Source organism: Anopheles nili, chromosome 2 (assembly GCF_943737925.1).
Source record: "Anopheles nili chromosome 2, idAnoNiliSN_F5_01, whole genome shotgun sequence".
Classification (NCBI taxonomy): Eukaryota; Metazoa; Arthropoda; class Insecta; order Diptera; family Culicidae; genus Anopheles; species Anopheles nili.
The window spans coordinates 1,460,690-1,532,543 of record NC_071291.1 but is presented as its reverse complement, the minus strand read 5'-3'; the positions used below and the strand labels follow the sequence as shown (position 1 = coordinate 1,532,543).

Below are 71,854 nucleotides of genomic sequence, written 5' to 3'. Positions count from 1 at the left end.
CACTTCCCATAGCTGGTTCTGTGTGCGCTGGGTTGTGTGAAAAAGGGGCCCCGTTTGGTGAAAAGGAGACCCCTAATTGGACGCTAAACTTCATCAACAATGCAGGCAACACAGGGCAGCTCCTTACACGTGTAATTGTAATAACGATAGCATGATGCATGCATTAGGTACACCGTGTTCTCGACAGAGTGCTGCAGTTTAAGTGCTGCTTATCACCCGAAGCCGGGCCATGCATTGTTAAACGGACTATCGTGAGCCGCGCACGCACTCTTCACCAGTCGCAAGTCCTTTCGAACGGCACTTCCGTCGGTCAGTTTTCCGCCAGACGAACTGAGGAGGGAAAAAGGAACACTGTGATCTCTAAGTTTTGCGGCAGGAAAACACCAACTCACCCGGTGGTGAGAAAGCTGGGCAAAGTTTTTCGTTTGCATGCGCCCGAAAGGATTCGCCCCACACCGTGAGGAGCAAAATGAAAATGAGCGCCACGCGACAACAACAACAGCATCAGCAACAGCAGCAGCAGCAGCGAGAGCAAAAACGCGCAGCAAGAGAAAAGCATTAGTCCCCGGGCAGTGGTTTTAAATTAACTTTTCCACCAAGTACGTGTCGGAGAAGAAGTGTCGCATGGCCAGCGGGCTGACGAGCTTCGGCGGCGAAGATCCTGCCATCCATCCGGTTGGCCCTTTTATTACTACCCAGCAGGGCAGCCTCAAAAAGTCCTTTTGGCCATCGACTTTGGTCTTTGGCGAAAAACGCCCGTCACGAAGCGAAGCAAACCGCCAGAGTGACCCGGGAAAGTAGCCAAAGAGGTAGCGGACATAAGCGCAAAAGCACTTTACGCAGCGTGGAAACTCTTCGTACCGAAACTCTTCGTACGGGTGATGAGTCGTCCTGTTTGTTCTTCCAAGAAAGAGGGTTTCCTCGGGCACTTCCGTCGGGAGGACACTAGTGAGATGTGATGTACTGACGACAGCGAAACATCCCCTAACTGCGTCTAACGAGCAAACGCGCTGGATGGTGGAGCGCGGAAAATAAACATCCCACCACGCCCAGGAAGGGATTGAGCTGGAGCATCCTATTTATCAGCAGCAATTGCCGGTTCCGATGGATCCGGGAAGAGGATTTGCTCGGGAAGCAAGCAAACTAGCTGGTTGGCGTCCTTTTCTCACGCTCCGGGCGCAATCGGGACGAGGCTCGGCCACAAGATTGAGGATGAATTATTAACCCCAAGGAATCGGGTCGGCCAAGGGCAATAGTAAACGACGCTTTCCCTGCCGCCGCAGACTTTGGGCGTGGGAGCGAACGACAGCAAGCACACAAAAACTGACCAATAAATTTCGCCCACGAGCAAGCAAGGGGCCCATTCACACGCCCTTAATGAGCAAATTGGCCAAGGTTAGGGTCGGGTGGGATATTAATCCAACCCCGAGTGGCCCGATGCGTCGGTAAATGCGTGTTTGTTGCGGTTAGGATGGGAAAATCGATATTTCATCCGGCTTAACGCCACGTCATCCGTTCCCGAATCGTTCCCAGCTGGGTGACATTAGCATAATTAGCTTGATTGAAATATTGCAGCTGTAAGTAAGCGCCGTTCGGGAGGGCCACTCGAAGGACGAAAGCTCGCTCGTGGGTGAAAAGATGGTGCAAAAACAGGACGCGCACATTTCCCATAAATAAAACGAGCGAACGCGATGCAGTCGGACGGTGCATTTGCACGTACGCCAGGATGCAGTTGTCAGCAGATGCTACTCGATGGTGCACCATGACACCGACGACGATCGCTAATGAAAATTGTTTCCATCGAACGCACGCAGCCAAGGGACGGCCCATCGGACAAGGGCACCGCGTAATTGTCGCGAAATTGAGGCACCCTCGTTGCTTGCAAGCTTGCCCTGGCGTCACAAAGGCCCATCGGAGCTCCCATCGGTCAAAGTATGCGAAAGTTTAATTGAATTAAATTGATTTAAAATTAAACATAAATTTGTCCTCCACATGCACCGAGACTAGCATGTGTGGAAAATGGGTCTGGCCGTGCATGCACCATTGGTCGGTCGGTTGCTAGGTCTCGGGTCGTCCGTCTGGAGCGGATGGTGATGTCCAGACGTATTACCGGCCACCCGAATGGACTCGTCCGACCAATCTGGATGCCATTTTGCCCGGCTCAAACGTCCGTGGAAATGACAGTTTCGGGTACAGTATCCGAAATTTCACATCCAGATCACTCCGGGCTGGCTGGATGAGGCCGGAACGGGGCTTTTGGGTCTTACGGGATCCTCATCAGCGGCGAATGGCAGCTGGCGAACGACGATGACACAACGCCACCCGAACGGCATGCCATAACTCTCGAGCTCGGACCGAGAGAATGGGTCGGTGTAGGACACCGAAGCAGGGTCGCATTCTGTCGCTGGCACTCGTTGTTCCCTCGTAGCCACCCACCAGCCAAAAAGGGCTCGATCTGGAGGCCTATACGTCATCGGAGCAAATCATCAGTCACGGGGATGGATGGAGAGTGGGCTGGAAAAACCGGGCCACACTTGCTGGATCGCATACGAACGAGCTGCCTGCGACATGGTGATGAATTCTCTTTAATGCCATCCGCAAACACAAGCCGCCTCATTTTCCCCGGGTGGAAGGTGTGTTGGTGTATGTGTCGAACGCGCGCGGAACGGAAAGCGAATGCGTGATGTGAAACATCGCTCCCTGTTCCGTCTGTGTGTTTGAGTTTGTGTGGCTTGCGTCGGTGATAAATATTGAGCTTTTTGGGGAGACATTTTCCGAAAAATTAGACACAGCGTGGTAAAAATAGAAACACCCACACAGCATAAGTCATCGCGACGCATGGCCCAGGTGCCCACCAGCCTGCGTGCTGAGTTTGGCACGTGACAGGACGCCGCTAATGGCGCGCAGGATTCAAATCACGCCAACAGTCGAACGCCGGATTTCCACCGCCCTTCGAGGTTGACAAATGAATGCAGCAATGAGCAAAGGTGATCCCGCCAGCTCTCTGAAGCCCCGCTAATTGCGCACGTTCTTGTGGTTTGTTGAATGAATTCACTTTGCAAAAAAAAAAACAAACCCAAAATGTATCCTAATATCACGCTTTTTGATCTAAACATTCTCACGCGCCTGTACAATTGATCAGTTGCACTCGGAAAATCAGTTGCGAGTTGTTTTTGTTGCTTTATGAGGGATAACCGATTCAACTGATTGCATCCATTTCGCCACCGCAATGCATGAACGAACAAAACCTAGTTCCAGTTTACGTAGTGCCCATAACGGGAAAAACCAGGGCCCATAAACGGAATTCCACGCAGGTGAAAAAGCCACTTCAAAGCATGCTGCGATGATGTAACCGGTCAACTCAATTGGCTGTGAGAAAGGCCGTTGCCCACAGGCGTGTACATAGCACACACAACACAACAACAAAAAATGCTCAAACACACTCCCGGTGTGGTAGTGGTGAAAATTTAATTGGAACACATAGATCATGGCGACGGTGCGCACAATTTCGCTGCTCATCGGGCGTGCAATGTTTCGTCAGCTCGAAAACATTTCCAACACTCGTGCGCCTTCACCCGCAGCGGCGCGTTTATGCCTTTGATCTAAAACTTTGTTTCTCGTTCCCGCTTGGCGCGCGCGCGCCAGCGGCCACCAACGAGGGTTCCAGCGTGTGGAAGAATTCAATTTCTATCCAAACAACACGATGGCGCTGAGACGCGCAGGGACGAGGACCATAGTCATGGCGTAGTGCACGTGTACGTGAGCATTGAACCGTGGCACTAAATTAGTGCATACTCCCGGTACGTGTCCGTCGTGTTTCGTCGCTGGGCAGTCGCGTGGGATCGCAAGGACGAAAGGACCGAAACTAGCGCGACAGCCGCTGCATTATTCGCCCGGTTCGCGTTCGCGTTCGCGTTTCGTGCGCTTTCATGTGGTCTGCTAACAATACGCCAAACATTCCGCAGGTACCATCCCGATTCACAGGACCTCCACCATTCGTCCAAAATGGGCCACGTCCGCCATCTTTCCAGCGCGAGCTGCTAGTTTCGCCAGCTTAATAGCAGTGATTTTCTGGTCACACAACCGTAAGGAATTCCAACCTTTTTTCAGCATTTTTTCGACGAGACCGAAGGGCTGCCTCAGGAACACTTACACAAACATGAACGAAACGGTGTCTCCTCGATGCAGCTGCAAGTTTGATTATTTTTAATGCATTAGCTAGTCCTCCCGGCACCGGTGGTAAGCCGTATATTAACGGAGACTTTTCTCGGAATCCTTCATACCTGCGAAGTGCAACGGTGCAGCCTTCAGGGGCAGCAGATGTCCCTGTAAACTGGCCCAACACAAACCACACGCCACTGGCCGGAGGCTTTGGGACACTTTTTCGGGCAAGCTTTTGACGCCACACCGAGCGCGTACCGAGCGGTGAGCGGTAGATGGCGCAGTATCAAATTGATAATCATGATAAATGGGGATTAGGCTCGGCTCTGCAGTAGCCATTTAACCGTTCGCTCTTTTGTTTCTTTGCTGCTTCGTTCGAGGCGTCCCCGAGCCCACGCGCTCAGCAGTAAATAAAATAGCAAATCCGGCTTCATGTACTGCCGCTACATGTGTCCATGCAGGCCGAGCTCACCAGCGGCTCATCCGGTGCAGCGTGCAAGGAACCGAGCCTTGCATCTTAAGTTGTCCACTTACGAGCGGCGTGTACTAATGCGACAAAGGACACGTGCACACGTGGAAACCATCTAATCGGTAGTAATCAGTTAAGTGCTGTGGATTTATGAACCCCTTTCTCGGCAGGGTCCTGAATTGGAGCGTGCCAGTGGGGATCCGAGGATCGATCAAAAAAGCGGCGTTCAATAAATTGCTAGATTAAGGCTCGTGCCTTGCTCGGCGTGGAGTGAGTTTTGTTCCGCATTTTGCAACCAATCGCCAACGCTGAGTGCCTTCTTCCGGTTGGGGTGGGTGGGTGTCGATTGTTCGATAAATTTCGACCCTCTCTTCACTCGGTACGGGACTTTAGCAAAAAAAAAGCGCAAACTACCTCAGCTAACCCCAGCATCGGGTGGCCGAAAATCGCCGGAGCAGGTGTCGAGCGGAGAAAGCGGACCTTTTGATAAGAGAGGCCAATATTCCATTCCAATGCAATCACCGATGGCCACCGAATACCAAATGAGCCGTGGTGCAATATATTCGCATTTCACCAGCCATTAAAAACTTTGCTCGAGAAACCCCCGACTCGGTCGGGTTCGGTGGTTGGTCTGGGGTTGGTTTAGGGGAAAAAAAAGCATAGAGCCACGACGAAAATGGAACTCTTTTTCTCCGCGCGAATATTGTTCTTGTCCAAGATGGCGCTCGGTCTCGAGGACCGTGCAAAGAAGGTCCTCAAACGGGCGGGTAAGGGCTGACGGCAAAGCAAAACTTTAAGCAGCCCCGAAGCCCGATGTGGCCTGCCTGTGGGGTGGAAACATAAAAAAAAGGGGTTGAAATTGAATATCTCGCTTCGCCGACGCCGGTGTTACAGGGGTGTGTCCACGAGAGCACGGGACGGGAAATGAAAAGCAATGTTCGTATCACCTGATCGCCCATTTCCCCTTTCAACAGCCTCACGGTGCCACGAACACGTGGTTCGCTTTTATTCCGACTCGGTTCGGAGGGAAGAAATCGCTTCCCGAGAAAAACTGTTTCGTCCCAATCTTCTAGTGCCGATGGTTTTTTTTTTCTCTGGCTTCCTCCCGAAGTACCGCTGCTACGATATGCCGAATGAACCTGGCCCAGGCAAAAGAACGCCCGGAGGTGGCGGCCAAAGGCAAGAGAAAAAATCAAAAGATGGGGGAAAATATTCCGGAAGTTCGAGTAAATATATGACCATTCTGGCACGTCGTCCTCGTCGTCCTTGTGGAGAGGGGGTTTTTTTTTCGCTCCTTCCACAACCTCTTGTGTTGCCGAAAGAAAAGTGTACGCTTGGCGGGAAAAATCTAGATGAATGCTCACCATTTTCTTCCCCAGAAGTACGTTTCCCCGCCGAACTCACCACCAACGCGCCAGTCGCCCTGTTCGCCCTGTCACTCGCATGCATCAAAGAAAATCCTTCCTATTTATTATGTCAACTTGTACAGTGAATACGAAATTAGTTCTCGCTTCGGGTTCCGCATGGGAGGGGGGGCTGACGGGGGGGCACTCGGGGAAAAACAGATCGAAAAGGTAGAAATAACATTCGCTGTGCGAGTTTCCCATAAGCCCCGTTCGATCTCGGTCACGCATATCGATTGCGACGTCCCCCGGTGCCGACGTGCGGATCCGGCTGACCACGTGCTCGGGTATAATACGAGAATGATTGGGAGAGCGTATCATTTATCCTTTAATTGACCTGTGGCATCCGGTTCCAGTGGTCTCGGGGACTCGGTCGAATCTTAACCGGAATTATGTACCGGATTAAGCGGCATCGAGCTACACGCAGCAGCGGGCGAAATAAGGCACATATTTTCGGCTTAACAAAGGGCCCCGACCCGGGTCAAATTGATTTTCCAATTTCTTTCGAAGCAAAAATTAATGCAAATACATTTTGGCCCGGACGGGTGGGAAATCCGGCCCGTTCCGTTAGTGCCGGGCTATAACGATGTACGGTGTATTGAAATTCCCTCGCATATGTGTCGGAGCGAGGCCGGAATGTGGAATTCCCACGGATCATCGTTTAACAGCGCTCATCCCGACGCAGCGCTCATCCGATGGTATGCGCCTGGCTGGGGGTTTCACACGAATAACATTGTTATTTACATTCACGGCTTTATTGCAGCGTGGAGAAATCGTGGCCAAACTGGCGCACGAACGACGCAAATGGCGCATCCCGAGACGCGCACTGTTTCGCGCGGAATGGGGCGAAATTAATTAAAAATGAAACACAAAATGCAAATTACCAGTAACGCTTGACGCAGGATGCTTGCGAAGAAGCGCGATCGTTAGTGAAATATTTCATCGTGAAAATTTCTTCCCACAAGAACCGGTAACGTTCAAATGAGCTCGTGCAAAAAGATCTTTGTCGCGTGGTGTGAAATCGCAATCACAGACTGAGCCGTTCAAACAGCCGATTTTAAATTTATTTCCAAATTCAATTTAATCAGCAACAAATAACGTGAGTCCGATGAAATCCGCGTCCCACTGATGGAACAGAGAAAAATAGCCTACCCAACACTAACGCTACTTACTGTCTGTGCTGTAGTCAGCGCGCATATTGCTGTGCACAATAAAGAGAAATTCATTAAAGTGCCGTTGTAACACCGTACATGAAAAGGCCCTTTACACGGTCCAATCCCGCGAACCAACTCGACCCGGGTGACACCTGCGTGTCAGCTTTTGTTTGCGATACAATTTGCAGCTCTCACCATCCCACCATCGGAGGGCTGTTGTTGTTCACTCGTTCGAATAGCTCGTCAAAACAGCGGTGTGAGAATCACACGACATAAATGTCCACCCCACACTCGGTCGCCGTGCACAATCGAGTGCATTATCCTTGCCCTTTGGTGCGAGCAACATTGTGCGCCATACGCCCGTGCACTTTTCGCGACCCATCAAATCAACGATAATTGAAATTGGGTTCGGTGTAGCAAACGCGCTCAAAATTGAACGCCAGCTAAAAAAGCATCTCATAGCATCATCTCGTTTGACGTCGATTGATTCGCTTTGCCAATCCAGCGTGATTGTGCGGCTCAGAAAAAGGAAATCAAAGGACGCATCGGAACGGATCGTTTGCCTTTACACGGGCGCCTCGGAACGACGCTACGCCGGTGTCATTATCGGGGTATTAATTTTCCGACAAACGCTACCGGCTGGCAGCTGCAGAGACGATAAATTTTCCGACCATTCGTCCTTCCCGCGGGCTTCCGTTCGTTTCCTAATCGTTCATAACAGGTGCTCCCGGGGAAATGGAACTGTCCTCAAAAGCGAAACGCCACCGGAACCGGCAATGGAAGGTGTCGTTATTAATACTTAAACTTTGTGCAGATCGACATATTTGACCGCACGGGCACTGACTCCCTGTGAGCTTCCCTTGGCTATCTTTCTCCGCATTTGTTCTTTCTTTTTCCTTCCATCGACACATCGAAAAGAGCGACAAGAAGCGCATGACTGGGCGCCTCCATCGGGACAAAAAAAAGCCCCGGAAGGTTTCACACCATTAAAAGCACTTAGTCAAAATCAATTGAGCAGTGTTCTTCCCACCGAAGTGGCTCTTTATCATTTTGTCGGAAAATTAATTGAAACTATAGATCACTACACAGCCGGGCCACACCCACCCACTAACCGGAGGCCGCAACCGCACTCGGTTACGGTCTCCCTCGGCGATCCCTTGTGGGCTAAGCGCAAGGCTCTAGGCTTAACCCTTCCGGTGGGTGGCGCTCCGGGTGCATCACCTCCCACTCGATTCGCTACGAGCCTCGTTTCGCCTTTGATCGATCGTCGAACTCTTGTGGGTGGGAGTTTGGAGCGTCATTTCCCATCTGCAGACACCACTTAATCTCCTCCCGTGCTGGTCGCTGAAAAGGGACGACGGTGAAAATTGGATCCTCGTGAGCTGCCGGAGCTAGAGGTGCATTTTTCGAAGGCGAAATTTATGAGCACCTCGCGTGAAACTCATAATCGATTCTCCTTACCTTCGTCCGGAAGGGCGCTTCTTGCCATATCTCCCTGTCTGCTTCCGGGCCTTGTTTCTTTCGACGAAAGGATGTTCGTTTCATTCGGGATCATACTCGTTCATGTCGGGCAGCCGCGCGATTTTTCTTCCACCTGCTCGAACGCCTCAGAAGGATGTGTGTGATGAAATTCTGCAAAAAGGACACCCTCCGTCCCGCACAAGAAGTCAAATCGTCCAGCTGCTGCGGACTTCTGGGCTGCCAACCCTTCTCGATGCAATCCGATAGTGACGTGTTGCGGTTGAGGTCCGGTTGCTTCTTATCGAGCAGACAAAATAAGGACTGGACCAAACAAGAGCAGGATAGACAAAAAAAAACGGCGCAGGCCGACGAAACGACGAGTAGAAATTTGGCAGATGAGTTCGGAGAACCGGCTAAAGGATGGAGGAAATAATTAAAAATTTATGGCACCGCAAACTTTGTTCGACTAAGTCGGAAAAGTGTTTGAAATTCCACGCTTCTGGGTAATGCAAGGAATGTTCCGCTTCTGACGGAGCTGGAGGAGTCGAATTTTTCCCGAAGATGGACCTCATCGGGGCTCGCTCACGGAGTCATCATTATTTTTCCAGGTTTTCAAGGTACGCTTCAGATTGCGAGTTGGCCTGACGATCAGGACGGCTTTTCCGGGTGTGTAACGAAGCAACCGCGCGGCTATTCGTTGAAAGGCGAACAAAAGTCTTGGGTCAAAGTTTTGGGCTTTTGTGTTTAATTTTTTTTTTGGTTTTGAGCGCTGCAACCTCAATGCAACGACCGAATTTCGGCAACCGCAAATTCGGGTGGAAATAATAGAACGCAGCGAGCACGAATGGAAGCGAGAAAAGAACTTCTGACATAGTGCTGTTGAGCAGGTTGCTGCCGGGCAAAACAAAATGACAGTGCAAGCATTTCCCGGAAGCCAAGCTTAAATGGCGATTTTGCTCTCGAAACAAGCAAATTAAGCCCTCCAGTCTGGAGGAGCGAGTGTGTCCAGTTCGAGCAGAACTTTGCCGAAACAGCGAAACGCCGTCGAGTTGCATCGAGGAATACGACCAGGAACGATTTGCCAGCCGGACGCTAACCGCACAATGCTGGCCGTGGAAAACAACTTTCGAAATGTCACCCCTCGGCCAGAGCGCACTTTTGTCTGGGGGAAATAATTAATGCAAGTCTCACCGAAGTCCTTTATCGATAGCTTGCAAGCGACATCATCCCGCACGGCGGATAGAGCGCTGCTCGAAACTTTCATCCACCACAGCGCTTTGGGAAACCTCAATCTTTTCGCCGCCCACGGGAAACTCCTTCGCCGGAAGGAAACGCCCACCCGGTCCCGAAGGAATGCGGCTCAGCCTTCGCCAAAGCGAGCAAAGGATAAACAAACCCATTACCATAATCATAATAGAATGTCAAACAGCACAAAAGTGCGCATAAAATGCTCGCGAGCGAGTTCTCGAGCACGGAGCCACGTCAGTGGCAGAAAGCCCGGCGGCTAGAAGGATTTGGGAAGCCTTTCGTAGCACCGGAAGCGCCCCTGCAATTGCAGTAATTTGAAATTTTAATTTATTTCTTAATTAGCGGCCACTTCTAAATCCGACAACGTATTTGACGGTGCCCCAAAATCGTATGAATGAATTTGTCCGGCATTGAGGGCAAAGTTTTCATTAGGTTTTTCAATTACCCGTGTTTTACCGCCTTTTTTTGGCGAGCTAATGTAGCGGCTTCGAGTGGGAAATTCCGTCACAAACCGCATTACACGAGTTGGAAGTACGGTTCGAGGGCCGGATTGTTCCACCGGTTCCGAACACAAACAACATTTGGCTGCTCGTGATGAACTTTCCACCGAAAGCCTGCCTGCCACTCTCGAGTGCAGCTGGATTTCGAAACTAATTGCAAAGTTTTAATTACAAGCACATTTATGAAACCAATCCACCACACGGTTCCCGATGGCCGTTATCCGTTCGAATGGTGCGTTTTCCTTGCGAATCCTGCCAGAAATCGCATCACAAGCCCCATTCCATTGCTGAAGGCTCGTGAATGCGTCTGATTGTAATAGAAAATATATTATCTCCGTCCGTCCGGGCTCACGTTCGAGGACAAAAAACCACACTCCCTCTGCGGATGTTTCACTTGAACCTCTGCGAAAGCGTGAAAACGAATTAAAATGAAATAGAAAACTTTATCTCCCCAACCCAGCGGCCCAACGGCCGGCGAGCGCGTCTTGATCAAATTTCAAAGATAGCACAAAAAATGGCGCCGAACGAGTCGCAGCAGGCGAATGATATCTTCTTTTAAGAGCATTTGAATGTAACCAGTGAGTAGTTGGTGCAGTGTCCGTCCCATCCTGCCTGCCAGAGAACTCGCACTCCTCCAGCCACGGAGCAGCGCGTTGGGAAAGCATTTATTCCCCCAGAATGCCCAATTTTCCTCTGGTCTCAATCCGATCACGGAAAAATGATGCCCCCGGTAGAATTTCATCTTTTTGCTTTGCTCGCGATGGTGGGGTTTTATTTTTTTGTGGTTGTCATTTTGTGCTGTTTTTCCTCGCCTCCGTTTTCGCAACCCTCCCCGAGCTCCCCGAGGCTTTCTTTCCGCGCAACCCTCGGTGCAACCGGGGAGCAAACTTTTCGAGCCAGAACGACGGGCCCGGGAAAAGATGAAACATTCCTGACTGTTTCCTTGCGCTCTAGTCAAGCTGATAAGCGGCAAGCGACCCTTAAGGGATGCTCATTACTGTGCCAGGGAAAGTATTTTCGACACGATTCTTTCCCGTGACCCACAGACCAATCGGTTGTGCTTTCGGATCCGAGCCATCGGAAGATTAAAGTAGGCCATGGAGGGCAAAAAATCACTTCCCGTTCGAAAACGGGTGGAGCAAAAGAGATGCTGCAAACAAGCAAGAAAACAAATTTGACATGCTTTGGAGCCAGATCCCGGCCAAACCACGCACCAAAGTTGCGATAATTTGGTCGATAAGACATTTTTCGCCTTTTACGTTTTTTTAGATGTTTCGGAGCTAGCAGCAAAGGCTTACCAAAAGATTTTTGCTTATCTATTATGATGTGGTTTTGGGTAGAAAATTAATAAATAACTGCGCAGACAAACACGATGATCTCTGCCTGGTCATCGCCGTTCACTAAAGTGATGAAAATCAATTGAGCGCTACCCGATGCCGTGAAACAGATGATTTTTTACATCTTTGTTGCCTTGAAACAGTCAGTTCCGAGTGGTGTTTTCCGCATTTTTAATTAGCGCTTTTGTACGGCTTCAAATCCTAGGTAGCTTAATTTGCATACATAGCAACCATTATTACTGCTAAGATTTGGCTTACTGGATTCAAGTAGAGTTCAAAATCCCGTGATCTCTGAAAGCTCCTGATTTCTTCGTCTTCTTCGCGTTTGATGGCCTGCAATAAAAATTCCTAGCCAGTGTGGAACATCGCGTACCGGCGTAACGGACTACTTACCGGAGAGCTTATCATTAATCTATGTTCAGCCTACCGAGAAGCACCATTAACTGAGCACTCTTCACATTTTGTTGCACAACACACCGTCATCAGTGTTCGCAGCGACACTCGAGCACGAATTCGACATCACGCTCAATTGCTCCCCAAAAAGGCTCCCCTCCAAAGTCAATAAGGTACACCGGAATGGTGGCTCGTGTGTTCTGCTTTGTTTTTCACATCCGCTTCAACTCGTCCGGCGTGGGGAGCGCAATTTGAACTCATTGCCCCGTTCGCCTGAAGGCAGCAAGGACACGCTCGCCCTTGAACGTCAGCTTGACAGCTGACCGTTCGTCCATCATCAGTGGCCATGTTTGCTGCGAGCTTCCGCCATCGCCATAGACGACGGAATGGCAATCAAAGTAAATCTCTTCGAGTGGCCGCTGCCGGCCAATTCTCTCCATTCGTCCCCATGTTCTTTGTTTGAGTGTGTTTTTTAGGCTATTTGCCCTGTCACAGGCTCTCCGACGTTCACTACTCGAGTGGCAAAGCAAAAGCTTACCGTTGGCCTCTCAGTTTCTGTCTCGCTCCACAGTAGCGTTATCCTTTTGAGCGTACCGATTAAGGATAAATAAAATCAACAAATAAATTTCTCCACCACGAGCCCCAATGGTTTGCCGGAAGTGGCCAAAAGTCGAAAACCACCCACCGGCATCGGCAAACGGTCCGGGAGTAAAATACTTCCACCCCCCGGAAAACGACTACCTGTTAAGCATTAAATTATAACACAACATTCAAAAATTAATGAACCGCACGTTTATTTTATTTCTCCGCTAATTTCCATGCGGCCCCAGTGCAACCACCGGACGCCGTGGAAAGGGCCCAGGTGGCGAGTGTCCCTTCCGAGCTGTGGTGGTATTGGTGCAACAGCTAACCGTGCTCCATCAGCTGGTCCTAGCGAGTCCTAGCGGCCGGTGAGTGTCGTTGTAGCGAGCGAGCCACAAACACAAACACACACACATCCCAGCACGAGAGCACGAAAAACGCTATCGTCTTCTAAGGCCTACTTTTGAACCGGTTCTGGAAGCGGTTTTGGAACCGATTCACGTATTCGGTCCGCAAAACGAAACGCCTGGAAGTGCGCGCTGGGGAAATTCGTCGCTGTTGAGGTCAACGCAAATGCGCATGTCCTTTCCGGCACACTGGGACCGACACTCACGCCGCACCAATGCCGAACAAATGGCCGGAAGGCGCGCGTTTGCCAACGGCGAAGACCGTCCAGAAATGTCAGTTTGATGGAGATTCTCACGCGAGTCGAACCATCATCCGAAGCACGGTACCCATCGACCGAACGTGTCCAAATACCGTCGCGGCTTGTGCCCAGTTGAATCGCCCCGACGCATCGACTAAAGTGAACGCATCGGAAGGATTAAAGTGGTGACCCATGCGTGTGTAATGACGCCGATTTTCCACCGAAACGTTCTGTGGTTTGGGGTTTCGAAGAAATGATCTCGCGGAAACAAGTGCATCGGAATGTGTAGGTGGCTGATTCTCGTGTGAATTCCTCCGCCGCCTGGAGCACAATTTTCCCGTGAAAGAACCTCCGAATGGGTGTAATTAAGTTGAATAATTCGTTCCAACAACCGTGCGCGACACCCACCGGAGCTGGGGTGTAGCTTTCACCTGCCACCGAAAGGACATAATTTCCCGCGGAAGGTGAAAAGGGTGCGACAAGTCTGACAATTTGACACGCGTTTGTTGTCTCTTCACGCGAAAATCGTACCCCGCGAGCGCTCAGCAGGCGACGCCACACGCTCTAATGGGGCGGGAATAGCGTTTTTGCCCTGCTTTGCTGAGGTTGCTTTGATTTCCCAATCCAGCCGCCCTGACAGTTTGACACGGAACCGGTGTCGACGGGGACGATTAAATTAATTTTTAAACCTAGTTCATATCCGCTGACGAGGGCTGGAAGCTCACCGTTGGCAGTTATTTAGTGAGGTGGCGCTCGTGCTTGAAGAAAAAATCGCATCCTTCCTCGAGCAACGGTTGCCCGTCGATGATGAACTTAGTGTGGTACGGTCAGTAAAAACGTGTGCGCTCCAGCGAAGCAACACAGCACAAAGTCCATAACGCGCGCACGGTCGGTCTGAGAAGTGAAAATCGACACTGCAACAAAAAAACGGCAAAAATTAGCATCATCCCGACTGCATCAATCTGCCACGGCGGCATCCGTTGACGCGATACACCCTAATGATTTAATAATGCGGGCGCGTATGCAAATGAAGGCTGCTGACGCTGACGGTTTTTCCTGCACCGGGCGCCTTTCCGCCGTCGGCATTCTGCTGGCGCGACCGATGCTGGTACTCGGCAGAGGCTCGAAAACATAAAACAAATCGTCCGTCGGCATCGGACCAAGCCTGTCCGGGCCAAATCCTGCGGACAACGGTTCGCCAACCAACACGCACCCTCCGAAAGCCAAACATTGCTGAATCATTCAGTCCGCGAGGTTGCGCCTTGCTCGCGATTCGAACGGTGAAAAATCGCTCCCATGCGTGTCCTCAAGGATGCTGACACGGAGAAGTGTGGTGCAGTGCAGTGAAGTGATTGATGAATAATTTAAAATCTGCTAACTGTCGGCAGCGCGAAAGGCAACGGCCATCAAGAGTGCGAGGCGATTTGCAGTGGATCATAAATTAATGTGCCGCTCGTCGGAAGGGCCCGGTCTGTGATGCGTAAATCAAGAAACCCGTGTTTGCAGTCAGTTGTTGCCGCGGTTTGAGTAAGAAAATGTCACGCCTAGATTGCGTCGGCCCATTAGTGAGCTTCGGTGGACCAGTGACGGTGGTCTAACCGAGTAACGGGCGATTATTTGAGCCAGAACCAAACGGCCGAGGACGTGCGTACTTCCGTGTGATACGCCTTCGAGCGACATTATTCCACCGACCGTCGGCTTTGGTGGCTACTTCCTGGCGGCACTCGAGCAGTCCAGTGAAAGAAACGGCCGCCAGAAAAGGCCCCAGGCCAGTCTCACTCCACGACGAGCAACCCGCGGCACTAAAATCAACATGGAAACACGAATAGGATTATTGGGATTATTTTTCTATTACTTCGTCGTGATTTCTACGGGTAAGTGAATACGCCGAAATCCCAATCATCATTCCATTCGGTGGGTTGTTTGGAAACGGGATTTGAATAATTTTGCGAGTATCGATCCCAAACGGTCCCCGAACCTTTCCCGAAAGCGTGGGCCGGCCGATTTGCCTGTTCTAATGAATTGCTACCGGTAGGATCGGGAGTCTCGTAAGCGTTCCCTTCGAGCAATCCACCGCTCGTGGGACTCGGCAATGGGGCACATTGATGTATGCGTCCATAAAACGACCCTTGTGGGAGGCATTTAATTGCACTAGGATTGGCGGTAGCGCGATTGCATCGGAAACCTTAATAGGAGCATGCAGGTGGAAACGTTTCCGGAATCCCGGAAATAATCGTTCTGGACGCGGATTCTGAGTTCTCGGTAATTTCTTATACTACAGAGTAGCACTATGCTTAATTAGTCGCCCAAATGAGCAGTATACCGACCAACGAAAATGTGATATTTGATAGGAACAATGTTGTGAACACGAGTGGGAACATTTCATGGAATGATTTAACAAGCAAAACAATTGTACAACTCATGTCTGGGCGGTGTAGGACGCTTAAGCCAGCCATTTCTTAACAAGCTCCAGGATCTTTCTCTTAGCGGCTTGCATTTCGTCCGAGTCTTGAGCGCTGATGGAGCTCAGATCCGCGCAGTGAGAAGCCCCTGAAGGGAAAGAGTAAAAGAAAGCTCAATTCAAATTTATCTTGAATCGAACGCTTGAGTAGGCTTGAGTCCTACCTGGAATGACGACGGCCGGGGATTGATCGTTCAAGTCCTGCTGAATACCCATCGCGCGCCACGGGTCCAACTGGCCTTGGGTGAAGAAAACGTTCGTCACTTCCGGATTCCAGCCGCCATACTTGACGTTAGTATGGGCCGCATTGTTTTGCATTCGTGTCTCGTCAAAGCTGAAAAGCCGAAACGATTTTTTAGCGGATTTGTGGAAAATTGAATGCCACTGGCAATACTTACAAGCCATCGTACAGATCACCGCACATCTTCACGAACAGCTCCACCGGGAAGCTGGAACCGAAGATCTGTGAGGCCGATCCCGAAATTTGGTACCATCCGTACTCGGCGCAAGTTTGGTACATCCATTGGCGCACTATTTCGAGAGAATGTAGAACAAATTCCGAAACAAATGAAAGGATGCTCTCGAGAGTCGTCTGACGGTCACACTTACTCGCACTTTGAGCCGCACCATGCGTCCAAGCGGTGTTTTTGTAGTAATCAACCATGGGCTTGTAGCCGTAGTTGTTGCAACCGGAAGCTCCCAGAGATTGTGTGGCGTACTTCGCCAAAGCCAGCATATCGTCGGTGATGGATGAGTCCTCGATCGTACGACAGACTCCTTCGATATCTCCGGACGAGTGATACTGCACGACACCTGCGAACTCATCCGACAAGCTGCTGAAGAAGTTCATCCGATCGAGCGACTTCGAGAGGTCCACGTCACTACACAACCGGAACTCCTGGGCCACACGTTCCTGCTGTCCATTATCCAGCAGCTCTTCGACCTGCTTGATGGCACGCTCGATGCGTCCAGCACAGTTACTACCACCCACCAGCTTGATGCTCTCGCTCACAATCTCCTTGTACTCTGTCGAAAGCAACATCAGCAACTTAGCGTTTAGCGTTCACGGATCACTACAGAGTGGCCGGGCTATCTTACCGGTAAACTCGACCTTAGCAAACACTGGTGCACTTGATGCCCAAGCTCCATTAATCAGGTGCGGGTACTTCTGCCGGAACCAAGCCACCATCGTCGCCGAATACGATCCACCCACCATAATGACTCCGGCGTTCTCCGCGCCAGGGATCGTGCGTCGCATTTCTACCACGAAATGCGCCAAATCCGCCAGCGCTTGATCGATGTTCAGGTACTTCAGTTTATCAGTTCGCAAGTCACTGCCAAGTACGTCCAAGAGTACGATCGATAAATGGTGGGGCTGATAAGGAGTCGATTGGGCTCGCTACTTACACAGTAGGGTGGCTTTCGCCGTAGTACCGATGCTCGGTGTAGAACAGGTATCCGTTCAGCTCCTTCGCCATGTCGTACACGTGACCCCGCGAAATGCTTCCCTCGGAAATGGTCCATTCGCCACCGACGTAGATGAAAAGCGGTCCACCAGGCTGATAGTGCTCACCGTTTTCCATGTAACGCTGGAATTAAACGCAACCGCGTGTTGAGTTCTCACTACGTTGAAGCCACTTGCGGTCAATTGTGGCCACTTACCATCGACCAGGTGTTGACGTTTTGTGCGTCGAAGTGGTCCAATCGCTGCATGATGTACTTCGTCGTTACAGTAGCGGCTTTCGTCGAGGCCGATCCGCCACGAATCGGAGGCTCTCGATGCAACCGTTCCCAGGTGGTCCGACCCCTGGAACGCTCGTGGTCTCCCACATTCGGTAGCCCGAGTGCCTGCACCACAAGGGCACCCAAAAGGCCGATCAGGATCGGTGAAGGTTTCATTTTCGCGCTTAACCTCAATTCGACGCACACTCGTCCAGCCCGTTGTCACCTGCGGAGCGCGCTACCAAACCGCGGTATTTATAGGTAGCGTGCTCCAAGCGAACCTAATCTTATCGCGGATTTCACGCCACCCACCGCCGTGATTTAATCCCATCCCATTCTTCGCCTGCTCATCAGCGGACACCGCATTGACCGCATATCGGTGATAATCTACGAATTGGCCGCTCATTCAACGCGAACGAAGGGCGCAACAATGGCACATGAAAGATAGGGAAATCGAGCGTCATAAAACGAGGCACGAGCCATTCCAAGCGTGTGTCCATATGTGTGTATGTGTGGGATGTGGGTGTTTATCTCGATCTGGGATCGATTCTGGAGCAACTGCCAGAGGGTGGCAGAAATGGCACGCTCGCAACAGTTGTTCCGGTTGCGTTGATTCCCATGCTCACCAGGAGCGACCTCCAATTACCAATTAAAATAAAACAACATCGCTCTTAATGAGCTATCTGGTCGTGCGGTGTTTATGGTTGCCGCCAGCGGAGCCAGATGGCGGATTGTGTGGAAAACACTTTGGTAAAACTATTAACGGCCGTTCGGCTTTTGCAGCTCACGTAATTAAATCGTCACTCTCGCCCGCGTGCCTTTTGTAACTCTAACTCCCTCACTCTTTGTCAAGGACGGTTACGAGGCTGGAGTACATTTATGGCCACAGCCTAGACGAGCTTGAAATGCAAATGATACGTCCTCTGGAAGAGGTACACTAAACCCATCTGTGCCCAGGTTTGCAGCTGGTCCACCAGGACGAGTCAAGACATCGGTAAACCACCCCAAAAAGCTTCCCACATCACCATACGCCTATCAACAACTGTCCTAACCACAACGACGGGAGGGAAAATCATTTATGCGTTCACGAACATAATCATAAAGCTTCCCCCTAGGCCCGGCATAGTATGAGATCTTGTTTCCGACAGGGCCACCATGGTTTGCGGTGGGCGTTTGCCAACTAAAGCCAGCTCCTCCGACGGCGTCTAATTACGGAATTAATTCGTTAATTTTCTTATCTCTTTAACGATCCACGAACACGGAAGCGACACGGGCGGGCTGGCACGCCTCGCATAATTTGCGCCCAGCTCCGGCTACCGAATCTGGCAACGTGCGCAAATACGCTTGATTTGCATCAAATGGCTCCCTGGTTTCGCACACGACCGAGGCTGAAGGGACGGCAAAAAAGACAACCGACGTGGGCTGAGGACGCGACACAAAAGAAAACCCCCTATTTGTGAAGCTTCACCGAGCATCTACTCTCGTTTTAGTAATGGGATAAAAATATTTGCAGATGGGCCTCACCGAGCCCATGCCGATTGAAACGTTCCTCGGTGGGTGGGTGGGACAGACGCCCTGTGCGAAGGGCCTTGACTGAGCCGGTCCTGTGGATTGAATTTTTCACGTGAAAACGCACTAGCGGCGTTGCGGCTCGAACGAAACCGAAGACGATGCGTGCAAATGCGCCCATCGTGATCGTCCGCCTTGATGTTGAGTCGCATGGGCGGTCGTCTCGCTTCAGAGACATTCCTGGGCAGAGCTTTCGCGGCAGAGCGGAGTTTCTTGGAGTGGAAAACACAAGAACATCGTTTTCGTTACATAATGCTTTGCATAAAACATAGCGCTAGCAGCCGTGAGCCGGGGACGCGGACGAAGCTTAGCCGAGCGCTCTCTCCAGACCGTTGTGCCGTTTGGGGGGAAACTTTATTTCGGTTTCACTTTTCCGGCTCCTCGCTCGGCTAACAATGACAAAGATTCACCATCGGCATCGATGGCGGAGTGCTGTCGGGCATTAAAAATGTACTATTCTCGGCGAGTGTACGTCACTTTGCTTTCACCGGCGAGAACTCTTCCGCTCGGGCGAGCAGAGTGACAAAAGCGGCAACCGACGATTGACATGTTAGGACGTGCAGGATATGCTTGCTGTGGCTGTGGAAGCGGAAATGCCTCCATTCCGTTCCGTTACATGCACGTGGCATGGTCGTGCCGTTGATATGACGATACACCGTCGACTTGGTGCGTGCGGATTGATTGGGCACGCTGAAAGCTTTCCGGGCGGTTCGATGAGCTTTAAATCGGTCGCACTGAGATGGTTGAGATGGTTGAGATTTTCATGAATAAGGAAAAACCCTGCAAAATGCTTTGGCACTGCAGCAGGACGATCGAGAGAACGGCTCGAGCAAGTGGTCGAGTGGGCCACAAACCAGCGGCACGCTCTCGAGAGCTCGTAATCTCCTATCTCGTATCGGGACAGGCCCTATCGGAAGGGACTCGAGGATAGTCACCTTTTAAAACCGTTGCGTAAATATTGAACGAATTCCTTTGTTACTCTTGGAGGATAATCTCCCCATAATCACTTCCACCCGTGGCAGCCAATCCCTGTGCCGTTCACCGATCGAAACCTGGGCTAAGCAAACCTCTCAACTTCCCGCTCCCAGCTCGTTTGTTGTCAAAAGGATACACGTCCTGGGCTGCAGCTGCTGCCACGTAAGAGGTTTATCGGGGCCGCTTGCCCGCTAAGCACGGACTCTGACCATGATATCCCTCGAGTGCACGTCCAAACACCGCCGGCCGTCCCAGCCCGCTCAATAGAAATCTCAAACAAGTTCATGCTTACAACGGATTACGTGCCATCCGTCTCCAGGGCAAACATCATAAATTGGTCTGTTTGAGATTTGTGTATTTTCAATCGATCCTCCCGAAGCCATCCCAAACCGGGCACATGTCCTCGGTCGGCTGCTCCATAATTCATCCACCCAACCGGGAAGCCCCAGAACCGGGAACCGGGACGGATGGGAACCAGCAACTGGGCGCCTCCATTTGGGGTGTGCTTTGATGAAAATATCGCTCTGATGCGACCGATCAATACGGTGTTAGTTAAACATTCTTGCCAGTGCTATCCTGCCTTACTGGCAGGACTAATCCAAGTACTGGCCCGTCCAGAGTCCTTCCTTCGTCCATGTGGTCCACGAGTCGCCGAAACCACCGTATCGCATGTTGACGAACACTTCAACGTACCCCTTTTTACGACCACCATCACGAGACCGTAATCAGGAATCATGTCAGGTACAGGCGTAGATGCGGTCGCTGAGAAGTTTCACACCCGTGCTTCATGCTGGGTTCCTGCTGGGTCCTTTCCTCGAAAACGCGGTGGATTAGAGCAGGTTAACAACTACATTCCAGCACCGCGGTACCCATGGAAAACGGGCTCCTGGGTCGTTGGTGCTGAAAATTTAAACTCCCCACCGAGCACTGATCCCTGTGGCTGGAGGTTCCGCAAAAAGACCAACTACATCGCGTTCCGCGGATCGGGTGGTGAAACTCCGGCAAACCTTGGAACCGTTGCACGGAAAGTGGACCGATTTCCTGCGATTACAGCCCAACGGAATGCAAACAGCTCCCGCAAAAGCTGTTTATTGACATCGTCGATAAATTTTGTGTACATATTTGCGAACATAATTTTGCACTGCGCATGCGAGCGTCTCTCCCCATGCCCGCTGTAGCCGCAGTGTAGCCTTGAATTCTCGACGACCCGGCATGCCTGGATACCTTTGATCAACGCAATTACATGACCTCAGCGTGCGCTTTGCCTTTCGCGCGGGTTCGCAAAGCGATTTGCCGTCATTAATGCACAAGACACAACATACTTCATTACGCTCTGGAACAGCTTTCGAGTGGGCTTTCGACTTCAAACGCGTCCAACTTTGCAGCCGTTCCACGAGAACCTAGGCGAATTCGCCAACAGCCCTTGTTTGAGTTGAAATCCATTTGTCTAAACACACACGACCAGCACACACACATGGCTTCAGCGATGGTGCAAAATCGTTTGGAAATCTGTCATCCATTTTGCACCGAGCAAACGCCAAAACACTAGCAAAGACCTCAAAGGCCGCATGATCAATGGCCCATCCATTAATCAACGGCATATGCATGTGCTTATGGCTTCCACCAGGCACCAAGCAGCGTGCTTCGACAGCATCCGTTTAACCCTGTTTCGCATCATTTTTGGCCCCAAAAAGAGCCATTCTGTAGTCTGCTTCTCCTCGGGCCGGGCTCGGGGTTCGCCTCGAAACTTTACCACTCTGCAAACAAATGCTAATCACCATCGGTGCCGGAGGCTGGCCCCGAGAGCAAGCGATTCCATTCTATCCAATATTTACTGTCGAAGCATAAAAATTCAAATCTACTTTAGAAACCGCCACCAGCGACAGCTCAACCCTATCACTTTTCGGGCTTCCGCGCCCACAACCATAGTCCGGAAGGTCAATATTGACCCGGCAAATAGCGACTATTCATCAGCGGCATTCCAAGGCCGTGTCGGACAGCCGACCGAAGAAAGCGAACGCCAGCCGGCCGAACGACTCAATCAGCCAGTTTTCCGCAGTGGCTAGGCCTTTCCCTAGACCACGGCCACCGGGAAGTGTTTCGTTTCGATTTTATTTTCTAGATGGGGATCCCCTTTGCATGGAGGAGTCACTCCATGAATAACCAATTTTCCACCAACGACGCGCCCCAGGCGATACGAAGTTAACGTTCTCTCTCTCTCTCTCTCTCTCTGTCTCTCTCGTGGGTCGTCCCCTGGACTGCTAGCGATGATAAAGTACGCCAACTTTTAAATAAACTAATAAATTGCAATTTCAATTCCCTCACCCGCTCGGTAAACTGATAAATTTTATGAATACATAAAATATTAGACCGATTTCGATGCTCGTCTTCGCGTGCATTGGCTAGGGCGCCGTTGGAGACCGCATGCCGAAGCTGTTTGGAAAAATGCCAGAAGCATCGTCAAGTCCACGCCACGACACGCTAACGTCTTGCCGATGCACCGGTATTGGCTCACCCTTGCATAATTGAATTGTGCGCTTCTCCTTGGCGTTCCTTGCCGTCCCTTTGCTCGACTACCCGTCCCATCCACCGGAACGATGTTTCGTTTCGATGCAGTATTTCTGAAACTCCCCATTTTTCCCCCTGTGACTGATAGATACGGTCGTTTTTTTTTTTCTAGCCACTCTTGCGACCTTCCTTCGCTTTAGCGCTATCTAGCGCTACCAAGAAACCATTCTCGCCAATGAATGATTGGCAGCCGACGGGGGAAAGTTTGAACGCTTTTCATTTTTGCATACCATCGGTGCAAACACACACAGCTGGCAAAAGGTGCGGAGAAGCGAGGGGGGCGCAAGGGGGGAAGTTTTCCATTTTCTTTCCACCAAACGAACGAATGAACGCGAGCTCGATAAGCAGAAGCTGCGACGAGAAGGAAGCTGACTTCGCGGACGCTGATCGCAAGTCGCCGTACCGGATAGCAATAAACTCGGTTTTCGCAGAAACGCCCCTAATCGGACTCCATCGGGAAAGTTTCCTGCTCGGTGGTACGATGGTCGTCAATACGATAAGCAAGATAAATAGCGTGTAAGATGGGTGGTGTAGAAACGGGTTGCAGAGGTCAGACATAGAGATTGAACAAAAATGGGATAATTGAGTCGGAAAAAATTGTTGCTCTGATTTAACCCATCGTTGCATAAAACTAGGACTACTAGGACTAGGTTTTGGAGAGCAAAATAAAGGCGAACTAAATCGGGCTGCTGCAACAGAGTCGTTATTAAACGCTGTTACCTTACGAGGCATTTGTGGAATAATTGTGTTACAGGAAAACCTGGTCATAACATTCCCGGTTTTGCTTTTTTTTTTTGAAAAAAGTTACCCACATTATAAATTGTAGCAAACAGCATGTCGACAAATTGGTGCCATACGATAGACGCATGTCAATGAAAACTCCGCTTAATTGAAACGACATAACTAGCGATGTTTTCCGATGTTTTCCTTTCTGAGAAATCATTCAACCCCTTTCCAGAACCCACGAAACGAGGTTCCGCTTCCGCTTCCGAGTATAGTGGCCAACGCACACAACGAGTATAGGTCATTCAAAGAAGTGGTGAACGGGAAAAAGCAGCTGCTGAATATATCACGTGTGTTTGATACAACAAAATCCCTCAAACCAACCGAGTGCGTTGGGTTTTGTGGTGCGTAACACCAACTGCTTCGGTGGGAAACTAGCACCAGATTCCACGAAATCCTCAAAATAAACCCATTAGAAGTTACGTCCAACCCAAATAACTCCCAACCCGGCTTCACCGGCTCGTCATCCAAGCCGTTGGGCTTTTCTCCAATTTCCTCTCTAATGGCTTTACCGTAAGTTAACGAAAACAATCCGTTACAACGCCGTCAGCCGTTTCCCGTCATTCCGACTTGTTAATTGCTCGGCCGGTGTGCCCGGAAAATTGCAGCTCAAATCCTGCGCTCGAGAACCTCACCCAGGGCAAGCAAGTAGAGGCGAAAATCAATCACAAAGCCCACGTTCTACCTGCCAAGCGTTAGTCCTGCTTCAGTGAAAGCTTGTTCGCTGGTGCTGGTTGGCCCGTTGACAGTGGAGTGGTTTTATCCGGCCACACCAAACGGAGACGCAAACACAGCGCTTAGACTTAGGTGTTTGTAAGGTCCTCCGACAATTTACAGAAATTATGTGCTCACGGTAAAAAGGGCCAACCCCACTTTTGGAGCAACAATTTACCCTCCCCAGATTCGACGCTCCGAATCCAGATGCAGCCGAGACCTTTTCGGGTGACTTATCTTTTTTTCTTTTTGTTTTTTCACGTTTTTTTTTTCGCTGGTCAGCTTTCAGCCCTTTCGCATCTTTTAAAAATCTCACGTTTCTTGCTGTGCGAGTCCGTCTCCACGTGGGTGCAGAGAGTGAAAAGAAAGACCTTGATGTGGTCCACTTCTGTCTACATTTGCCGCTGTTTCGAGCGTCTGCATTTGAGTGTGGCACCATTCAAAAGGCACGACCCGGCACAAACTTTGCGAGGAACGTTTTCCGACGAAAGGACGAAATCCACCGCTTTCAGGGAAGCGAGAGGATAAAAGTTTTTCATTTTCGTCGTTTGCCTCGTTTGCCTTTCGCACTCGTGTCGCTTAATCGTGTGTCCTTTTTGGGGTCCCGCAAGGCTCCGGTTCCACCGAGTGGAAGCCATCACTCCATTGCACCCTGCCGTGTCTTTCGCTGTCGTCGAAGGTGTGAACCGAAGCCAAAGGCCAAAGCAACACCAAATCTTTCAGGTCACCTGCGCGCTAAGAGCGGTTTCGTTGTCGTCAGCGGCATGCTTCTTTCTTCTCACACAAGCTCCGTTCATTTAAACGACACCGTCCGCGTACCCATGAGACTCAGGTGAAAATGCCGCAAAAACACACACACACACACACACACAGCCACAAGAAGCGCAATATCATCAGCACGATTATCCACCCCTGCCCGTTTTGCCCGGTGTTTGCTAAAGAAAAACGAACCGAAGCCTTCCAAGTGGCACCTTCAGTCGTCCTCCGTGGCATCCCTTTAGAGCTCAATGACTCGTGTTTTGCTTTCCCGCAATGCTTTTTGCGACGCTCTTGTAAAGTTTGTAATTTGTTCGTTCGCTCGTCCGTTTTTACGCGCAATAGTCGACGCCGCATTTTATCGCCCAAGCGTTGGGCCCTGGCGCAGGCAATATCCTTTTTAAACTATATTATTTTTTGTTTTGTTTTGTTTTTTTTTTTGTTTCCGTTTTGCCGTTCCACTGCTCCGAGTCGCTCTAATTGGAACCGTGAATTCTTCCGCCCATAAAATGCAAAACTGCTCGCCCGGAGGCCCCGCCGGCAACATCAAGCACCATCGGCCACTAAGGTGGAATCGATTTCCATTTAGTACCGCAAGGCGACGGGTCGAGAGTCTCCGGCCTGGTTAAATTAATTTTACTCGTCCTCGTAAACTTCAAACTCATTGCAGAGCGCCGTTCGTGGGTGCGAAACGCCACGGAGGGTGGATAGCGTATTGCGTATGGTTGAGTAGTAAAATTGCCATTTTATTCGATCTTCTCGCCGACAAAGGACTCTGCTTTGCGTATCCTTTCGAGTCATAAAATCACTTGACCAGCAGCCGGTCGTGGCCGAGTGTGTTTGCTGGTGAATGGATGAAACTCGCTCCGCTGGTGGATTTCCTATCATCGTTGATTTGTTTTCCCGGTACCCGGGTACTCAAAATGGTGTTTCTCTAACGTTCCGTTGCTGCATTCCCGCTCGCTGGACACGTGGAGCCTCTTGCGCAAGAATTACGCACCGTAAATTCCCAACCCAACACGATTGGTTTACACCGAAACCGGGGCGAATTTCGTGTTACTGGCTCCCAGAAGCTTTAATGAAACTTTGTTCAAGCAATCATTTATCTGCCTACATTTTCCTCGAATTTCTGCCACATGGCAGATGTACGACGCGTGTACGACGTTTCTGAGAACGAAAAGGAATGATAGATATCAACAAAAAAGGCTAGAAACAATTTGTTCGCCCGTCAATGGCGCCTCGTTTAATGGCGGTGACGTATCGTAAACTGAGGGAAAAATTAATCAAAAACATTGATTCGGATCAAGTTTTCCACGAACAACCGGGTGGCCGGGAGTTCACAGATAAATATTAGATGCGCGACTTCAGGGTGGAAATTCGATCCTGCGAAAATCCTTTCACAACGCCACGTACGCCGTCACGTGGCCTAGGATGGTGCTTTTCGCCTGGGGAGCACAGAGAATGGTTTCATTATCCTCAGTGGTAAAATTAGTAATTTCCTCGTCGGCTTCAGGCGCGGTTCGAGCTGCCTTCGTCATCACACCGGTACGGCTTAGCTTTTCCAGCGAGTTGCTTCGTAAGCGTTTCGGGAAAAATTTCATCAATCATTTACGATCCCGACATTTTGCACCAAGCCGGCTCAAATTTTCACGAAACCAAGGCGACCGCGACCGACAGCAAATGAAAAAGAAGTTTAAAATTCAATTCACCCAACGAGCAATCCATCCGTGGTCCGTGTGTCCCTTTTTCCGATTCCCTCGACTCTTGCCCGCACGCGGTTGCCGTAGTGTCGCTGCGAAAAATCGGTGTCCTACGGCAACCTGCTCGCTATTATTGTTATCCTCGAGGGGACCTACATTCGACGCGGTGCCGAGTGATGGTCACGGAATGGAGGTCGAACCTGAAGAGGTCGAAATGAAGAAAACCAAATCCAACCGAAATCCTCTTTTACGAGCAGCGGCAGCCTCCGGCAGCAGCTGGACTTTTACGACACTCTAGAGAATAATTATGCTCCGGTTCAGAACGGCAGCATAACAACGGCTTCGGACAACGGCGTTGGCCAGTGTTGCCACCCAGAACTGGACCCGCAGATGGCTCCGTGCTCCCAGAACGTCCTGGCCGGCATGTTTCATTTTACATTTTCCAATCACACCGACTGCACGGGAAGAAGCAATCCTTTCAGTTATTTGTTTTCCCACGGTGCCAACGAAAGGGCGGAAAAAACAAGCCAACCGAGTATGAAAACAGAATAAAATCCACCCAACCGGTCCGTATCTCATCAAATAAGCAATGGTTCGTGGCTGGGGCTTCGTTCTTCGAGCCCGATAAAGCCCGGGTCACGGCATTCCCCCGGGGAGGTGAGCCCAGGGCGCGGCCCACTGCTTACCTACTGGCCCTGTTTGTTGATTCTAACAAGTAGTGCAAATAAATTTCTTTTCCCTTTTGTTGAGTGATCAGAAAATATTGCACCGCGTGCAGAAACAGGAATCGGTGAGCTTAAATTTGCCTCCGGCAGAACAGAGCGGTCCCATTTTCCGTTCTGTTTGTGTTACATCGCTCCCTTTTGGCGGTTGTGAAGATTCTGTCCCCTCGTGACGCTCAGGACGATCGGATCGAAAGGGCAACAATGGGAAAATGGCATACAAAATTGCACCATCGATTATTTCTATCTCCAGGCTCGAGAAGAGGCACTTAGACACATTGTCCGAGGGAATAAATTATTGATTTTTCCATCGCCCCGTCCGGCTCGGAGCGCTTTTCGCCACTCGCTGGCGCACTCACTTGATCCTGACGGGGGGCTTTCCGTGGTAAATCTCATGATGCTTGAGATTTTTTACCTCACCCCGGTTTTGAGAGACAGATTTATCGAAAGATTCCGTGTTCGGGGAATTGGGACAAATGATAGGACAAAAAACAAACCTTCCTTACTTTGTGCGAATGATGAATGAGGCGAGCGTTCGAAAAGCTCGCGTGGGCGCGGTGAAAAAAAAAAGATTTCCTGTGACGCATATCCTATTCCCGGCAGGACACTTTTGGTACACAAAATGACACCGCAGGGACTTGCCGAACGATGAAATATATTTGTCCGTAAAATTGGCGGCCGGATCGCGGTGTAATCGGCCATAAATGGTGGCCTGGTTTTAATTTCCGATGACATTATTAATCGGAAAGGGCACACACTCGGAAGACCCCCTTGAGACTAGCCGTGAGAGGATTTCAATCTGCGCACAAAATCGCACACGATTGACGACGGATAAAAGTTTCAAGTTCGATTGACAGTAGGCACATTTCTCCAATCCTACAAAAGTTTTCATCCATCTTGACGTTCTCGTGCACCACCCACGACGATCTCGTCGGCATGTTTCTGAGCTGACAGAAATTCGATTAGTCCCAAGCGATACAACAAATCCCCAGCTTTCTTCACGCGTGCATCGTCAGAAATTACACACAGGTTTCTTGAGCACCTATCGGCACGAAGGCATATCTTTCTACCAAGACTGCTTCGTCTTCGATCCTTTAGCCGCATGGAAGTTTGCTTCACGGACAACATTTCCTCGTAAATAGCCTTCCCACGCTCTCTTAACCAACCGCAGCTTGGCACACGCCATAAACACGAACATGATCCGGGTAGTGATTCTTCGAGCGTAACCCTTTCTGCCCTGAACTTGAACCGAACTGATTGCACGAAATTTACGACCTACCTAGATCCGTGCTCAGACGCAGCATCCTCACAAAAGGCGTAAAACCATCCGCAAACCTTCTCAACCGCCGGTGGTCCGCGGGTGCTATCTCTTCGCCATCGGCATCCCAAACCGGTTCCACACGATGACGGTGAGGTCTTAACTTTCACATCCAAGATGGGCATTATTTTCGAGCCCTCTGTCGAGCGCCGTTTCGACAGGTTATGGAAACAAGCCCTTCTACAGTGGGTGTCGTTGTCGTGTACTCGCATGCTGCAAACGGGGTGTTGCGCAATATCCTGCAAACGCGTTGAATGATTGAAATGTACGCCACGAAAGACGATGGCCCTCAGGGCGTGGGTCTACCACAAACGCCTACTTGGCGGCTCGGGGCACGAGTCATCAATCAACTTTCCATCAATCAATCGACCCACAAGCTGCTCCGAGTTATTGTTTGTCCGGCGCCAGTTTGCGGATGTAACCATTTGAAAGCGTTTTGTTCCGCTTTTCGATTTGTGGAGCAGGAAAAAACAGTACCATCCTAACGACAATCAGAGGCAATTAACTTTTCCCCAAATCGCAAATTACGCCCCCATGCCTTCGCAAGACTCATCCATCATCCCAGGGGCCGGAGCTTGCCGTGTTTGGGCGATTATCCGGTTCACATGGCACATGGTCCCTGCCGTCAGTGCGCATCTTCCCACATGCGATCGCATGCCATTCGGCTGGGGAAAAACTCATTTCCAGCCTGGCCACACGCCAGACCATGCCGCCTCCGCACTTGTTCGTCCCGGATGTGTGGGTGTGAAAATATGATGGCTTATCACCAGAAATATCATCCTTTGGCAAGCCGCTCAATCACGGTCACCATCACGGATGCCGTTCGTTCTGGGAACGCCAGCTCGTCGGTGCTCCAGCATTGTAACAACATCCTGCGGCATCCTTCGGTCGAGCGGCTCTTTAAGAAACCGACAATGACACGACGCTTTCGAGGGGCGCATTCTCTCGGATTCTAGTGTCTGGCGCACGAGAGCATGTGGAAAATTCGCGTCGTCCTTCGGCCCATCGTCATCACCATCGTTCATAACGCAATAATGATGAACAACTCCCCCGAAATTTGAGTTACGGCCGGGCATTTTCGGTTTCACGGACCAACCGGCAGCATGTGTTACGTTCCGGCAAAGAATTGACTTCTGAGCCACCCGCCGGTTTTGCGATGGAGGCGATCATCGTTGTGACGACAGAGCAAGCAGCCAACCTCCAACGGGGAAACCTTTCCGGAAGGTATTCTTTTTTCCCCGTTTCAAGACCGCTTTTTTACAGGCCCTCCAGCTGCCTGTTGTATTCTTTTTGAAGCCACTACGATAGCGTTCCTTGGACGATAGCGTTACTCTCGAGGACGAAGCCCGGTCCCGTGTGGCCGGAAAAATGTCGGCACATGCCCGCTGGGGGCGCGGGAGAAATGGGTGTGAAAAATCAGCAATTCCACAGCAGCCCTAACGAGACTCGCTCCACCCGGTGGAATTCTCCTTGTGCCCGTGCCCGAAGGAAAGCCCGTATCCCCGTATCCTGAGAAGGCTAAATTTCATTACACCTTCCTCACATGGCGCCGGTCGCCTGTCTCTCTTACGCTCGTCAACGCCCATGTGTGGGCCCTTCACGACCGGCAACGTTCAACTCGAAAGGCTTGAGGAAAAAGACTCACCCAGTCCCAGCTTCCCCGTAGACGCCGGTGCCGTTTGGGAGCAGATTTTCCGCCCCACCCAACTGCGTGCAACGAGTGATGAAGGGCTTCGCCATTGCGCCTCAAAACACTGCGGTGAATGGAGTTTATTAAATTAATGAAGAATTACTGTCACAACATGCCGCTAAATCATCCCAAGATCCCTTTCCCCACGCGACGCAAAGGAACTGGCGGGCAAAATGGCGCACGTAATGTGCCGTACCGTACGTCTGCAAGCCTCGGGGCGGCAGATTTGGGCTTCGGTAGGCAGGAACGTCGAGCCCACCACCAACCCCAACGAGTCTCATGTGTAATGAGATAAGTTCTAGCGACCGGTCGTCCCCAACTCCTGGTGTTCCGGCTGCCAATACGAGCCGGAGTAATTAGAGGGACCTTGCTAACGGTAAGGATCAACGATCCCGGCCCAGACAGAGGGACTGCGCCTTTTCGAAATCGTCAGTCGAAAGGTTAAAATCCGAGCCTCATTAGTCATAGTAATTGACGCTGGCACAAATAGAAAAGGCAGTGAATTAATTTAATTTCCCTCGTCGGTCTCCCACGGGTCTAGCGCTTTCTCGGGTTGAGAGTCCTTGTAAAGAAAACTTTCCATCGCAGCGTCGTAAACGACCCGCGCAAGTCCCTCGACGTGAAGCTTCGCACCGTGCGGAATGGTTGTTTACCGATAATTTGATTCCGCTCGGCAGACTCGCATCGATTTCCACGAGACAAGGAGCCGCGGAGCTGAAGGAATGTACAATTTGTCGGTACATGCCGCTGTCGCCGAGTTATGGTGCAATTTTCGTCTCCGAGGAGCATCGAAGTCGTACCGCATCGTAAAGCAGGGATGCTAGGAAACCTCCACCGGCACCGAAACCGGGCTCACCAGCGAAGCCCTAAGTCAACGACAAAGTTGCAAAATGGCAAAGAAACACGTTTGCCATTAAAAGCGAGGCGTCCCGTGCTTTTGCGGGTGGTTTGTTCTTTTTAAAACGCACTTACCGCAAAGTTTTCCCTCCCGAAATGCCATCTCCAGGACGCGCACTTACGACGTCTCACAACCGTTTCGGGAGTGTCACGTTTGTTTCCGCGCAAAACGCTGACGAGATGCGATAAAACGGTCGCTATGACACGCTTTGAAGTGCTTTTTCCGTGCCGAAGTCACCTTCTCGTTGGCACGTGAAGTTAACTCCTTCACCGCGAAAGCCCACGTAATAAAATGCTGCACCACCGCGCCACCGGAAGCCCTTGCAGTGCCGAGTTTTGCACATTTCATTCGCATCCTTCCACCCCATTTAGCCGGCGCAATGGCGAATGACAATGACGTCGAGCGAAAATCTCAATAAATCAGCGCTTCCCTGAGGAAAGGCGCTATATCCGGCCCGGACCCGGTTGGCATTACATCATCGATGTTTGTTCTGGCATTTTTCGCGTCGTGTAAAGTTTTTAAAAAGTTACGCGATTTTCCACCTCACAGCACTCACAGCAACGGCGTTCGCGCGTGTGACGAATCGACCCACGGCTCACCAAACTTTTCCGCCCAAAAACCCGCCGATTGTCCTTACAGTCCTTCATCGTGCCATCGTCGAACTCACCGAAGCCTCGCCGACGCCGACGCTGACGTGAAGATCGCTTTTATGGTTTTGATTTATTTTCCGCCCCATCGGCTCGACGGCCGGCTAAGGTCGACCAAGGGGTTTTCGGGCTTTTCCACCCACTAGCAAGCCCCAGCTGCGAGCCGTCCAGGCAAGAGGGATGTGTAGCGCGGCAATCGTTCACCAAATCGCACACTCGCCAACGGGCAATTAACCTTGAAGTGTTTGCCAGTATTGATTGCTTCTGACAGACAGGCAGAACCTTTTCGGCCTAACCTTTTCCTTGCGGGCTGCCGGCGGGCCTAACGGGAAAATAATACCCTCCTGGCGCCAGAGTGCCAGGACGACTGCAGACGATTCGGCGGCGGGCAACAATCAATTCCCGAGCCAAGAGCAGAAACGAAAACACAATAAATCACCTTTTTAATGCTTTATTATTGAGCCATTAAACTCCATCGTGCGAAGGGCGCCGGAAGGGCCGTCGAACACGTGCTCCCGTGGAAAAGAAGCCAACGCACATTCATGCCGTCACGATCGCCAAAAGGGTCAGTGAACCGCCAATCGTATGCCCTCAATGAGAAGGCTCCCGGTCGATGATGGTGGGTTTAATGCTCAAGCCCTCTACTCACCGTTTTCCATGACTCTCCACGACGCCGTGTAATTTCCGCAAATACAACTCACCACCCAACCGGAGCCAATTGAGCTCATGCCACACCACCACCAGCACCACACCCTCGTTAGCGGAAAGCCCGGAAACGGACGCAATCAAACGGATCATCAATTCTAACCCCAACCTGTAACCATTTCGGGCGCATTGTCACACGGCGGCGGAAAATCGCTATCGCCATCCCTGGCGCTTCCTCCAATCACGAACCGGCTAATGCAGCCGCATGGCGATTATTGACTCGGCTGATTTCCCGCAGCGTAACGATCTATGCATTTTCTTCCCCAACCCATTTCATCAATCATGGACGCCGCGATTGGGGCCTGCCGATGAAATTCATCGACGCCTGCCGACATGTCGACGGTGCATTCTGGTGCAGTCGCGGTGCAGCACTGCAGAATGCCACACACACTCACTAGGACACAAACACACACACACACACACAAGTCCGCACATGAAGCAGAAGATGTGACGAGCGAGCGATTCGTCCTGGCTCTTTCTCGTGTGTGGATGCATTTTGATTGAAAGCTCGGGTCATTGTGGAGTGCAATCACGTGCTCTAAAGATGCAATCTGATCCGTATGTGCGCGCGGACGCAGCGAGCCGGTGCCTTCTTCGGTCAGATGCATTCGTCAGCCTGGCTGCCCGGCTGCCCGGCTCGTAGTAGAAGCTAATGCGGTTTCGAACATCCGGAACGGAGCACCGTGGGGCATTTGATTGATGGTATTCCGTGTGCAAGCTCTAGCGGATGAATATGAGAGTTTTTTTTCTTTAAAATAACTTCTTCGGTCGTACTTTGCGGACTCACTCTTGAGAAGAAGTGAACTTAGAAACGCCACCATATGCTAGCGGTCGTTCTCACAAGGGGATGTTTAGGGGAGCTTCTTGACTGAACCGGGACAGATTAAGCGAGTAACGTTTTGAGTGAAAATTTTTATCCCACAAAACGCCGAAGGGAATAAAGCGAGCTCGGGGAAAACCTCCACCGGATATTAGCTAATTATCTCGCTCTAAATATCCCGTGCTTTCTCAGCTTACGAGCTCATTTTGTCTCACTTTCGCTCGCTTTCGTTCACAGTGCTCAACATCATCAGCGGCGAGGTGCAATCCTACTGGGAGCAGCCCTTTGCGCAGCCTTACTTCGACAATAGCACGAAGCGGGAGATCACCGCCACCGTGGGCCAGTCCGCATTGCTGCACTGCAGAGTGCGGAATCTGGGCGACAGAGCGGTAAGTGTTTGGCTCCGGTTTCAGTCTGCCTCAAGTTCGCAGCTCTAACGGCACGATTCACCGCAGGTGTCCTGGATACGGAAACGTGACTTACATATCCTGACCGTCGGCATCCTCACCTACACCAACGACCAGCGCTTCCAGTCGCTGCATACCGAGGGCAGCGACGAGTGGACGTTACGCATCACGTCGCCCCAGCCCCGAGACTCCGGCACCTACGAGTGTCAGGTATCGACGGAGCCGAAAATCTCCCAAGCCTTCCGCCTCAACGTGGTGGGTAAGTACATTAACAGCGCCCAGCTTTGCTCTTTCGTTCGTTCGTGCAGCAGCACGTTTGTATGCGGTTCTCTCAGAACGCACCCCCTCCAGGGCTGGAAAAGGGACATCGGTTTAATTATGTGTCAGCTTTCACTTCATCAGTGCACCTCGGCGTACCCTTCTGGACGTGCCCATTACGGCACCGGCAGGACCGGCCGCTGTGCGCTAGCACTGTTTTTCCACAGCCAGCCTGCGGGTGGTCCTGGGAATCGCCAGATTTCCACCCAGGTGGTCCCACTCGTGCTTTATTGTCCTCTGGAATGGAGTGTGGGCCTTGCTCGGCGCAAGAGCCTCGTGTTCACGTGCGTGACAATGTGTACCGACCGATGCCGAATGATAATTTAAACAGGCTCCCTTCAACCGACCGTGTTGTGATATCCAGTCACTGCACGGGACAGTCGGATACCGAGCGGAAATGCCGTTCTATGGAAGGGCCAGGCGCCAAGATAAAGCCCTGTGTCGGTGGTGAGATCCGGCAAGCTCTCGGAAGCCACAGACCAGCTTTAGTGCATCTGGCCCACCGTGGCGCTGTTGTGCGACAAGCTCGGCACGGGGTCGGAGTTGAGTTGATAATGGGATAATTTAATTAAGATAACTTTTGCGAGAACTTTGCTCAAACAATTACCCACTCGGTGCTCGATGACGTTTGGTGCTGCGATTGCTCCCGATGGGCTTTAAGCTCAAACGTCTCAATTTGCGTGTCCGTGTCCATGAATCAATCGACTCGGAACAATTGAATCACGCGCCCATTCCCGCACTGCCAGGCAAAAATCCTGCCAGCGTCCGACACAGAACATCGCTTGAAAAGGCGCACTGTGCGCGCGTGTGTGCTTTAATCGTGTGTATCATGTATCCGTTGTAATGGGGCTGTTGCTACTGAGAGGGCAAATGCAACGATCCCACAACGATTCATCATGCCATGGGGTCACGATTGAGCGGAACATCTATCGGCTGGCACTTGACGCGCTTGTTGAATCAATAATGCACAAACGACCCATCACCCGATTCACACTTGTAACCGCTGGATCCACCGCTGGCGGCTCGATTGCACACCAGCAAAGAATGATGCCCTGGTACCGGCACGAATAATTAGCTTTGCAGTGTTGTTTCACTCGGGAAACGGAAACGTTCCAAGGTAGAACACTGCAAACCACAAGGACCACGAGGACTCATGCATTCCAGCATCATCGGAACAGGATCCGTGGTCTGAACGTGCAAATCGTTTGCATAAGTACACCGAGTACGGCACCAACGATGGATGAATGTTGATGGCTCCGACCCACGTGTGCCCTGTGGCCATCGGGAAATGGGAACGGCTCTATCGGACATCGGCAAATCGACATGAATACAAATTTCTTCACGGACCGAGGGTGATTGCAGGTCCTTGCCTATTCTTGAACGGCACTGTAGTCAGGTGCTGGATTCGTCTCATCTTTAATTCTACCCTGGCCACCTCTAGCACCTCGAAGGATCGGCATTTTTGATTTTTTTGCTCCATTCACTCCTCGATCGATGCTTATGCGACACGTGATCAATAAAACCCACACGAACACGCAACCGTTCAGACGTGAAAAGGGACACTTTTGGTTCCCAAAAACCGCTGACAATCGCATTGTCGGCCCGGCCCGAAGACCCGGCGGGATTAATTGAGTGACCTTGACTCCTCGCCGGAGACCGTCACGGGCTTATCCCGAGCAATCACGGGGTGCGGGTTTGGGCATTCAATTGGATCAGGGTGTAATGTGATGTGTCCCTTAAATCGACCCTTTCGTAACGCGCATCCGTAGCGCAGCGAAAGTGAAGCTTATCGGTTGACTTATGCCGGCTAGAGGCGGGAGTCCCTTTTGCGTTTATAAATAAACCTGCTCCAGTGTTCCCCGATCGGTTCTCGAACATCCTGCCCGGTTCAACGCCAACAGGGACAAGAACCCGCATCGAAGGGCCTTTACCTTCGAGAATCACTGAGAAATTCGGCGAACGGAAGCAAAAATCTTCGCTTTTCTGACGCGGATCCAATTTGAATTCAATCAGACGCACTTCTCCGGAACGGGAACATCAAGGATCGCTTTAGCGCCAGGGCGGTTCGTTTCGTGTCGAAAGATGACGGTGCAATGACAGCCAAATCCGATAACGGAGGAATCGCAACCCAACGCCACACGGTTTCGGCGGAACGACATTCAATCCGGGGAAATTCTTTCCGGGGATTGCTCGCAATTGCGCCGATTCAGTCGCGGTTCTTTTGTGTACTTTCTGTGCTTGTGCGCGATCGATCGATTAGCCCTTGCAGCAGCCCTACCGTTGATGACTTGTTGCAGGCCGCAACTGCTGCATGATTGAGGCATTTGGGCAGTGCCTCGAGGCGACGAAAGCTCTAATTTATAACGGAAACAATTTCGTCGCGTCGTCCCCACGCCAACCAGCGAGTCCTGGACCGTATCCTGGCCGTAACACGAGGCGTTCAAGAAGGGCTCGACGGGAACGAACGAACGAACGAACGAAACGCCACAACAAGCTGCTCCCAGGTCGTGCGGTTCCAGCGCTATTAGCTGCAGCCGCATTGTCATCGTCAGCATCACGGCCCACCAGCACCACGGCTATCGCGTCCTTTTTCCCGCCCCGTGATGGCGTGTTCCGGCAGCGGTAACGAGATATTGATTTAATAATTTGTCTGCAATCATCGCCAGTTGCATGCAGTTAATTATCCATTCAAAATGCATTTTGCCCACCGGCAGTGAAACATTAAGCCTTGCGCACTTCTTGGGCGCTTTTCGTCCTCTTCTTCTGAGGGTTTCTGCTTCTTCCAATCCCCGAATGGCCACCATTTGGTCGTTCACAGATGGTTAACGGCGATGGCGCTTACTTGCTGCTGCAGCTAACCAAACAGATTGCGGAGTCCGGGGTTTTTTTTTTATCACGCCCTGCCACGTGACCTCCCCAAAGCGTAGTGTCGTAATTATCCCTTTCCATTTCCCGCCGTGACCGAAAAACAAATAAAAATTACATACATTTCAACGGGCGCGTAGGTGCAAATTACATCGAAACATGTGCAGCCAAACGCGCGCGCCCGCGTCCACGAGACCTGTCACTGCAAATAACCGGGCGGGATGAAAAATGGCCAACGTACTTTGCGTAATAAATTCTGACAGTAATAAAGTTACCGGCTATGAAGCCACGAGCAACTCGCGTGTGTGTGTGTGTGTGTGTGTCCGTGGGAAAGCGAGTGAAATGGTGCCGACTTTACCATCGTGACCATCGGTACCCCGGTGTACTGGCGGGCATAGTTTGATGTAGTAAAGTTTTGTGTTCAAGCTGCGGTTGAAATTTAATTCTCCACCCTACATTAACTTTGCATCAACGCCAGTCTCTGGTGTTTCCACCCACACACATACATACACATGTGAAATGGGAAATGGCCGCTGCGAGAGAAGGAGTCGACAGAAACTGCACGTTGCTGTTGGCTCACGTGTAGTAATGCTTTCCATTCCATTTACCGGCACAAATTGCCAGCAGCAGGACCGCAAGGGTTTGGCTTTCCTCGGGCCTTTTTCCACCTCGAGCTGCCACCCTCATGCTCACCCGACATCCGAATGCCTCCGGTGCAATGCGTCAACAATGCACAGCGCAGCGAATTCTTGTCGAACTGCAGCGTGGTGGTCGCGTTGTACGACATTTAGCAAGTAGCAGCCTGGACGTAATCCCTTTACCGCGCTTGCACCACTTCCGGCACCGAAACGAAACGAAAGCCCTCACGTACGGTCGGAGGGCCACCGCATCGACAAATCCGATCCAACAGCCGGCTTGGTTGCGTGGGTGAGAGAGGGATAATTTGGATTTGCACCCATTCGGTGGCGGCATCGTTGGTCGTTTTCGGGGGCGGTTCTTCCTGGCAGTTCTTCAGCTTGCCCGGCACGTAAGCATCATAAATATAAACAAGTAATGAAAGTAATCCGCAAGACCGATGCCCATCGGTCCGCCTCTTTCGTACCCTTTTTGGGTGCCGGTTACAGTCCCAGTTACAGCGATCCGACAGCCCCGTTGACACGGTATCGCTTTCACGGCCGAACGAAGGACGCGACGACCCTGTCCAGAAGGGTGACCGAGAAGTGCCCTAAACAAGCACTCTCCCCCATCGGCACCAACCTTTCACTTTCTTTTATCTCTCACGCATCCCACGCACGGATCCGCCGGGTCGTCGAAGGGACACGCACAAATAACATCCTCGTTATCTCGGGCACACGGCCGCAGGCGTACACGCAGAGTCGTGGTGGGTCCTGTTTGTTCTAAGTCCCGCCGTTGGCTGCCATGCGTGACCCACCCCGCAAAGGGTTACAGGTCGTGTAACAAGCAAAAGTAATTAGTACAACCCCAACCTCCAACACTGACCTGAGTCCTCGCGAATTCACTTGAATGAACTTATCTATCAGCTGGCCTGCTGGGCTGCTGGTAGCTGGGGAGACATCGGAATTCCATTACAAGTAAAGCGTTCACACGGTGCTCAGGCACTGATTGGCAATCTCGGACGATCGTGTCCTTCGCCAATCAGTCCACAGTTCCGCTAAATGGGCGCAAGGATGAGCGTTGAGCTGTTTGTTGAATGATTCCGTTTCCTGTCACACTAAACGACAAACGCCCTCTGCGGGTGCAGTTCATCAACTTCACGAAATGCTTTCTTCGCTGCAGATTGGAAATAAAAAAAAAACAAAACAAGAAAGGAACGGAGCCACAGGCCAACTGAGAATGGTCACGATAACGGGAAACGGCTCGATGTCCATTATTTCCTTCTCAGTTACCACCGCCAAACTGTTTGGATATGCAAATTTGCGTCAATTCCTTGTCGAGATCAACTTTTTCCTGCGCACGCTCGAGTTGGGGCGCTTGTTTCGGCATGATTACACGCCGAAACGGTGAGCCACGCTTCACGAGCCGTTTCACGGAATATTAACCAATTTCATCGCAAGCCCGCGCTCGAACCCAAATGGAGACGCACGGTCGCTCACGAGTAAAATATCCAATTTTCATCATCACCGGTTGCGGGAACACGGCGCAGGTGGATGGGAACTGAGGGTACCACCTCGGAAGGGGTTCGCAAAAGTCGTAATTATTTATAACAAGCCAGGCAATCAAGGTGTACCGCCGTGTCGTAGCCGGTAGGCCGTGTTCCGGCACGGCACCGAGCATCACCGGAATCGCTTCTCAAGAGATTACGATCAGCACAAATATTAATAAATCAGAAGCAGCTTAAACTTGGCTCCGCACGGACGGACCGGGACGGACCTTTAGGAGCTGTCTTCGGGTCGCGGACAAATCTCCGGCATCGGCTTTGCAGCAACGCTCGTCTCGACGGGACCGCGGCCGTAAACCATTTTATTATTTATTTCGCAAAATTCCCCACCGACACCGACACCGGCATCGACGGACGGTTCAAAGCCCCGAAATCCCGCGGTTGGCCCGGGAGTTGCGGGTCCTGTGGCCGGTTTCACTGCGGCCGTGCAGCTGAAGGTGGATTGAAATTGTTAGTTTTCCGAGTGGCTGGAGCCATCAAAAAGTTTTTCCACCGACCGACCGCAAGTGTGCAGCGGTGAGCCAAAAAAAAAAGGAACAACTCGGATTCCTCTTCACGGAGGTTTCCCCGAAAAAGTTTCTGAATCCGTTGAAGTTGCTCGCCGAATCGCCAGCGCGCTCGAATTTTCAAACACGGGTCCAACCCGAAAAAGCACTGCGAATGGGCGAAAATTAGCGAACGAAACAGCTCGAGACCCACATTGGGGGAAAGTCAAATGAAATCATAACTCAATGCAACGGAAGATTGTTGGATTGGTGCTGATGGAGAGACAACCGTTGCGCTGCAACCATCCTACAACTGGTTTGTGACCTTAGGACGCATGTAAAAATTGGAACGAAATTACCCAACCCGTGCGGTCCTTTTTGTGCGGGAATCAAATGATCTGGCTGCGGTCTCGGCGTAGCCATCACTATGCCATCATCAGTTGCTACGGTGGCCAATGAAGCGAAACTCGTCCAAAAACCAAACCACCCGACGACCACGTCTGTCAGTAGCACTCGAAAAGCCAATCCAAAATTGACCAAACATTCACCCCTCTACTTCACTCGGGACAGAGCAGCTTCGACAGCGGGTTGATTTTGGGGTTCCAACATTATTTTTTTTGTGTACACTAGCCCTAGGTCGGTGTGTGCGGTTTGGTGGCACGTGCAATCGCTCTACCGGTGGCGCAGAAAAACCGCAACCCTACAACAAACTAGCAACAGGAAGTCGTCATTCGAACGCATAACGCTACCATTGCAGGACCAACAGAGGGTGCCTTCTCGACCGGTTGTGGTCACACCAAACCAGCCTACGATTCGGCGCACAAACATTAGCTCACGCGACGGTACCAACAAGCGGAACCTCAATTTTCCATCCCTTACCGAATCGACGCGGCCCAGCGGGAACCCGTTTTGACTGGTTTCACCGAAAAATAGAATCACAAACGGTTTCATTAAACCCAGCGAGGAACCCCACACGAGCGGTGGATGTTTCTGAAGAATAAATAATCAACTCCTCCCACACGAGCACGTGTTTCCGCTGGGTTGTGCTATCGTGGCCAAAAATATCACTCCTTGCAAAGGTCTAATTTTGAAAGCCACACAATGCTACGGAGCGTTGCCGACAGTTCGTTCAATTTTAATGATGACTGCCGTGGTCTCTTAGAACGCGATGCATTTATTTTTTTTCCAACCCAGCAAGTCTATTTCAAGATGGCTCAATAGAACTGTAATCACTGGTGTGTTCCTGGTGACTAATGACATGCCTTCTGCCGGAAGCGTCTTCACGCCGCTCTTTAACCAAACCTCGTTGCCGTTTTTTCCACCTTCAATGCAGTGTTTGGCTCACACATCATCGACGATCGATTGCCGTGCCAGGAGTACCGTGGGGGTCACGGAACACAGACGGTCTTAAATTTAGCTCACCTTTTCCGGCTGTCGCCTTGTTGCCTTTTAAGGTAGCTCTTTGCTCTGGCCCGTGGAAACAATCTGCTTCCGGTGACTTTGCTCGTTTGATCTCGTTTCAGGGCACGTCTGATTACGCTTTTGCCGCAATCCGGCTCCCTCACGACCCAATGCAAGAGGTGCATTTCGCGGTCCTTTGAACACACACTGACCGCTGTCCGAAATGAGTTTAGCTGTTTGTGCAGTTCGACGCCTGGTTCGGTTCGGTCGTGCATAGCTTGGTGGGTTGGTTTGTTCCCTCTGTGTTCTACGAACCTCCTTGCTGACTCCTTGCTTGCTTCCATCGGAGCATCGGAACACCCCAAACACGTTCTTCCGGTTTTTGCACCGTCAAAAGGACACGCCGCATCGCCGGCCATCGGTGGGTGGTCAAAGTTCAGCACACTTCCGGCTCAGACGGACAAGTTTTCGTGTTTACATTTATCGAACCGAGTGCCCCGATCGAGGCGTATCCGTATCGGGTCCCTCTGACGGAACCGGCACGCCCGGGAGAGCAATCGAAGGAAACTGCATGGAAATCGAGCGATTGTGTGGGCAAAGTTTTCCCTCCCACCCTTGGGGGCTATTGTCATCTCGGCTTGGGGCTGGAATTTCCATATCAACAGGGGCAGCCAACAGTGGCCAGCAGCAGCAGCAGCAGCAGCAGCAGCGAGCGAATAAAAAAAAACTCCCTCAAACGACCTTAACAAGCGAGCCTGAGTTCGCCAACAAAAACGAGCGCTTCTCCAACGTGGCATTGCATGGTCTGGAAAAGCACGCCGTCACTGACCGGAACGGAAACGACAATAATCACCGTAAAGCGGAAGGGGGAAATGAAAAGAAAGAGACGTCCGACGTCCTTCCTGAGTGCCTACATTTGCAAGCCATAACAATCAGGAACGACGAAACAAAAGTAAGTGAAACGCTGCCTTCATTAAGGGCTCGTCCTGCTTCCAAGCCCCACTCAGACGGGCTGTTATGTGATCGTACCATGATCGTATTATGGGGCCCTATTGAGGCTGTTTTATTTTTCACCGAGCATTACAAAGCGCTTCAAAAACATTTCGTTAATACACGTAAGAGTTTGTTTCGCTTGTGAACTCTCGCGACTTACTTGCAATACGCCATATTGGGCACCATTGAGAGTTCGCATTCGCATTTTCACCCATCGGAAAACTTTTCTGCCAACACTAAGCCACAAACAAACAGCTTGCAGGTCATCCCCTCCGTTAAGGCGAATAGTAGGGAGTTGCCACAGTTTATCACCAATAACCAACGATACCGAAAGAAACGTCGATACATCGACGTGCTATGAAACGCTCGTCGTCATCCACCAATCATAAATCCGTTAAATCATCTCCCACACGTAGAATGCGCTGATTCAGCACCTGCTGGAACACGGATTGCATCCGGCGAGAGGCGGACAGCGAAGATTCGAGGAAAGGTCAATCAGAACGTCGACATCGGGACCGATTGCGGCTTAACGGGTCGTGCCATTCAGCTGCCCTAATTCGTTCGATGCACTTGCATTCGCCCATCGCACGCGCGACAGTTGTCTCGAAGGACGATTGGCAGGACGAGTCATTGACCAACAACTGGTTCCGATCCGGAGATTTTGCCGTCGTCCACACCACCAGCAGCTTACAGTTCTAACGAATCATTGTGCAGATTGAATTCAACTTCGTTTTTGTGCTGTTTTCTCTTTTTTGTTTCGCTTTCCACCGCTGCGGCGCCACGTGGCAGAAATCGAAATTGAATTCTCGAGTAAACACGCCGTGTGACGCTGCACAAATGTGGTCGGTTCTAGTGGAGAAAAATGAACCCCGCATCGTTCTCGATTAGAACACGAAGAGTCATTTTTCGCCACCAAACGAACGATAAGCTGCACGTTCACGAACGTTCTGCGCAGGAGAATAACTTCCAGCAGTTTTGTGGTGGTGGTGGTGGTGGGAAAACTCGCACAAGTCCTTTCCCATCCACCCACCCACTAGCACACACTCACATACACGGTTCAAAACCAACAGTTTGGTTCCGAATTAGGATTCCGTCCGAATATGAAAAATGATCGACCGAAATGTGGCATGCTCGAGCTGTGCTTCCGAAGCGAGCGGTTTGGACACCGGAAGCAAGCCCGGAAGTGGACCGGAGCACCGGATAACAGAACGCCCTTTCGGTAGGGCCATTTTTATCTCTCCATATCCGCCCGCAGCCAACGTGCCGGGGCTGGTTAGTCTATTCATTTGTGCTGGCTAGGTTTTTTTTTTGCCCTTCTGCAGCTCGGAATCGTTCCGCACTAACATTGTCCATTCTCATTTCTCTCTCTCTCTCGCTCTCTCTCTCTCTTTCTCTTTTTGCAGTTTCGAAGGCCAAAATCCTCGGCAACTCGGAGCTATTTATCAAAAGCGGAAGCGATATCAATCTAACATGTGTTGCGCTGCAGTCACCGGCACCGCCATCGTTCATCTACTGGTACAAGGGTGGCCGGGTCGTTAATTACTCGCAACGCGGTGGCATCAGCGTCCTGACGGAGCGGCAAACCAAAACCAGCAAATTAGTGATTGCCCGCGCCATGCCTTCGGACTCCGGCAACTACACGTGCTCGCCGAGCAGCTCAGGTAGGTTGAGAGGACCGTGTGCTCTGATGCATGATAAACGAGCAAAAATCCGCCACCATCCATGCTGCTGGGTCATGCATGGAAGTATTTTTATTTCGCGTCATTCTGTGCTGGTTCTCGTTCGTGCAAACGGACACAGAAAACCGCGCCATCGATGCCGATGCCGCGGTCAATGCCAGTGGGATGCAGTTTTTCCACATTCGAAGCGACACATGTGTGAGGATTATGCGGGATTAAGAATCACCGGGCGGCTCCATCGCCACCGAACACCATTAAGCGTAATTAATTCCCTTTGCGTTGAATAAAGATGATCGCAAAGAACACCGAGCGAACGTGGTGGCTCGGTGAATATTTGCGCTCTATTCGAACCGACAATTCTCGCCAAAGCTTTCCTTGGGATCCTTACTGTTTTGTCCTTGAACACCGCAAGGCAAAACCCACTGTATGCCCTCGCGTGGTTGGCAAGATAATTGGAGAGCAGTGTGTAAAGTTAATTAGCATGTTCGGAGAAAATCCAAACACACCCACAATTGTTTGTTGGTCCAATTTGCCGGCCCTCCCACGTGCCCTTGCTCGAATGCGGTCAAGCGAATGGAGACTCCTTGGAAACGGGAGGGTGCCAGGATGCGCCGTGATTTCCGACCAATCTACGCCAAACTGACTTTACGATTGAGAAAGTTTTGCCTCGTGCCGGTGCCGGTGCCGCAAATCAGGACGACGACGAAGACGAACCTGCCGGTGCCGGTTTCTGCCTGGGCCGGAAAAAAGCACATTCCCAGCGTGTGCGAGTTTTCCACCGCACGGCGGAAGGTGTTGCCTGCCGATGAAAAGATAAACTAGTTGGCAACGAGAGGCATGTGTGCCCGCATGCATGTATGTGTGTGTGTGGGAGGGGTTGTTGGAGGTCTCAAGCGAAAAGTTTAATCACGTAGTTGCTCCTTTTAATCACTTTCTAAAAATTGCTCATCTGCTAAATCGAAGGACTCACAGTCGGTCGTGCAACGAGCAGAAGAAGGTCACACCGGGGAAAACTCACCCCGGAAAACTCAAATACGGGGCGCGTCCTTCACCCGGAAAAGTCGGTGGACGCGCCGCTGTGCAGTTGTGTGGATGTGAAATTTTAATGCCAACCCACGTACGTACCTACTTACCGCCCGGAGGGCGCTTTCGTGCCGGCCTCATCCCTCCCGGGCGGAACCGGAGATTACACAAGAACGATGTTTTATTTGCCGCCCTTAAAAGTGCTTTAAACTGTCAGCACGCGGGCGGTCGGTGGGCATAAAACAAGTACAACCGTTTGGCGTCGAAGCGGGAAAAAAGTAAAAAAAAACGAACAGAGCGCAACAACAAAACGCAAAACGCTATTAAGGGCGTGTTCGGCGTCAAACAAAGCGTAACTAGTTGCGCGAGAGGGAATGGAGAGAAGAAAAAAAAACAAAAGCAGAGAACGCGAATGCCGCGCATAAAAAGCCCTCCTCAGCTCAGCGGGCACTGGCAAGTCCTGGCCGGCACATCGATTGAATGGTAAAATATGTTTAATCTAATTTGTGTTATCATTCCACCTTTGGAGATCGCGCACCAGAAGCACGGGGTGGGCGGCGACAGGCCGGAACATAAAAAAGAGCCCAGCGAGTCCTTGCCGGGTAAGGAGTGCGGCGAGAATTGTAATAAAAGTTTATAGACCGAAACGAAAGCGAACCTAAATTCGTTCGCTGCTTCTGCTTTTTCTCACGGCTTTCCTCAATCGTGTGCGGAGCGGTGGCGTTTTTATTTTCCTTCCGCCGTAGCTTTTGTTTCAAGCGCGCTTGGTGGCGTGTGTTTTCACCATTTTTTTGCTCCTCACCTTCTCACATCAATAATGGCACTTGGTCACGAAACGTTAAGCAGGAGGCGGCCTGGACGACGTCGTCCTGGCCAGAGTGTCTGGATGTGGGTGTGTGTGTATGTGTGTATGTGTGGGTGTCCTTGATTGGGAAAGCGCGTCGCGGTGGCATGTGGCGGAAACAAACGCCAACCGAAAAGTTGAACCAAGCAGTGGTGCGCGACACTTCATCGACGATCTGTTAATTGACGGAATGTGTCCAAATTTAGCGCTCAACAGTTAATGCTTATTTTATTCCAATTTAACACACAAATCACCCACCCACATCCCGACGCCACTTGCGCCAATTAATGGCTCCAATCCGCCACCCACAGGGACGCGAAGGCGGTCGGAAAAACTATGACAACGTCAAATTTCCCGAGCCAGGAACAAGCAACCTTCTGGCATTTGGTTGTCCGGGCGTTCTGGTGACATTCAACGTGAGCGCGAGGACACTAGCGTGAATCGTGATCGATATACCCGAGTCAACTTTAAAGGAGCTTTTCATGCGGGGGAAAAAAATGGAGAAAACAGTCTTCGCCCTTTTCGGTTCCTGTTGGCAGGGGACAGGACGAACCCAAAAGCCGTCTCGGCCGAAAGTGGAAAGCAATTAATTTCCACGGCTATCAGCGGGCTCCGATCGAAGGGAAAAGTTCGCCCCGCTTCTCCAATGACCTTTGGCCACTGGTCCGACCGACCGTCTCACCTCTCCTACCCGGCCCCGGAAATGAACCCGGTAAACCGCTTTCAGGGCCACCGCTGGTCGGCTACCGATAGCGAGCGCACCGGATCCGCTGCGGGCCTGCGTAGGACCATAAATTGCACGATGGCTTCGAAAGGAACTCATTTTCAGCACGATTAGTACGATACGAAGTACCATTTCCGGTCCTGTTGGAGTATCCCGCACCCCGGAATCCACCCCACGGAACCATCAATCCTGGGCTCGAACGGGTCCTGAACCGGATGCGTTTCTCCAGCCGGTGATACCGATCGCACCGGTACAAGGATAGCTGCAGGACCCGAACAGGGCGGCGTGATTTAAAATTAAGAGAGCTTACAAATTGCTCCTCGCCGGAAGCGGGCGTGCTGTAATTTCATTTTGCAACAAATAAACCACCGCTCGCTCGCCCCGAATGCTCGTGGGTGCAATCGGAATGTTAATTCCAATCGGCCTCGTTGCCGGGTAGCCGCGCTGAATCCGTTCGCGGTTTTTCGAATCAACATTCGCAGGCCGGCTGATGCTGAACATGCGATTAGAAGCGAATTAATTCCACCGCTGGTCAACTCCAGGTCCAACCAGCCCGGTCGGATCATTCCTGCAAGCTAACGAGCCCCGGTGGTTGCATTCAGCTGTGGTTGGAAAATCGAACGCAAACCCCTTGAAATCGGTGCTCGGTGCGATCAAACGTGGGCTATTTTACGCCACATAAATTTTGGCCTGTTTCGCCAATCGCACCATTGAGGTACGCCAGGACCTCATAAATATGCACAATAAGTGGTCGGTGAGTGTGTGGGGTGAGTTGGTGTCGCGCATTTGAGAAAAAATCTCCTCACATCCTGGGGTGGGTATCCTTTTTTATTATTCATTCATTAGCCACAACGCGCGCTGCTTAACGACGCGTACGCGTTATCAAACTCTCAACCATCGGGCGCCTTGAATAAACGAAAAAGCGCGAAATGCCTTGTCCTTTTGCCCAAGGAAAACTGCGCTTATCGCGGGTGGCACGTGTTGAAAAACCACCCCCATCTCACTGGCTCGGTGTGTGCGTGTGTGTGCAGGCATTTTAGCGTACATTCTTCGGCCCAACCGTGCGTAGGGAGTGATAAGCGTCGTCCTCCGTCCGCCCGGTGGCTGCGATGAATAATTATTACGACACCCGCCAAAGCGGTTCGTTGGGAGGGATTATTTTAACATTCTTAACCACAGCCACACGACGGCCCAGGACCACGCCACGGCAGATAGTGTGAAAGATAAAACTACCGCTAAGCCGCACCGAGGGGCCGCCATCCTAAGCAGCGCTGTTTCAAGCCGGTGCGCAAACACCGACCACCGATTGACGAGAGGTTCCACGGCTGGGTGGGTGGCAAGTGTTTCCCCCTCGATAACAAAGCCACACACACCCGTACATACCTTCCCCGTGGCCACGTGCCGAAATGGCGGCCGAATGCTGTCGCAAACGGGCTATATCTTGTCCTGTTTTCCGTGCGCAAATGTGACGTGCGGGGAATGGCGGACGAAATATATTTGCTCAGGAAATTATTCAAATTAATTTCACCACCTGCGCGCCCATCTGAGCTACCGCGGCACGTGACAACCGGCTGCCGTTTATAAAACTAAACACACACACACACACACACACACCCGCACGAAAGGAAGAAAGTTCCCATTTGTGTTTCCGCTTAGCAGCTCGCGCTGGCTTAATGGCTGCTCACCTTCGACCTTGCAGGGTCCCCCAGTGCACTGGCATGCGCTTTTCGCCGGTGCACTTCCGGTGGCGTCCGGTGGCTTCACGACTAATAAACGGAGACCCCCGCGAGACAAGTTACGATGCGTTGCGTAAGCGCACGGTAGGAAAAGACACACAAACTGCTGGGGCCGCTGTAGTGCGCGAAAAGCGTGGAAAGTTTCAGCGGCATTAAATTCAATTTTCAATTTCCACCTGCTCCATCGCCCAGCTCGGGGCGGGGTCGTGCTTTGTTTTTTTTTTGTTTTTTCATTTGCCGAAAAGTTTTCGATAAATTCAATTACCGTCACACTGCGCATCCATCGTATCGGTATAATCAAGTCGTTTCTAGTTTGTTTCGCATACCTGCCTGGTCCGCGAGCGACTGCGCCCTGCATTTACGGGGCAATAATTAAGTTATGAGTTACCTGCAGTGAAAGCTTTCTTCCCTTTTCGGTTCCGATTCGATCGTACGCGGCCGTTTAAATTTCCCTCGGTGGTGCTCGGCGCCCGACGAAATATATCCGGCTTCCGAAAGGACCTGCCACTGGCGAAGTTTATGCTAATGCTGTGAAATTCGGGGAAAACTTTTCCACTCGGTACCAAGGCCAAATTCCGACGCACCGTTTTGCATGCCTCACGTTAATGGGACCGCTGTTGGTCCCGAGGCAACGGCGAACGCACCATCCACGCAAGCTGCTGAACTGCTGGACCGGGCAGAAGCGCAAGTCCAAACCAGCGCAAACAACTACACCCATTATGCCTGCTTTGATCGATGATTATCATTTGTTACGCCATCGATCCGTCATAATTGGGGAGCTCGTTGTGACGAAACGAACGTGAAGGATCGTCGCTGGACGTGGTTTTGGCTGGAAAATGTCACATTTCGGGATTGTTAATTTTGGGTGATTGAATGTCTCAAGTATCGCAAGAGCAATTTCTCGCAACCAATTTCAAGGGCGTTTTTGTGGGCTCCAGATACCAGGGCCTCTGCTGAGAAGAAGTATTTTCCACCCGAGCTAGCAACATGGTTGAAATGTGATGGCGATAAAAAACCACCAAACCGAGGTGTTGGAGCAAAAACCAACGCACAAAAGGAGGCCGAAACGGAATGGCAACCTTGCGGAATGGCCATCGAGGCGAAAGCAAACATCAAAGTCTCTGCAACGTCCCGGCAGTTAATGGAAGAGCGTTGCATCCTGCAGGACTCCGGCCCTGAGCCGCGAAATAAAACACCTCCCACGGTTCCGTCATTGTTTTTTTTTTTTTTGCTCTCTACCGTTCTCCACCAGTCTGAATTATTAGACGAACGTGAGGTGGAATATTCGGCATTCGGGTTTCTCCGGGAAGCGCGCGCGCGTCCTGCAAGGATACCGTTGTGCAGCTCGTGGGCTCGCGAGGTGAAAGCTTCTTCCGGTTCACCACCACCACACTTCAGGGCCAGAAATGTCCCGTAAATGGAGCTAAACTTTGGGCATAATGGAAGCGCATTTTCTTGTACAAAAGCCGGCTCCAGTCCCTGGTGTCTGAGCCGTCCCTTTTCACGGAAGGCCTTGCCCGAGCCCATGGTTATTCAAATGAGACACAGATTTCAAAGCCCAAAGCCTCTGAGCAAATCCATGCATCCATGGCCGGCACAAGGAACAAGCCAAAGATAAAAGCCTGCGGGAATGCCACCATCACCCTGGCCACTTCCGCCTGCAACCCCAGCCAGTGGGTGAAGCAACAAAAAAACACACCCTCGACCCGTGCCAGGGAAGAACCTTCTGCCGTGAATTTGCTCCCTGCGAGATGCTATCGGGTTCGCAGCTGTTTGCCGACCCGAGGCATCGAGCCACGGTACCGAGCCACTCCAGAGACGCGCCCACACACACACACACACACTCGTAACGCTGCACATCCCTCGAAGCCTGCGGCTTAATGTTTGTCCTGGCAGATCCTCGCTTCACAAACGACACCTGCTCCGGTACTGTGGCACTGGAAGCATCCCGTCCGGGGCGAAAAGATCACAAAAAAGGCGATTTTATTTTCGCTCCTCTGGCGCCAGCCAGGACACGGGCAAGGATGCAGATGGCCGCAAGGGCTCCTGGGCCTGGCCTGGTCCACCTGGTCGCGGTGCTCCCGTTGGCCCGAAACGACGGTGCTGTGCTATCAGCTTTCATTATTCATATCACTCTTTCCCGAGGGCACCCACACCCACACGCAGCCGTTCGTTCGGTCACCTGCTCCTCTGGCGGGCTGTACCGGAAGTGGCCTGTGAACGCACGTCCCCACGTACGCATGGTGGACACGCGCGCCTGCCAGCGCACACACCGAGTGTCACGTTCGGTGGAATGTTTAATTTAAAACTGTACTATAAACGATGAATATTAATTCTCTCCCATCTTCTGGCCGCCGCCGGATCCGGTACGATCCGTGGGGTCACCTGGCCGAACGTCCTTGGTGGAGCTCGAACATCGCGACAAAACGAACCCAAGAACGAGCTGAGAACGCGATGCTAGACCCGCTAGAGCCGCTAGGGTATGATCTCGGCGACGTGTCCACCGTGAAGGTGGCCACAAGTAAAAAATCCTCAACCCAACGAGTACTCGACCGCAGCGACAATTGCAAAAAGGATGCTCCCACGCTGCTAGGAAGCTCTCTCGGAAGGGAACTTTGGGAATTTTCCCGCGAGCCGTGCCCGACCCGTGCGAGCGACGTGGAATAATTAAGAGTGCGGAAAAAAAGAGAGCCCTCTCCCTGAAGATAAAAGGTGGCCAATTCGCCCGGCCAGCTTCCCGCATCGATGGCCACTCACGCGCCACGGAACGTGCCCTTTTTCCGCGGCCTTTTCCATAAGGGCTCGTTGTAGCCCGGCCACAGGCACGCCTCAGGCCGCGCTAAGCCGCGTGGAGCTAATTAGAATGTAAATGAAACGGAATGAAAACGAAATTGATAAGCGAAATGAGTCGATTCGTATGAATATGGTTTGGATCATGACGGAAATGAGCCCAGCCCGGGACGCAGGACCGCTGTTGCTCGCCCAGCCCGCCAGAGCTCTTAGTTTAAACGATTTCTAAGCGCACAAGCATGCGCCTCTAATTAGCCTATCTAATTGCGTCCAATCCGGGCTAAAACGTGGTGCGAAAGGACTCCACCCAGCCGATACCACATTCGGCTAGGCGACTGGCGTGTAGTGGCATTAAAATAATCTTAATACCTCATTGGCACAGCGTTCGGATGTGTTCGAGCGTTTCCATCTCGAGAAACAATCTGCCTCGTTGGGAAGCCGTTCAGATTCCTCAGAACGAACAATACGCCCATTGCGGGATTTTTTGGGTTCGTTTATTTTTGGGTGGTTTTAATCTTCGCTCGAAACCATGCAACATATTTTCCGTTTAGGGTGGAACATAAAAAAAATCCCTTCTGCACCGCGCCTAAAGCCGACCCGGCGCACCTTTATAATCCCGCCGGCGTTCGAGCACGAGAGTCCTTTCCGCGAGCAAAAGCGGAAGCGGGTGTTTTCTAACCCTTCCCGGGGCCACGGGTTATGCTCGTTCGCGGGAAAAAAAACTACGTCAGCTGGCCGCACCATAAACCAGCTCGCCTGGATCGTTTCGCAATCAGAGTGTCCCTCGTCGAAGGGTGGCTCCTTTTTTTCACGAAATCTGTTTCCTTTTTTTGCAACCCTTTGGAAACCGCTTGGGGCAAGAAAAAAGGAGAGCGCTCCGATGAAACTCGAAAAAAAAGGCGAACGATTCCTGCGAGTGATGCGCCGGAACGGGTGTTTTGTTCGATGCGCATTTATCCAAGGACCCCCCGGCAGGACTTCAACCGCTAGTAGCCTCCTACGTAATCTCTTCACTCCACTCGGTCCTAAATTGCCGATGAACGGATGCAAATGTAAAATGGTCTGAAGCAGGTACGGGAATGGTGACGAGGCAACAAGGAACGCACGACCTTCTAGTCCTTCGCCACGGCGAGTGCATTTCGTATTCGAAGCCTCATGAATAAAACACTCTTGCCCGATGCGGTTCCATCGAAGGGCGACTTTTTCACCACCCAAAGTGTGTCGCGCAGAAGGATGCATTTGCGTATTGGTTTTTTTTTTTTGTATATCTTTCTCTCCCGCGAATCCTGCTCACTCCGTCGAAAGGGCGTTTCTCTTGCGTGCATCCGTAGTAATCTATGCGCCAGTGTCCAGACCACAACATCGAAAGGGCCGCGTGCGGTACGGGAATGTTAAGTCCGATAACAATTAGTATGTTAATGCCGCATAAATCGTGCTCGTGATTTGAATCAACATTTGATAGCGATTAGTTCGCTCGACTGTTCCGACCCGCAGGCGCCTGAGTGGGATGAGTTTTTGTCCCAGGACCAGCTAAAGGGCAGATTAAATTTCAATTCCAGTTCAACCAACCGGTCGATCTACCGTCGGGTTACAGTCGATTGGAGGGCGTGTTTCGACCGCACATCAAAACCACGAGCCACCGTTCGGCTGCGCGTTATTAGTGCCGCTTCATTTGCACAATGCACACGCACAAAGCTACGCCAACTCAAACACCAATGCACATTAAAATCTGTACTTTAACCTCGCCCTTTTCCATCTTGCCTTTCGCAGACTCCGCCAGCGTCGTGGTTCACGTCATCAATGGCGAACAGCCAGCCGCAATGCAGCACGGCAACAGCAGCGCTAATAGTGTTTTAATAAATAATCGCAGCTTCGGTCACATCTTTGGCGATCCGCTGGACCGTTGGCTGGCCCTCGTGGGTGGTAGTAAAAATTTACTACTCTCGTTGGCATCGTCGTGGCTTTGCTACGTGCTCAAATCGATCAGCAGCTCGTTCGGAGTCGACGGCAGGTGATTACCGGCAGGACGTCTCCGTCATCCGGCGTGAACGGACTCCAAAAACCGGTGTCCTCGGTCTACCGCGACCACACAAGAACACAAGGCTCGCCCGTGGGTGGATATATCATGTGAATATTTATAGTTAGCAAAAATCTAGCCAGTAAGAAACCCCCGAGAGTCGAGCTCGAACGTCATGCAGCATCACACAGGAAGGTATCTCTTCATCAGTATGAACCCGAGGTCCGTGGACAAGAGTAGAGAATCGACGTTCAACTGATGATCCGTAGTGACCCATTTACATGGCGGACAAACGGAAACATTGCACCGGACCGGGATGCAACACAACAACCGGATCCGGTGATCGGGCGCTTGCAAACGCTTGCAATTCCAATTCCGAATCCGAATGTAAATAATCCATTAGCCATCACAAACACGACACGTACACACACACGTATAATGGATCTGTAGCACGTCGCCATACATCTTTCATGTTACTCTCCATGGCAACCAACCTGGCTGCAACCACCGGAGCAGCAGTAGCACCGGAGCCGAAGCCCACAAAGCCTACTATGCCAAAGAAGTACTCCCCTGTCCGAGAAATCATCTCATTAGCGCCCGGAAGGACGCTCAGATAGCCCGGTCCGGCCGAACGCAATCCGCATTCGTGTAAATAAAATAGGCTGCCCGCAGTTTAAACAGAGACCGCACTCGACATATTAGCAGTTGCACTACGGGCAGCCTGAAGCGCAGCATAAGACCTGTTATCATTCACTTCAGCCCCAAGGTTGCATTCCTGTCCGGGCGTTCTTCTTTCGGAAAGCGAACGAGCGGTTTATGCGCTAAGAAGGGCTAATCTCGTTTTGTTGTCTCGAATTTCGGTTCGTTTCGCTGCATCCGTCGTTGGGCGAGGTGGTCGGATGGTTGCACAAGGACGATGCGATTTTCACAGAATAAAACACAGTCCCGACGATTCACCATTGCCCCGACCCGAGCGCGTCATCTGTCTGCAATATATACGATTTTACTGTACGTAACGATGTTGCATAGACTCAAATAAATTGATGATTTCTTTTCTACGAATTCCTTGTGCTTTTCCGTGTTCCACTTTCAACGCGAGATGGCTCTTTCTGTCGGAGCCTTTTCAATTCCGAAACCAACGAAAGAAACTTTTTTTTCTGCTTCTTTTCGAAAGCTCTCCAACCACTGAAAGAAAAGCCACCATCTGAGAAGTCTAGTAAGTAAACCGCTGCTTTGTAAAATGCACGTTGAGGTTGAGGTAGAGTTTCGCAAATCACCATCAGCAACAAGGTTCAGAACCAAAATAAAAATATTCAAACTTTACGGAACGTCGTGGTCGCATAAGTTGTTCTATTTTCCGATGCAGTTTCCAGCAGCGCTTGTTTATGTTAATTTTTATCGTCCAACCGTTAGCCTCCGAATTCATTTCGTACTCTCCTTTCACCGGCGGTTTGAAGGACGACGTCTCGAACGATTTAATGAAGCCATTTCCCGGTCGTACAGCGTACAAAAAAGGCATAGAAACGGATTTAACGACCAGACGACTCGCCAGGGTGGATTGCTAATAGCCAGCCGAGGTCCTTATTCCGTCCGTATCGAGTGATTGCAGGAGAATAAGCAGATCAGCCGATGGGTCCACATTTCTTTCGCATTTTTCAATACACGAATTAGCTTCTGAAGCGCGACTGAGAAGGATTTGGACCCAAAAGATTGATCAAGATCGTTTGCACCCTAAGAGGTTCGCCTATCCCCAATTCGTTCTATTGTTTCGTTGTATTCGTTGTTGTGCGTGGCCCACTATTCCGTGTGATCGAACGCGTTCCATGTGATTAGCCTCATAATGTAGAGCGTAGTTGTTCGCTGCCATGCGGGGATTATTACAAAAGGCCCATCGCCATTAGGGTGGCAAATCCACTCACCACGGACCGGGACCGGGACATTTGTAGTTTCCAGCGATTAATGCAAATTACGACTATTATTCTGGGCGCGCATTCCACCGACCACCACCTGACCGTGAGGGTACTTACCTGGAGCTGGAAATTACCGAAATTCGTCGCAAATGTGAAACCTCGCCGGCGTCCCCTAATGACCGTTTCGGGGGCCTTTCGGCCACGAGCGCCAATAAAACCACGAATAATAAATTGGACCCGCACCAAGGGGGGCCTGAACGGGCCGGAAAAAAAAATGCAGGAAAGCATTACCCAAGCAATCACTTCCAACGATGCCGCCGAGCCGGCATGCATAATTTATGCTCGATGTGTGCGGCGCAAATTGAAAATCTCTCCTCCGCAGCCACCGAAGCCACCGAGCAAGCGAACGGGGAAAACAACCGAATTAAATTCGTAACAAGCTAATTTGATGTTCATTTTCCGATGCCAATCCGGGGCTCGTCATCGGATTACGACCGACACCGTGCTCGAAAGTGATACCGACCCACTCTACCTCCCATTTCGGGCCGCTAGCCCTTCACCTTTCGCTTCGGTGTGGCCACGCTGCAATTAGGTCGTTGGAATGCAATTCAAATGCAACGGGAATGCACCTACGCGCCCCCTGGGTATTGGGAAGGGGTTTAAGCCAGTGGGGTGGGTCAGTAATGGCACTTCCACGGAATGATGCCGGTTTCGGTTAAATAACGAATGCATCAAAACCACCCCCATCGAGACTCGACCAACCAACCAACCACTAATCGATGGGTCGCCACCACCTCGTACAGTAGCACACCGTTGTTAGGTTCGACGAACCAGTGCCTGTCGAACAGGAGTTATTTTCCCTGCGAAGTGGGCAGTAAAAATGGCCCACACTGTTCGAGAGAGAGAGAACGTCACCCGAACGTCGGAAAAACGTATGCACCCACCCCTACCAAAACAAGGCCATATTTGACCCCACGTGGTCGACCTGTTGGACGAATGGAAATGGAATTAAAATAATTATGTTATCGGGAAATAAATTATTGCGAGCATTAATGAACATTTATTCCACCGTGTCAAATGCGCGTGCATCGACTCCCCCCATTCCGATGCGGCCACGACAGGAATTGAATCCTTTGAACGCCCGCCAGAACGCATAGAGAGGGTTTGGAGATGATAATAATGATGATGGAATAATTTAGTGCGCTCGCATTCGACTGCTGCCAAAGCTTTAATGAAACCGAACACTGCCACCCAGTGGTTCGATTCCAACCAACCAACCAACTAACGATCAAACTGCGTTAGCCCAATCTGCTCTAATCACCCCGGAATGGGATTTCCAGAAACAAGGCTCATCGCATCGGGCGTGTGTAATGATGACGATTTTGCCGAATAAGCACTACGGGAGTGAAATAATATTTTCATCTAGTAATTGACGAGCGAATCTGCCCACAAGCATTCACTCGTCCCAACCGGCATTTTCGTGGTTCATGTCGAGTGCGTCGTTTTGAGCCTGCACCCAATTAGCCACGTTGGTGCACGAGTACGTCGAAATGGGTGCACCGAACGTTCTCTTTTCCATTTTCCGTAGGGACGATCGGTATGCCAAAAAGTTCTTCAATTAAACTGAGCGAATTAAAGCGCCATTAAAGTAGCTGCCGTTTGCGAATTTAAATAGCGCATTTAAACGAGGCGCAGAAGGAGCGAGCTAATGTAGCGAAAATAGCAAGTGCCGATGTGTGAGACTCGTAACATTTCAAACCGCACTCTGCGTTGCGATGTTTTGGGCTTCGTTCGTTTGATGATTTTCACCGTTCACGCGAGCGTATTAACAGGGCTGCCAACCACATCGAACCTGTCCAACGCATTTCACTCAGCGCATCCCTGCGCATCCCTGCGAAGCATCACAGCAGCCCTTGATCGGGTTCGTATTAAACAAACCCATCTGCCATCCGGATGAGGGCGTTATCTGGTGTCCGTGAGGCCACAAACAAGCACACACAAATTTCACATGATTTGCTGCATTTGCTGCACAATCTTGATAATAATGTAGCTGCTATCCTTTCTCTCTACCCGGTCGAGGTCGAGATTCCTAGCGCAAACAACACGCCGCTCGCAAGCACACGGCTCGCGAACCGAAACACCGAAATCATTCATCACGATGATGTATGAAGCAATTAAAAATTTAATCGTTTTGCCTTCCCTTCGAGTGTTCTTACAGCCGCGGTGCCAAGGTTTGCCACTTCCTTTTGTCAACCGGTGCCGCATCCTCGCGTTCGTTTCGCTGACCGGTGTGCCGGCCTCCATTTGAGGGCTAAAAATCTAATTTCAAACTCAAGTGCACCATGCACCGGTGCCTCGCATTGGCGGGAATACCAGCTTGCTTCTTCCTGGCCGCGACCGAGTGTGGGTTGGGAAAATTTATTCAAAACATTTTAAAGCGACATGATTTATCCGTGGGTGCCGAGCGAGGTACAGGAATCCGACCCGAACCGGTTCTGCTTTCTCATTTGGTGCTGTGTTTTTTTTACCTTCGTTCGGGGCTAAGGAACACAAACGGAACAGTCGGTGTGTTTGATTAGCGACCGTTTGGCTCATTTGCACTTTTCGCCACTCGCTAACCGCGGGATTCGCGTGCCCGAAAGGACGATGCTCCAACTCGTGTTCTCTCGAGAGACAAGAGCTTTCGAAAAGGCGTCTCCCACTCGAGTGGGAGGAAAAACAAATCGAAAGAATAACGAACAATATTACCACACTCCTAGGAAAACATGTGCTGAAAACGATGCTTAAAACGGTGCTGAACTAGCACAAACCCGACACAAACTTAAGGTAGCTGACGATGGCAATTATCCCAAAGGAGAACTAATGAGAAAGCGTGTAAAAATGTGGCCAGAACATTAGCGATTCTGCACCGTGCGCGAGCGAGGGGTAGTTAAGTGTCACTTAAATCGAGAATGAATGTGTTGACAGGACTTCGGAATGGTCCACGTCTAGGGTGTTGCCATGGTTGCCGTTCTATCGTGGTGGCTTGATAGTTTTTTAAGCATCAATATCCCATTGCTTTGCTGCTGCTCTATTCCTACAACGCACACAGCCACACGCAGAACCGACAAATCCTGTTTATTCTGAACGGTTCAGTGACACCCGGGCGTCCAAAAGTACTCCTTCATTCGGCAGGAGCAACGTGTGTCCCTGAAAAACTGCACCAAATATTCGCGCCGCAGGATTCACGTCCTCGCTCGCTACGGTTGCACGAAACAGCGACATGACAAACGCCAAATTGGCGTCCCGCGTTGCAATTGCTGTTTATTTGCCCAGCAGTATTTGTCCACCCACGAGGCCCGTACACACGGTGGGCCTGCTGCGGTTTGTATGGAATTTCAGAAGGACGCCATAAAACACCAACGGTCTGGAAATTTATGCCCTGCTTTGAGCCAGCACCAACAACCACCAACGACCACCAACCAACCAACCTAGCTGAGCAGCGTTGTTGCTTGAAAGAGATTAAACCTAAGCCGCGCTACGCTGGCCGTAGGAAGCCAGCGCTAGGGAATTTACCTTCTCCGCTTTTACGCCACAGGACGCGATCCCGGCGGCTTAGTTGTAATCAGTTAATGGAACGCGAAAACTTTCTACTCAGCAGCATTTCCACGCAGCATTCCGAGTACCGGGAACGCCCGGCAATTACCACACTCAACTACACATGCCCGGGCGACCATTCCGGGCGATTGCCTGTTCCGAGGACGACGTCGCGGTTGTTCGAAATTTCCACGCACTGCTGAAATTCCCTTCTAAAAGCTCCCAAAATCAAGACAGAACGCTAAACAAACTACAGCAACATTCAGGACAGCTGCACTCTGCAGGTCGAGCCGTCGGAATATTTACTTACCAATGGTTCTCTGGCCGGATCGTCGAGCTTCCTTGTCAACGACCATGCTTTTCTTTCTGACCAATTACAGACAGGTGCTTTTTTCTCATGACTCGGTTTTCAACGCACACCACCTTTTTATCCGATCCGCGAAGGTTTATTTGTTTTTACTTTCAATTGCAAAATAAGGAGTGGATGTTTGAGCTGAACACTCTTTCCTAGGTTCCCACTGTTAGCTGACTGGGTTCTGATCATTCGATTACATGCCCTCTTCCTGATGGTGTTCGACATAATTCATCATGCACCGGACGTTCTAGTCATCGCCATTGGAAGATCGTCCTTACGGTAGAGGGACGTTACTAAATTGACTCATTAAACGCGGGTTCAGATCGTTCCTGTCGATCATGCTAACCCCTCCCTACCGTTTGTACTGGATGTTCAACCACCACGTGCATGGTGTTCCTGATCCTACACCAACTGACACTGCTACACTGCTGCTGAAGCGATCGTGATAACTCTATCAAAAAACTGCTAAGACAAATCCGAACGATTTCCGTCGGCAGATCCCTCACTGCATTTGTGTCTGGATGATGGTTTTGCGTCTTATAATGGTATTTTTTCTTTTTTTCTCATTTGAGTTGAGCTTCATAAAACGGACATTGATTGATTCAAAATGGTATCTGCAAATATATCCTTGGAAACGCGATTAGTTTGTAGTATCATTAAACTTTTCCTATTACTTGACAGAAGGACGAGTAGAAAATTGGGCACGCGTTTTTCCCTTCGTGCCACCAAGCCGTGCTGAAAATAGTAGCTTGCAATTGGGTTTTATCTGGAACGGTTAGCTGAACAGATTCGCCGTGTCGCCTGCCACTCGGTTTTCTATCAGAAAGTAGTTCACAACTAACTTGATTGGGTTGGCCTTCCCAACCCTCGTAAATCCGCAAGCGCTGCGTTCTATCTAAAAGCTCGATAGCCAACAACGCCCTCAACTCACACATCATGGATGTACGGGATCATTTTTCCAGCCTTTCTTTTCCGTGCGGCCGAGCCTTAATGGCCGCATGTTGCTCATATTCGCGCTTTACACGATGTTGTTCACTTGTGATTTATTCGTACGTACGGAACACGCTCACTCAGACACGTTGTAGACCACGAAGTGTTGGCGTACTGCTCGGCCATCATGCGCTTGTAGTATCACCTGTAGAAACGTCTGCAGCAGGAGACTGACGAGCGACAAGTGGTGAGTTTGGCTGGGTATAGTTAAACTTTATTAAACTTTTTTCGATATATACTCCAAATATATGAACGATTGTATTTGCGTAGGATTCATTCGGTTTCAGTTTGTTCTACTGCGACCCTAGTAAACAGCTAGCCGGCAAGGCAGAGACGAGAAGCTGGAAGGCTCTGACTTGACTTGACTACGATGCTCCTTCCCAGTCTCGTTCTGCGATCGCACAGTCATAAGAGTTTCGTATGCAATGCCGCTTACGGGCAAGCCCTGCCAAGCGTTAGGAGTCCGCTTTGTTAGCGGGCGTTTTCTTGCATGTTTATTTTAGCTTTTATCGATAAGAGACAGCGAGAAAGAGAACGGGGTTCTGTTATAAATACATACGATTAAATTGTAATCATCAGTCAAGTGGGGAGGCAACGTCAAGGGACGAAACAATGTGCGCGCGAAGCGGTCAATGCCAAAATGTGTGTTTGAACAAACTCTAAACCTCCGCTCCCAACGAGACCGTAGGGTTCTCGCCCTTCAAGCATTTTCCTTGGGCACCTTCTCGAGCATCTATCTTATCCGCTGACCGCTTCTTTGCAAAGATACATCACAATCGATTTTGCCGGCTGATCGAACGAAAAGGACGGAAAGCTTCGTAGAAGAATGGTGGCGCACCAATCGATAGGAGTCCATAGAACCGCGTCGAAGCGATCCGTTGAGGAATAGAAATGTTTTTCGGTGGCTGTTAGGTCCGTTCAACCCTCCTAGTTCTGATTACTGCATTAGGCAAATTAATTTACGTCCCACCACTCGCAGCTGCCGGATACATCCAATCCCGGTAAGTATTTCCGGTCGCTACGATGGCGATTGGTTAATTTGGGCGTAGTTTATCAAGACTGCCCCGAATCCTTTGCCGTCGTGCCAAAGAATGCGTCCCACAGCCGGAACACCTTACCTTGAAGGGCTGCCGCCTGACGGGGCCACCGTTCTCCTAGCGAAGCTCGACGTTCTCCCTTGCGATCTGGGCAGGAGATATGTAACATTGATTTTAATTAGTGATTGAATAAAGACCCTCTGCTGCTGTTCACCTGCACAGGCTACTCTTGCCTTTCTTATTTGTGCAGAAGCTCGTTTAACCCACTCCTGATAGTTTCATTAATCTTCGAGCAATCCGTGACCCCAGCGGAATTCACAAAATTCCCCCCATCATTTTGGAGCTGTGAAGGTGTAGTGAGAGACTCGATTCGGCTCGTTTAATCGATACGCGATAGTTATGACCAGCATAACATGAATAAATGGTAATACTCTAACGTTCAGTTTGCTTGGGTGCGCGATTTTGGATTTCCTATTCATTCTAACAGCATCTTATTCTCTATACCATATGCGTGTGTTTATAAAGAATCGTTCTCTGTTACAGATCGTTTATTCTTTGTTTTACTCATGTTCTCATGCGCTTGTTCTCATGCGTATGTTTAAATTCGTAAGATCAACAGGAACACATAAAAAGGGGTTTTAATATGAAGGCAGAAAAACGTTCTCTTTCCGTGTACTAGGTAAAGTGTAGTTAGTAATTTTCTGTTGTGGTACGTTATCATTATCATTGGAATCATAATCAACAACACCGCTATGCCGCCTAAAATGCGTACTCATCACGGCTCACCATACATCCCTTCATAACTGTCATAATTTGTTATGTTGTTTCGATCGATATTCCCAGCATACTGTTTATCGAACTCGGGTTGTTCCCCGAGCCGCTGATTGAAGGATAGATATTCGATTTGTCAATTCCGCAAAAATATTTATATTTACTCACCCTCATCAACACTCTCAGTGCACTACTTGTATTTCAGTTCCATTTCCACTTACTATACTGATTTTTACCATGTCCTCTCACCTAATACAAGAATACTCGTGTTTCGTGGTGCTTTTTTGTCACGTTCTGTTCGATTCCGTCGAACTGTTTTCCTATCACTCCTCTCAGGATGGACAAATGTTGCGAGTACTGATTGACCAAGGATGGTAGTAACTTTGCTTAGGTGTACCATTTGAAGTACTTTGCAAGCAAACAATTTACGTGGCAAGCCAGCCAGCCTTTGCTTACAAGTGAGAATAGTAATAATTGTATGTGTCGTAAGAACGCACAAAATTTAATTGTTGATAACGAACTGTATGGAGCTTTAAACGTTGGACGGGTGCAAAATTTCCTGTAAAAACGAAATTCAAAGAAAACACAATTAAGCGTAAAATTAGGCAGCATTTCACAATACTACGGGATTGCAAATCTGATGCATAAAAAGCTGGTCCGCCGCGTCGGTATCGTGTGCGATCTACACAATCTACCCTCACCATCCCAAGCATTTTCCCCTGAAATATTCGTCACAAATTCACCCTTAACTAATCAAGAAAACCAAGAGTTGGGTTCATACGGTTGTCATGCTTCAAAAGGATACCAATTTGATCACGTATAATTTGGCATTCGCTTCGTGCTTCCACTGCCAACAGCAGTTTTTTTTTGTTTCCGATCAAAAGGATGCAAGCTTACAGGAGATCTACGCGTCACTTTACGCAATGACTTCGAAATACGAAAAAATTTCTTTCAAAACATTAACACAATATGCTATGTTCCATATAATATATATATTTCCATCTCTTGTCAGTTTGAACATTCATTTTACATTAAGAATATATTTCCGTAGTGATAATATCACACCTTGCAGGCTCTTTCATCTGCAGTATACGCTGGATACAACATAGGATCAGCTGGCCAACTAACATCACGACTTATCGTAACCACAACTGCCAACATGAAAATTTTAGATGAGCACAAAAGCTCATTATGTTTCTCTCTAGGTTGGATATCCAACCAGAGATGGAACATATCCTAACATTGCAACATAATTGTCAAAATCAAAATTTAACTCTCGCATTATCTTCGAAATGCCCATAAATCTGCAAAAACGTTGCAAATATTGTAAACATGGCTTCCTTTGAATTATAAGTATTGTGGCCGATTTTTGCATAATAAATGCTTAGCAGAATAAAATCATAAGATATTTTGAAAGAAATTCGAGTGGTTGTGAAAATAAGGAATCACTTCAACCGACCGCTGTGGTTATAAAATCAATTTGAATTAATTCAGGTCATGATGACTTTTACAAGAACAAACAGTTTATGTCTTCAGTTTAAGTTGCCAAGATCATGTTCGCATAAAATTGCTCCATGATAAAAACTTAGCTGGACATGCCATGCTAAGTACAAACCACCTGGACGACAGAAAAGGTCCATCGGCTAAACTAATTTTTTCAGGTTTATATATCAGTACCAATAGGCATAAGTTGATTCGGCGCCGTTAGCCTAGGCTATAAGCAAGCCGTCGGCTAAGCTAATTTTTTAAGGCCTATATATCAATGACACTAAGCAAGAATTAATCCGGCGCCGTTAGCCTAGGCTATAAGCAAGCCATCGGCTAAGCTAACTTTCTACGACCTATATATCATCGACTCTAAGCAAAAATTAATCCGGCGCCAGTTAGCCTAGGCTATAAGCAAGCCATCGGCTAAGCTAACTTTCTACGACCTATATATCATCGACACTAAGCAAAAATTAATCCGGCGCCAGTTAGCCTAGGCTATAAGCAAGCCATCGGCTAAGCTAACTTTCTACGACCTATATATCATCGACACTAAGCAAAAATTAATCCGGCGCCGTTAGCCTAGGCTATAAGCAAGCCATCGGCTAAGCTAACTTTCTACGACCTATATATCATTGACACTAAGCACAAATTGACGAATTAGCATATCTTATGCTAACCTGGGAATACTTGATAACATCAGAGTTATCAAAAACACAGTTATCAGAGCTATCAGAATCGTTTGCAATGCTTGTTGCAAAAATAAAGGGTATAGAAAATATTGAGAAATTTAAATGGTTGTTCGATCAATCTAAAGAGAATTAGTTTTGAAAGAAATTCAAGTGGTTGTAACTATCAAACTCCTCCCGGCTTCGTAGACATCTAACTCCGATTACATTGTCGCGCTCCACGATACTGCCAGTTCACTGCGCATGAGCAATACACACACACACACACCAACAGATGAGACTGGTTCCGCACGACAGTATAAATCTCGGGTGCTGCGGTCAAACCGCACCGTATTTTAAGGAATACGTTCGACATCACGTCATTTCGGGCAATCAAGACGACCCACTAGCGCGTGGTTAAAACATAAGACGTGTCGACGCCCATGCCATGGGGTAAAGTTGCTAGTCGATGAACCATTAGTGGTATTAATTCAAGCCGTTTAGCTGGAACATCGCCTAAATGGGCCATACGTCAGACGTATGACCGCGGGTAGAGGTGGGAAACTTCAGCAAACGACGACAGTTACGCTGCATCATAAGCAGAAGCCTGTCAAATAACAAAAAAAAATTATTAGACAATTTACACTTGATGGTACACCTTTCATTCTAAATCTTACCTTCATAATGCCGTAGCAAATGGCAATGGTTCAATTTATGCGGTGTTGACGCCACGTGTCGCTCCCGGCTCACACGCCATCGATGACGACGCCATCTTGCGAGCCGTCGGACAGATGGGATGACGAGACGCTTTCGCAGAAAATCGCGTGAATGTGGTGGGTTATACATATCACTTCACTTCAGCAGATTTCAACCGAATACAGACGACACCAGTTTGTAAGTCAACCATCACGATACAGCATCACTTCCACGGTACAGATTCCGCATCCAGTTTTACACGAGGAGCCGCCATTTTGCAATCTCTTCACAAAACGGCAGCTCCCCCAGTATGAAAAACCTTGTTCTCACTTCGACTGTTCCGTACAAAGCCACACGCACAAATGACACCCTGAAAACGGCCATCCGCTACTTTATGTACTTTTTCTAAAGCGACAAATATCACACACACTACCACAATCGCTATCCGACCATTTCAACCCGAAACTCGTTGGCACAGCATCCACACTGCATTGGAAAAACCTGCAATCATGCATCGAAACACTCAGCATAAGCAGGCAGTACATATTTTCCAAGAATTTACGTTGGAAAGAGCACGAAAAGCACAAAAATGCTTTCTTGAAACAACGTGTTCGTGTAAGCCGTTCTCGTTAACTGTGTGCGTTTCCCAGCATCGGACCGTTCATTCGTTCTCACACACACTACACCGTGCCGGCGTTTGTTCATCGGTGACGCCGATCTCAAGTTGGATTTTAACCAAAAATAAACGATTTTTATCGTTAATTTACGTTAAAATTGAGCTACAATCCGTTAACCTTTTAGGCGTCCAACTATTATTCCTTAAAAGAAACTATGCTATCTTTCACGTGGGATGTTTTCTAACGAACCATATCAATTGACCCAGTTTGCCAAATCTAGCCTCACCACTGCTGAATATCTAAATAACTAATAACTAAATCTTATGATACGCCTTGAATAGGACGTTGTACGACAAGCATTCAAAATTGAACCAAAACTCTTCAATGATTGAATATCCGCTCTGTATGACTTAAAAATGGAATAGTTCAACATTCGAGTGTTCATTCCCTTCAAATGTTAGTTTTAGCCTACAATATGCATTTCAGTTAATTTCCCCTATGCTTACACCTTTGTAGGGTCAAATTTGCTACAAAAAACCTAACCAACTTTCTTTTTTTTTAATTTACATTACAACACATTTTCGGCTTGATAAGTCAAGCCTGCTTGCTATAATATGTGTGCAAAGCCTTCGAACAAGGCCACACCACACTAACACCAACATTCATTTTTATGACATCGCTGGGGGTAACGCGCATCGCTTCACATGTCAATTTTAGCTACGTTTTGTGCATCATTCATGCTTCGATTCATAGCAAATATAATACTTTTTTCGGCAACCCTAAAATATTTTACCTTTAATAATCCAAGTCATATGATATGCACTGTGTTAGGAAAACTCGTTTCCTGATGGCTATGATAACAACATTTATATTTTTAACACTATATTTTTACGTCATCGCCAGTGGTACCGCGCATCGCTTCACATGATATCAGCTTTAACTTTATTTTATACATTATTTCTGCTTATAACCAAAGCTAATCTGATTATTTTAACAAAGTATAAATATTTTACATTGAATAAACCAAATTACAGGATATTCATTGAGTTTAAAATTGCTTTCTTAGGTCTATGGTACCATTTATACCTTACATTTTAATATGGTTGTACCAGAAAATACCTTACATTGGAAGCAATGTGTTGCTGGTTGTGGGATATTACTTTCATTAAATTCACAGATATTCCAATACAATATCGTTTTCAACCCCATTTGGCGTCATCGAAGAATAAATGCCGGTAAACAGTGGTGTGTGTGTGACAAACTGAAAGATGCAATGCTGCAACACGCACACTACCGCAAGTCGCAAAGGTTCGCTACGAAGAGGTTCTATTTTTAGCACAGTTTACGACTTCAGCATGTTCAAGCACATGCATCCAAAACTATAGAACGTGCAAAATATGAATGTTGAATGTGCGATAGATTTTCAATATTCTGCACCAATAATGCTTTTCACAAATTGCTGTATATAAAAATACTTAAAACACATAAAACATTTCAGTTAAGATATGTCAATGGGTAAAGTTAAATAAATCAATGGATTAAAAAATTGATGATAATAACATATTGAAAACAGTGTGCAATTTAATGCTATCCTGTTGCATATAAGACTGCAACTTTTTAACTTTTATAAAACAATATATTGCTTACAAGTCTATATACAGCCTGGAAACCAAGAAGATTGTATTATCAAGCAACACTAAAGGCACATTCGAGGTACCATTAGCAATACACGTCTGCCTTTAGAAACATAACCATTCTCATTACGGTGTCTAGCCGTAAACGAATTTTAAAAAAATTATAATGTTTTAGACAAAAGTCTGCTCATAGATTCTTGAATTATTGCAATACTCGTTAAGCGACCAATGCCAGCAAGTAAATATAGTTCATATTGTTATTGTTATTTATTTAAGGACGGCCCGGCCGTATTTAGATTAGAATAATTTTTTGTGAGCTGAAAGGCATTTCCTCCCAACAGCCGATGAGAGCGTTATCCCGGGCTGACTCGGTTAAAATATAGTTCATATACATTACAAAGATTGTTTAACAGAAACCGAGCAATTGTTTGTATTAAATAAATATGGTAAAAATTCATTGTCGTCGAAAAAAGGTTAGGAACAATTTTTATTAAACATGTACGTCAAAATATTTCGTCGTTGAAAGAAAGATCTACATTTTTCTTATGATTCCCAATACCTAGACGTTTGTTCTGCTTTCGGCTTACACGGCAAAAATCAGTATCTTGGGCTTTACACAGGTAGGGTTATAACTATTTTACGACTTTACCGGTTTTATGTGGTTTGGAACTGCGAGGCATGGAAAATATACTGTTGAACCGGCTGGAATCGACACGAGCGGCGAATTTGAGGTAAAGTTTTCTTCCTTCTTTACACGCCGTTTCCCTCGTAAATTCCACCGAACAGGCGATGCCTTCCAGCAAACTCGTTTTGAAAGCACGTGAGCACGTTCACTGCATCAGTAGGAAAGTTCATTTGAAGAGCTTTAAATTACCTACTCTATGTTACAGCTATGTCACGCTTTGGTAGCAGGCAAGTACCGTTGCACTTTCCTTAAAGACAACTTCAAACAACGTTCAAATGGACGTGTCTAGCAATTGGCGTGTTTGCCGTTGCTGTAAAAATGTTGTTAAACAGTTAAATGTTTCAGCGAAAAGGGGCTTAACAAATCATTTAATCGTTGTTAAATCCCATGAATTTCTAGGGCTCATTTTAACATGCTCCGTGCTGCAACTCTCAGGGTTTCTCATGAAAGACGTTTTCTCCGTACAGTATCTGTAAATGAGCAAAACGACACGAAATTGACCATAAAATGGTCCTGCCCGGTTGTATGCCACAAATAACAAGTAAAATATTTGAACGAACGAATCCCGCTGTACTTTCGACGAGTTAAACAAGCCGGCCCAAAGCGAGAAAAAGCTACCCGCTGGATTCTGGAAGCAGAAAAGATGAGATTAAATTTTTCCTCCTCATTTCCAGCACCAATTTAAATATTTTGATTTTGCTACCCCTAGCATCCGTGTAGTTTACGTTCTATTGTGCGAAAACGAGCAAACGCCTACCGCCCAAGTAAACATGTTTGCCTTCAACTCCATCCAGCAAGCGCAGGTCTGTTCTAACCATCACGAGATGCCAAAATATAGCGAAGGATATCCGGAAGGTGCCACATACTTTCGTCGGGTCGACATTCCACAATGGCCAAAAGTCGTGAAAGTTCTACAAATCGAGCGTCCGTTGGATGGAGAGGTGGTTTGTTACAACGTCTTGCTCGATCCGTACTGTCGTACTGGATCCTCCGCTTAACTGTACTTTAAAAAGTTGCCCTGTTTTTATGCCCTTTAAATGAGTCCTTTTGGGACTTGTCTTGTGAGGAAAGATAAATGCGCGAGCAAAGGACACGCTTTAAATCCCAAAAAAGCATATGCATCTGAGCAGGCTGGTCGTATACCGTACGCCCATAAGGGCCCGTTGATTCCTCCGTTTGCTTTCCAAGGATGGGTAACATTGTGAGATTCAAACCATTGTGATCCAACGTCGAAAGCTCCGGTGCCAAGTCTTGCCTGTTCGGTCGAAACCAAGGCGAAAATAGGCCTTGCCAGGCAATCGGTTTTATAACACAAAAACTACCTAACCGGTTCTGAGGCACTCGGAGCATCGCTGGCGCTCTCCTGCCAGACTTTCATGCCTTTAATTTGCAAGCAATCTATGTTGTTTTGCCCGTTGAAGAGTCGTGTAACGGTGAAGAATTTAGCACAGAATGTTTCTCAGAATGCGAATTGTGTCGCGATAGTAAATTTCCTCAATTCCAATTCCGTTGTAGGTTGGTACAATAAGCGAAAGGGCATGTTGATGGTATTGTAGAATATTTAAGCATTTGTTGCAATTAAAAATGTTTTAAAATGCGTTTCAGCTATTATCAAGAGAGTATTTGCATTAATAATTTGCTGTTTCTGTTCGGTTTCGTATTCGATTACCAGTAGTGAGACTCATCCAAATGCTCTGGAGGTCTAATGAATTATTTAATCTCGATTCGGTAAGCCATACCATGTATTAGTTGATATCGTAAGTAAGTTAACTGAAATCAACAACAACGATATGAACGTATTGTGTATGGATACCAAATCACCCACATTTATTAGACCCAGAATCATTTCATGTTTCACATCTAGTTATGATCAGTATTTGGGCATTTTCGCAACGTTGCAATATGTCTGAAGATAAGCACGACCTTTTGTCTTCAATCGCTAACTCACAGCTACTGCTATATGTGTTAATTTTTTCGCAGATTTTTAGCAAACCCGCGCATTTTTGCTGTACTAGCTTCATTGATCCCAATTCTCATCCAAAGCAATTTTTTGCATGGTTGTTCGCAGGCATCCTGAGGCGTCCAGTTGTGGCTAGTTTCCCGATTGAGTACAACCCATTTCTTCCAACCCGAAACGCCGGTCAGTAGCCAATGGGAGGATTATGGGCTCTGATTATAGCTATCAGTCAGCCAGGATCAAGCTCGTCCTTTCGACTACAACGTCGTTGGTGCGAACTGTTGTGAGCGAGCTGAATGGAACAAAAAAACGTGCCGGTAAACTTCTTCGACCCACTAATTATGTGATTGTTTGCTAACAACCAGACAGGGTGCAGCGAACACGGTTAGTTTGCTGACGAGACGACCGTATTGAATCCTGACTGTTTAACCTGCGCTGCTTGTTGGCAGGAAAGCGATTTCTTCGTTGAGTTTGACGCTGAAGGAACCACCCGCAAACGACAGACCACGTTCTAACATCGTTCGGACGTCCTGTTTGGTTCTTCCCGAGTTGATTCCATTATTGCAGCGCAGCGATGATAATGAAACCATCCAGTGGATAGATAAGTCCTGTTCTATGTGACCCGGTAGGCACTACTATTCTCATTGACCGGATTCTTGTAGTCGTCTGCGACGGAAGCATGTCGGAAGGTTACTGATTAGTTCGCGTGTTTTGGCTAAAGATCTGATGGAGCAATACCATTTGCCCACTGCCAATGAACCAGCCATTAATCTCGATAAGCCTAGGTATCGACAAGTGAAATTATGTGCTAGTGATAGGCTGTCGGAGAGATTCAATTGACCATGCCACAGGGCTGATTGAGACCGAGAGTTTCTCATCAAAGCCTCTGCCACTGCTCGTTAATTGTGGGCCAGACTTGCGAAAGCTTTATGAGCTACTAATGATTATGAAACCGAAGCTCGTTTCGTTTGTTGCTAGTACAACTGGGGGAAGATTATCACCTTCCCTTCCTCAATTACGATTCGACTAGATTCAATCAATGAAGCATTAATCGATATCGCAATGAGTTCAGAACTGATGCGTAGCCTAGCTGATACTATTCACCCGCACAATTTGCTAGCCGTTGTTGAAATCGGCAATGAGAATAACACTGCTTTTGGAGCCATTCGCTGTTGAAAACTTCGTTACAACGGGATTATGGTACTAAAATAGTACGAATACTAAGATTGCAGCGATGCAAGAATAATCTGCTGCTGACGACAGACCATGTTGAGACTATGACTCTGGCTGACCCAGATACCGCTCATGGTCAGTTGTGACTAAACTAACTAACATCGGCCAGCCAGTCGATTATCTTTGACATAAATTTTCAAAGCTACCCTGAGAAGCTTTGGATGGCAACTGCCAACAAAGACACGAAAGAAAAAGCGTATGGCTCAATCTTTAAACAATTTTGTGTGCTGAAGCTGACCGCAGTAACAGGATCTCAAAGCGAGAACATTTTCAACATGCTCGATAAGAAGCTTAATTGAATTGAAACATAAAATCTAATGCTTGCGAAAGCATCTTAGAAGATTGGGGATAGTGGCATGTGCGAAACAAATGGATAGAAGAGAGATGAGTAAAGAGAGGCGGGGAGCAAAAAGCTTATTATCAACTATGGTGAAAGTTAAATGTCTCGCCGTGAGAGGAGAAGCAAATAATGGAAACAGTTAGGTAGTATCGTCTCACATGCTTGCAGAGATTCTGGGGAAGATAAACACTTACAGTGAAATGAAGTTTCTTTTAAGGAGAGCGAAAAAAAAACAATTAGAAGATATATGTCTCGTACTCCAATTACAAGAAAATGTAATGTGTTTAGTAAGTAGTATATTAAGCTTCTACGGAATGACCATCCGATCAGTGAATCAAATTTCGGCAGACTCGCGGCAGCGTTGCGTCGTAAACGACATAAGTAGAAATCCAACATGGGATATCAAAATTACATTAAATAATAAATGCTCTGAAGCTGCTGCAGCTTCTAAAGTTTTTATATTTCTGGTGTTCAAAGTACACAACCAGATTGGTGGTGAAAATTCGGCTCTCTTCTGACCTGGCATCAAGCAGGTAATGTCTCAGCACGAGACAAACTCTCACCAACTAGCAAAGCAATTTTCCAGATGAAAGGAAAATTGCGGTGAATAAGAAAAAAAAGCGCCTCCCTAAACAGCGAACCACACATGCCACGGCGCACATTAACAAGCAGCGAAAAAACGCCATGCCAAGAGAAAAAAAAATCTGCCAACTTTAATTTCCAACTTCATCCTCCATTCGCGAGGTCTGGAATGCGTTTATTTCTGTTTTAAAAGCTTTCCCGCTTTCCAAAACGAAACCCTGCTCTGGGAAGCAGAAAGAAGGGAAGCTTTCATGTTTCCGTTGCCAACGATCGTCGCGCTGGGTGCTGGCGTTCTATAGCAGCCCTCAGTCAAGGCAGCAAGCATCGTCATCGTCGTCGCCATCGCCGTCATTCTGCGCCATCTCACCCGGCTCACAAAAAGGCCTTTTCACCAGGATACGGCCAGAACACAGCCAGCAGGGACGGTAGACCGAAGCACCGTACTGGGATAGCAA

At 49.4% G+C, this 71,854-nt stretch overlaps 2 protein-coding genes and 1 long non-coding RNA gene across 3 annotated transcripts; 1 reads left to right on the top strand and 2 right to left on the bottom strand.

Moving 5' to 3' along the window:
• Nucleotides 1-15,167: 15,167 nt before the first annotated feature.
• Nucleotides 15,168-52,861, top strand: LOC128721231 (protein sidekick-1-like). The gene is made up of 5 exons (XM_053814965.1): nucleotides 15,168-15,228; nucleotides 33,640-33,791; nucleotides 33,858-34,068; nucleotides 43,454-43,711; nucleotides 52,617-52,861. The coding sequence occupies exons 1-5, from the start codon at nucleotides 15,168-15,170 to the stop codon at nucleotides 52,859-52,861; spliced, it is 927 nt and encodes a 308-aa protein (XP_053670940.1).
• On the bottom strand, nucleotides 15,744-17,745 carry LOC128722123 (putative serine protease K12H4.7). Its single transcript, XM_053815957.1, has 7 exons — nucleotides 17,478-17,745; nucleotides 17,223-17,404; nucleotides 16,914-17,149; nucleotides 16,425-16,841; nucleotides 16,214-16,346; nucleotides 15,980-16,149; nucleotides 15,744-15,904 (listed from the first exon to the last, which is right to left on the bottom strand). Exons 1-7 carry the CDS (start codon nucleotides 17,712-17,714, stop codon nucleotides 15,798-15,800), a joined length of 1,482 nt encoding a protein of 493 aa, XP_053671932.1. The 5' UTR covers nucleotides 17,715-17,745; the 3' UTR covers nucleotides 15,744-15,797.
• Nucleotides 52,862-62,475: 9,614 nt separating the features above from the next.
• LOC128730491 (uncharacterized) lies at nucleotides 62,476-64,643 on the bottom strand. Its single transcript, XR_008411678.1, has 2 exons — nucleotides 64,333-64,643; nucleotides 62,476-64,262 (listed from the first exon to the last, which is right to left on the bottom strand). It is a non-coding gene; the product is annotated as an uncharacterized LOC128730491 (long non-coding RNA).
• Between the last annotated feature and the right edge of the window lie 7,211 nt (nucleotides 64,644-71,854).

Bases quoted from the DNA above. Each gene is read 5' to 3' on its own strand.
- LOC128721231 (XM_053814965.1), top strand. From the start codon at position 15,168: ATGGAAACACGAATAGGATTATTGGGATTATTTTTCTATTACTTCGTC. The intron at 15,229-33,639 runs GTAAGTGAATAC...TTTCGTTCACAG, and splicing joins CTTCGTCGTGATTTCTACGG to TGCTCAACATCATCAGCGGC. The intron at 33,792-33,857 runs GTAAGTGTTTGG...GATTCACCGCAG, and splicing joins GGAATCTGGGCGACAGAGCG to GTGTCCTGGATACGGAAACG.
- LOC128722123 (XM_053815957.1), bottom strand. From the start codon at position 17,714: ATGAAACCTTCACCGATCCTGATCGGCCTTTTGGGTGCCCTTGTGGTG. The intron at 16,347-16,424 runs GTAAGTGTGACC...CTCTCGAAATAG, and splicing joins TGGTGCGGCTCAAAGTGCGA to TGCGCCAATGGATGTACCAA. The intron at 15,905-15,979 runs GTAGGACTCAAG...CTTTCCCTTCAG, and splicing joins CCCGGCCGTCGTCATTCCAG to GGGCTTCTCACTGCGCGGAT.